General features: G+C 46.1%; 1 protein-coding gene across 1 annotated transcript; it reads left to right on the top strand.

The window, feature by feature from the left end:
• The first annotated feature begins 1771 nt into the window (after positions 1–1771).
• Positions 1772–15065, top strand: LOC116488560 (maestro heat-like repeat-containing protein family member 2B). The gene is made up of 38 exons (XM_032186216.1): positions 1772–1919; positions 2412–2510; positions 3046–3161; positions 3271–3393; positions 3483–3651; positions 3873–3971; positions 4313–4467; positions 4646–4789; positions 4909–5001; positions 5300–5369; positions 5479–5592; positions 5841–5914; positions 6102–6221; positions 6463–6555; positions 6711–6864; positions 7019–7059; positions 7217–7355; positions 7666–7718; positions 7832–7942; positions 8108–8227; positions 8390–8497; positions 8900–9058; positions 9249–9371; positions 9578–9657; positions 9789–9888; positions 10001–10096; positions 10630–10753; positions 10900–11021; positions 11282–11434; positions 11598–11749; positions 12010–12151; positions 12347–12537; positions 12682–12819; positions 12999–13110; positions 13242–13388; positions 13687–13869; positions 14229–14384; positions 14724–15065. The coding sequence occupies exons 1-38, from the start codon at positions 1772–1774 to the stop codon at positions 15063–15065; spliced, it is 4863 nt and encodes a 1620-aa protein (XP_032042107.1).
• Positions 15066–70935: the final 55870 nt, after the last annotated feature.

Below are 70935 nucleotides of genomic sequence, written 5' to 3' on the forward strand. Positions count from 1 at the left end.
ATGAGAGCAAGTGATTGTTCTTCCGTACATTTCAACGTGCCAGTAAAACCAAAAGAAAATGGATGAAAACCACAAAATCATTCTCCACATTTTGGTTTAATGGAAAATTCAGAAAAATGTCTGTTTTCTGAAGTGGAGACAAGTGAGTTCAGTTGTATTCAAGACCAAAGAAGTAGGAATTGAATTAAAATATTTTAAGGATATAGTAATTTGCTTGAAGATCTAGAATATTGTACTGTTTTCTGCCTGTTAGTGTTAAAAACTGTTTCCAGTTGCCTGTTGATTGAGCCAGACTAAGGGAAGGATTTATCTTCCTTTGTAGCTGGATTTGGGTCTAAAGCAGTAAATCAGACTCTGCCAGTAGTCTTTGGGTAGACAATGTGTCAGAGGCTGATTCAACCTGCCTGATCTAGAAGGCAATATCTGAACAGAACTTTGGAGTACCTCTCTTTCTGCATTGGACTACCTTAGGTGAGAAAGTTGATCCTTGGGAAATGTAATACACAATAAATGTTTGTTCATTGTCTTTTGTATTATAAAAACAAGGAGTTCTGTTTGAGGAGCGGGAGTTGCAAAAGCTCCCTGCTGAAGTAAGGAGCTGTATAATGCTTGGCTAGACACTATGAAAATTCTTTTGCTTAATGTAACAAAAAAGAGAACCCCCTCCCCTTCTCTCCTTCTGCATCTCAGTTGCCTCTTTTGTTCAAAGACCCTGCTGCAAAGCTCATGGAACCATCTCCTGAGAAGTTGCTAACCTAGTGTCTCCACATCCTGCCTTCCTGTCTCATGCTGGGCCAACATGACCAAACAAAAAAAGAAGTTGAACCACAACACTGAGGAAGACTACAGCCTTCATCTTCACGACCACCAGAGGGACAGAGATGACCCCCTGGCAACAGTGCGCGCAGTCGCAGAACATACCAGGATGTGCTGCGTAATCCCGGAATTACCAAGGTATAAAAAGAGACTCCCCAGCCACCCAGCGCTGTTTTGCTTGCTGTTGGCTTACTCAATAAATTCCTTTCTATGGTTAATACAATGCTCTCTGAAAAATTAAGGGGGCAACTTATAACAATCTGGGCCTGCTTGCCCTGCAGGTGCTGCGTGATGACTCTCAGGAGGATCTGCTCCATGAGCTTCCCTGGCACTGAGGTCAAACTGACAGGCCTGTAGTTTCCCGGGTCTGCCCTCTGGCCCTTCTTGTAGATGGGCGTCACGTTTGCTAGCCGCCAGTCAACTGGGACCTCCCCCGATAGCCAGGACTGTTGATAAATGATGGTAAGCAGCTTGGCCAGCTCCTCTGCCAGTTCTCTCGGTACCCTCAGGTGGATCCTATCTGGCCCCATTGACTTCCATGCATCCAAGTGCCGTAGCAGGTCGCCAACCATTTCCTTGTGGATTATGAGGGCCACATCCTGCTCCCCATCCCCTGCCACCAAGTCAGAGGGCTGGGTACCCAAGAGAACAACTGGTCTTGTCGCTAAAGACTGAGGCAAAGAAGGCATTAAGCACTTCAGCCTTTTCCTCAGTGGGGGCTTCCCAACAGCCAGGCTGCTCTCCAAGCTCAGCACGGTGGCAGCGGGGAAACCTCCTGCCAAACGTGCCAGTGCCGTTCGTCACGGGGTTGTGCCGCAGCTGCACCCCCTTGCGAAACAGCAGTGGGGAGAAAGGGTGGGCATTGCGGGCAGCAGCCGCGAGCAGCTTGTGCACATCTTTGCCTTTGCAGTTTCGGAGGTACAAGAGGAACGCCGTGGAAGCACTGGGGCGTGAAATGGAGAAGGCGGACTGTCCTGGGGTGGCTGCGGAGAGCATGCTGGCCCTGGCAGAAATACTTGGAAAGCTGATGGCGAACGGCTTGGGTGAGGCCTTCAGAAGTATAGCCTGCTTCTCCAGGAAGTTCTTTGATACCGTGATCCAAGGTGAGGAAAATGGGTTCTTCCTGGCCTCCATCAGCCCCATCTTCTCTTCCTTCCCTGCCCAGCGAGGCCTTTGGTTTAAATCCCTGGCCAGCCAGTCGAGAAACACTGTCGCATCGAAGGGAGTGGACGGGGCGCTCTGCGGCCCTACACAATCACCGTTCCCACTCAGAAATCAGCTGGAAGTGAGCTCCTGCCTCCTCCTCAGTGAGCAGCATCTGTGCTGTCTGCGCTGAGGAATTTGTGGGGAGGACCTGGGGATGCAGCAGCTGGAAGCAGAGGCCTGTGGCTGCTGCCTGTGGCCCCGCTGCCCCAAAACAGCTCCAGGGGAAGGAGGGCTCTGTGCGGCCCGGGATGTGTCAGCCACAGAGCCGGGCTGGTGGCATCATGCCATGGGAGGGTTGGGAGGGCCCTGGCCTTTGCTCCCCATCCCCCTCTATCCGTGTCTGGGGCCAGAGGTTCAGTTCCCCTAACCAGGACTCCCTTCTCTCACAGCTTGTGGCCTGACGAGGACTGGGAGAAGAGTGGTGCTCCAAGTGCCTGACTTCAAGGAGCTGTGTGAGGGGCTGGAGACCATGGAGGATGGGTCTCCATGTGAGAGACCCTCTGTGCCCTTGGGGCAGGGGCTTGTCCCAGCCCTGCTCCAGACCTTTTCCAGATGATCACCGTCTCATCGTGCACAGAACCTTCTTTCTTTGGAGACAATCAGGCAAAGGCACGGAGGGGAGCAGTGCTGCCACCTCCGGCCCTGCCCTGTGACGTGTCCCCGTTTCTGTGGCAACCCTCTGTGATGCGCGAGGCCCCTTGATGAGGTCACAATGGCTGGGTGCCTTGTAAGTGCCACCGTGAGGGCAGGTGGCCCATTGCCTCTCGGCGGCCGCAGGAGTAGGACCTAGAGAGAGATTCTGGGGTGATCCTGCTGCGATGGAGAGGCTGAGTAGATTTTTTGGTAAGGAGCAGTGGGAGGCCGGGGGCCGCATCCCCATGAGTTCCCAGCACCACCAGAGATGGGTCCTCGGCCTGTGCTCTCGGTGCTGGGAGGATGCCTGCCCCACCTGGTGCGAATCCCCACGGCCAGCCAAGCTGATGCAAACTGGTTGTTTCCTTCCATCTTCCTTTGCTTGCGTAGGGATCAGGATTAGACAAAGACGTCACAGGAATGGTGGCAGAGAGACGGGGTCTGAGACTCTTGCCACCTCTGCCACCGTCGTGACTTCCTTGTTGGAGAAGCTGCAAGACAGAGAGGTGAGCTGACAGAGCTGGTGCTGCCTGTGGGCTCTCCAGAGTGAGGGGCAGCAGCTCGCAGCTGCCCAGGAATAAGGGCAAAGCAAGAGGTGTCGTGGTCTCTCCCTAGGGTGAGCGAGTGGAGACTTATCGCCGCCTCGAGCACGTCTTGCAAGAAGATGACACCCATCTGCCGAGCGGCGTTGTCAACCGAGTGCTCGCAGAGGTGGCTGGAGACGTGAAGGCAGCCCAGGTGAGCTTGTTCTCTAGGAGGACGAACGGAGCAGCCCGCCTCTCCCCAGCTCTCTCCTGGGCAGCATTTCACCTGTGGCTCTTTTTCAGGGCGCGATGACCGAAGTGACAGCAGCTGCTGGTGACGTCCTGGTGGCTCTGGCTCGTTCCCACTTCGAGTTTGTGATGTCCGAGCACCAGGGCCACCTGAAGAGCATGAAGGGAGGAGTATGCCAGGAGTTTGTGCTCAACACCTTGAGCAAACTGGCCAGCAGCTATGGTATGACCCCTTTGGCCTTGTGCTCTGGGATATGGTCCATGATGGCCAGGAGCAGGGCCCCTGCCCCTCCCTGAAGGCTATTTTGGGCCGGCGGGCTGTGGGCTTGTGGCACCTCCTCGCCCGGAGCTGGGATTTCTCCCCAGCCCTCCTGCCCGCGGTGCTGCTCTGGCTCTGGCTGACCGTGGCTCCCTCTGTCCCTCTGCCCGTCCTCTCTCTTGCAGCCCTGCGGTGCATCCCCTTCACCCAAATGACGTTCGCTGCTCTGCACGCCGTGCTGAGCCACGTGGAGAGCAGCCGGATCCTGCGCATCATCTGCAGTGGTGAGTAGAGGGGAAGGGGCCGGGCGGGCTCTCGCTGCCTCGCTCCGATCCGATGGCGGCGTGGTCCTATGCTGGGGGGCAAATTTGGGAAGGGCAGGGTGGGGGCTGCAATGGTAAGTGCTGGAGGGGAAGAGGAACAGGAGGAGGAGGAGGTAGAGAAGGAGGCTGAGGTGCAGTGGGCAGGAGGGGCACCGTAGTTTAGTCCAGATGCCTGGAGCACAGCACTTGCTGGTCCCGAGCTGAAGCCTGGCGAGCCAGGGACTGCTCCACGCGGGCATGGGTGAGGGAGCCGGGCACGCTGCCTGTTGCAAGCTTTGACGAGCTCCTTTCTTGTGGTGCAGTGCTGGAGCAGTGGTCGAGGGCGATCAATGCTTACTTCAGTGCCTGGGAGCAGTGCCCCTTCCCTCGCATCGGGGAGGCGCAGCTCTGCGAGCAGGTGTACGGCCTGTTCTGCCACGCCGTGGGAAACTGGCTGGGCCGTGAGGAGGAGGAGGAGGTGAGAGCTGCTGGCCCTTTGGCAGGGGAACGCTTGCTGTCCTCTGGAGAGAGCCAGAGATGGCTCTCCTCTGGAGAGAAGGGAAAGGGAAAGCCCCCTGTGGGCAAGGCAGGCACGTGCTGGGGGACGCCGAGTGCTGGACAGCACTCAGAGCATCTCGCCTCTCTTCCCTCTGTAGGACAAGCAGGCCATCTTGGGAGCAGTGGCTGCTATGATGGCCGTCATCCTCCATGATGCACAGCACCAGGACAATGTGTGGAAGCAGGTCTTCTGGCTCCTGCAGCAGTACCAGGAGCTCCAGGAGACTTGCCGGGTGACAGAGGTGAGGCGTTGCGCGGGGTCTGGTGCAGCTGTGGGCAGGGCTTCCCCATGCTGCAGGCGTGCTGGGTTTCTTCCTTCCCATGTGCCTTTAACCCGCTCGTCCTCTCCCTTCTCTTGTAGAACCTCCGTTATTTCCTGACAACCTTGAAGGAACTTCACGGTGTCGCCCCCCAGGACCAGCTCAGTGCCATCACTGCTGCTGTGCACCACCAGGTAAAGGGAGCCTGTGCCTGGGCTGCTGGCCCACGTCCTGCAGGCCGGATTGCCACAGAGGGGCAGGGCAGGGCGTCCTTCCACCAGGACCTTCCTGGAGGTGCCTCGAGGCTGTGAGCACCCTGATCCTGGCTGTTTTGTGCAGGCCCGAGGGGCAGCTCAGTTCCTTCAGCCCTTTCCGCCTCCTCCACCTGGCAGGAGGCCTCTGGAGTGCCGGGACCCAAAGGGACCCAAAAGGCAGCCTCTGATGGCTGCTCTGCCTGCGATCGTTCTCTAAAATGGACCTTTTTCCCCACAGATGGTGGATGAGGCCAGGCAGCACAGCGCAGGCCACAAAGAAGAACTGAGGGAGTGCATTGTGCTTCAAGGTAAGGGAGGGAACGGGACGATGCCCGTCGTGTGCTCGCAACTTCCTTGTGAACCTCAGCCGTGGGGTTTTTCTGACTATTCACGCAAAATGTGGTGTCCTGCCCGCAGCTCAAATCTGCCCAGAGGAGACAATCATGTTCCTGCTGTCCCGGCTGAGCAGTGAGGACAAGAGCATCCGCGGGACAGCGCTGACTCTGCTGGGAGCCGTGGCACGCAGTGACGGTCAGTACCACAGGCCAGGCCTGGGGCAGTCGGGGGGCTGAAGCTATCTGCTGTCGGAGCTTTCAGGCCCTGCAAGGCAGCAGGAGCTGCAGAAACAAAGTCCTTCTGGGACGCCAGTGCTTCCCCTGCAGTCAGAGCCCAGCCCTGCTGTGCTGTCCCACTTGTGCATGAGAAGCCTGGGAGCTTCGAGGGATCCCTTCTGCCATCTGAGCCCTGCCTGAACGTGGACCTCTCTGTGTCTCTTGTAGAACCTGTAGTGAGAGAGAAGCTGCCCCTAATTGTAGAGGCTGTGCAGCCCTTGTTCATTGAGGCCAGCACCCAGGTGAGTAGGGCAGGGGAAGCCCCCTGAGCCGGCAGGTTGTGGAGCTGTACAAAGCCGAGCCCAGGCAGCGAAGCCTTCTCCTGTGCACTCGGTGCCTCTCCATGGGCTGCGGGGGCTGCCCTAGGTGAAGGTTTCTTCCCTGTGGCTGCTGGCGGGGCAGACCGTAACCACAGCGTCCCCTTGACAGGTGAGGAGCGCGCTCCTGGGTTTCATCAAGGACCTGCTCAGCGTCAGCCTCCAGAGCTGCTTGGCGTGGGAAGCGGTGGCGCACATCTTTGTGGAGTTCAGGCGGGCCTCGGACAGACTGGTAAGGACAGAGCGGGACACCCGCGGCTCGGTTTCGTGCCCAGGCTGTGCTGAGAGCTCCCTCAGTGGCACTCGCAGCATCGCCTGGGCCCCGCAGAACCTCGTGTGCTCGACAGCCCTGTGCAGCGCTCGCTGCTCCCGAGCTGGGGCTGGGACGTGGGGCCTGGCCGTCCTCCTCCTCCACAGAGCCTCCTGAGGCAGGAGCTGGGAGTAACGGGGGGTTTCCCAACGCTGTCTTGCAGGCAGTAGAAGACCTCCAAGAAGAAAGAGACCTTCAGGCCCAGTGCATAGATGTCCTGGAGTCTCTGGATGTCTCCGTTGGAGGCATGACCCAAGTAAGTGGTCCTGCTCCCCGCTGCTGCAGCCACTTTGCACCTGCAGGGTTTTTTTTGCCAGCCCTCGCCTGCCCCTTTTGGGGAAAGCCGTCCTTTCCCTCTCCGAGCCGCGATGGGCATGCTAACGTGCCAAACTGCCTCCTCTTCCTCTGCAGCTCTTGTGGCCACGGCTCCTGCGGTACGTGGTGCCGGCCCAGGACTGCAGCCTGCTGCTCGCGCTGTCCCGCTGTCTCCAAGCCGTGATCGAGAGACAGAAGCAAACGGAAGGGCAAGAGGACACCGAGATGCCTGATGCTGCCCAGGGGCAAGGTGAGAGCAGAAAGTGCCCCAGCAACGTGTGCTGGGCTCGGCCAGGGGCCCTCCTGGGGCATTCCTCCCTCCCAGCTGCATGGGGGCATCGAAGGTAGGAGGGGCTGGGGGCGAGGTGCTCAGGGGCTCACCCTGCCTTTCTTCTTCCTTGCAGACAAGACACCCACGCCACAGGCTCTCCTGGTAAAGCTGCTGGTGAGTAGCGGGGCCGTGGGGAAAGAGCTTTTCTGGCCAGGGGCAGGGGGAGGTGCTGGGGCAGGGCTGCTTTTGCTTTTTGGGGTCGAGCTCCCTGGTGGGAGAAGCTGCGTCCCCGGCAGAAGGAGTGAGCCCGTCTCTCTTTGTCCTCACCTAGGTGGTGGCGGCTTCTGCTGGATGCAGAGGGTGTGGGGCCGCTGTCCTACAGCTGCTGCAGGCCCTGCAGAGCAGGATCCACGGATCCCTGAAGGACCTGTGGCCCACGTGCATCCCCTGCATGCTGCAGTACCTGGAAGGTAAGGTGCTAGTGTGGAGCGCCGGGCTCAGGAGAGCTGGAGGGGGCAGGAAAAGAGCCTCCCTCCCAGCATGGTGGAGGGGAACCGCTGCCGTCCCCCTTCCGGGCAGCCAGCGTGGAGGCTGGGATCTGCTGGGATGGGCTTGCCCCTGGGGTCTGCAGCCTGGCAAGAGCTGTGGTGCAGGCGATCTGAGGCCCTTTCAAGCCTGGGACTTCTGGGGGTTTGGGCTCCCAGGGAAGGAGAGTGCGGAACTCTTCCCTGGTGCTGGCTCAAGTGACAGCGAGGGATTTTGCTTCCTCTTGCTTTGCAGAGCATCCAGAGGGCTCCCTGGACTCCGAAGAGTGGCAGTGCTATCTACTTAAGGTACAGCATCCCCGGGGGTGAGGCTGCGGGCAGTTGTGCCCCGGCAGCTCCTGTGCAAGGCCCGGGCAAAGGGCGAGACAACATTGGCCTCCTGTCGTCTTTTTCCCCCCCAGTTCCTGATGGAGTCAGCGGATGAGATGCAGGAGGACCAGCTATGGATCGTGTGCCTGAGCCGGGAGCTGAGCCAGCAGCTGAGCAGCTCCTCCAGCAGCGAGGAGGGGAAGGTTTGTTCCCTGCCTGCGCCCTCCTGGCAGCACAGCCCGGGGCACCCGGCTCCGGGGCTGGGGCTGAAGGAGCGCGTTCCCCTGCGGGCTGTCGGCACCGCTCCCCCTGCCCTCGCCCCAAAGGTGCTTCCCTCCGCTACCACGGCTCGGTCTCTTCTCTTGCAGAAGTTCCTGTACCAGGCTCTCGGCACGGTGCTGGCCTCTTGTCAGCAGCTCACCCACGTCCAAGGGCAGCTGCTGAAATACTTGAAAGAAACGGATGCCACCAGGCCGTGTGACAAACAGGTGAAGGTTCCTCTCCCTCTCCTGCCCCTGCTCTGCCCAGTGTCCCCTTGTCCCTGCTCCGGACCTTTTCCATATCCTGGGAGCTGCTGTTTCCCTCGGGCAATGTCCTGCCTTGCCATCGTACGTGTGCCAGAGCTCACTCCCATTTCTCTGTCATTGCAGGGAATAGTTTCCGTGGTCTCCTACGCTGCTGAGCGCCACTTCCACCTGGCCCTGGATGCAGTGTGCACGTTCAGCAAGGCGCTCATCAAATTCAGCAGACGGCGAAGGGTAATGGCAGCAGGCTTTGAGTGTTTGGCCTTCTCTTGCCCTGTTTTCACTTCCCGAACGGTGGTGGCCGAGTCGTGGCACCCACGTTGCACTTGTCCCTCCCGGTAGAGCTACCTAAGACGCCTGCCCCCTGCAGAAAGCTGAGGGCCAGGAGCCCTGTGAGCTGTGGCTGGCTCTGCCCCTAGCCTGGGGGCCATGGGCAAGCCTTCCACGGCCAGCACACCCCTGACGGGCACGGGCTGCTCGCCTCAGGGCAGGAACGGGACAAAGTCCTTCAGATGCTTTTCCATGGCCCTGCATAGCCGAGCCAGACAGCTCCCTCACAGCCCCGTTCCCCAGCCCCACAAATTCACGGCGGCCCGGGCATCGGACTGACATCTCGGGGCATCTTTGTCAACACAGGCGCTGTACAGGCAGCGGAGAAATCAGGCCACGTGGGCTGCAGTCTTGCTTACCTATGGCAAGATTGCACTGCATGCGCCCAAGGCAGAACTGCTGGCCTGCGTGGAGAAACGCATCCTGGCCAGCATCCTGGAGCTCTTCGATGCCTGCAAAACAAAGGTAGGGGCGTGGGGCACAGAGGAAGGAGCAGGGAGGGCTGGGTGTCCCCACGTGCCGAGATGGACGGCCTCCTTCTGAGCGTCCCCTGCGTGCTTTGTCCTCAATGTCCAGCCCCAAAGAAGCCCTCGCTCGTGCTCCTCTCCCAGCTCTCCAAGCAGTTCAACTGGTGTTTTTCTCTCTCTGGTCTCAGGAACTGCAGCACAAGCTCGCCCTGGTGCACAGTATCCAGGAGATCATCCGTGCCATCCAGGCTGTGGACACCAAGCAGAGATTCGTGCTCGGCAAGAAGGTGGAGGTGCTGAAGGTCCTGCTGGTGAGTGCCTGGAGCTGGGGCTGCCCGCAGGGGAGGCAGCTTTTCCCGGAGGTCTCCAGCGGCCACCCCCCAGCTCCTTGTCCCCAGCTGCTGGGCCCTGGGGCGCTGGCACTCGGTGGCTCTGTGGTGGCCGTGGGGATGAAGGGGCTGATGCGGGCCCCTCCGTGCCCCTGCCCACCCTGAGTGCGTCTCTCTGGGCCTTGCAGGACCTGATGAGGGAGGATGGCTGCAACAGCCCCGTGTCCCAAGTGCATCTCAAGGTGCTTCGGCTGCTGGAGCAGTTGAGGTGAGCTCTGTGCCCCAGGCTGGGGAGGCCGGCTCTGGGGCTCAAACCCAGCTGGCGTTTGGGCCACTCTGGAGACGGCTGGTAAAGCCCCTCACTGTTTTACTGTTTTCTCCCCCTTTTTCTGCATCCAGCAAGCTGAAGCCTTGCATGGAGTGGGAGAGGAGGCACGCCCAGGTGGCCGTGTGTTGCTGGAGAGTCCTGTCGTGCCCTCCTGCGGACACAGAGCTGCAGGTACCTGCCAGCCCTTCCCTGCACACCTCTCTGTCGGGATCGCACCTCGGCGCTCCCTGTGCTCTGGCAGCTGCCGCGGTGCTGAACCTCAGTCCTCCTTTCCCACTTTCAGCCTCTGCAAACGTCGTGTGAGGAAGCTCTGGGCCAGCTGATGTCAGCCTTCCTCCGAGCGGAAGGCACCCGCAGCACCTTCGCGAACATGGTCTTGGTGAGTTACCCGTGGGGCAGAGCTGGGCCTTTTGGGGATGCTCCGAGGGGGATCCGTTCCCTGCTGCGATGCCAGGGCAGGCAAAGGAACGGGCCCCGCGGGAGGCAGAGCCAAGAGCCAGGCTGGCACAGGGAGATGCTGGTGGGGAAACGGCTCCTGGGGGAGGGCAGGGGGGTGGCAGTGCCGGTGCTTGGCGGGGCTGGGGCCACGCGGAGCCCCAGGGCAGGGGCCAGGAGAGGAGGGAGGGAGGCAGAGAGGGGTGGCGGGGGGAGAAAGAAGGACGCCCGCCCGTCACGAGACACGTCTGCTCCACCCCAGGTCTTGCTGTACCAACTCACCTCAGGGAACACATGGCAGCAAGAGAGGGCCCTGCAGCTCTGCACCCAACTGCTGGGCATTTACGAAGAACTCTTCAAGTGCTCGGTGAGTATGAGCCCCGCGTGCCCCGTTCCCTCTCCCTGCTGGCCACGGCCCGGGGAGGCGAGCAGGCACTGGGCTGCCTGTGACCTTCCTCCTGCCTCTTGCCCCCACAGAAGGAACTCAGCTGCTCGGGCTTCGGCTCCTTGCTCGGTGCACTGGGGCCTCTGCTGAGCGACTCCCAGGCCACATTCCGGCAGAGGGCAGGGGCCTGCCTCAGCTGCCTTCTCCGGATCCAAGGTGAGGAAAGCGGGTTCTTCCTGGCCTCCAGCGGCCCCATCTTCTCTTCCTTCCCTGCCCAGCGAGGCCATTGCTCCCCATCCCCCTCTGTGCGTGTCTGGGCCCAGAGATTCAGTTCCCCTAACCAGGACTCCCTTCTCTCACAGCTTGTGGCCTGGGGAGGGCTTGGAGAGTGGTGCTCCGAGTGCCCGACATCAGGGAGCTGTGTGAGAGGCTGGACACCGTGGAGGACAGGCCTCTGCGTGAGGACCGTGCCGAAATAGCGAAGGTAACTGGCTCCAGAGAGTGGGGTGGGGGCCCGAGTGCCTTTGTCAGGAGGTGCGTTTCGTCTTGCTTCCCTGCGTGCAAGAGGAGACGGTTCTAAGCCTCTCCGCTGCAGCAAGTACGAAAAACAGCGTGTGCACAGAGGAGTGTGCCCCGAGTGCCCTCTCAATGACCAGTGAGCTGCTGAGCTCAGAGGCCCCTCGCGTCTCCTTTCTGTCCAAAAGAGCTGGAGCAGAGCCGTGACAGTCTCTCCTCTCTCTCCAGGATGTTTGCCAGTACCTCCCCCTGGGACAGGCCAGGAGCTTCATGGACTCCATCGTGAAGACCTTCTTGTGCACTAACCAGGAGCATGCACAAGCAGCTGGCGACTGGCTGATCGTGTTCCTGGAGACATGTGGAAACGAAATATACCTTGAGGTACGGGAGACACTTGTTCCCCTCGGCCTTGACTTTTCCCTGCTGGCTGTGGTGCTGCACCTCGTGTGGACTGCAGAAACGCAGCCCGAGCATGGGCGGGGCTGAGGGGACCGCACAGGCGAAGGATACGCTGAAGTGTTCCCTCTCGCCCCTTTCCTTGCAGGTGTCTAAATACGTGAAGATCCTGTGGGAGGCCAGGCACACTATGGAGCAGAGCCTTGAGGGCCTCCTCTTCAAGACAATCTGTCTCCTGGCCGGCTTACAAATCCAGCCTGTGGTGGACACCCTCCTCCAGACAGAATTGGCCTCAGATAGGTATGTGCGCTCCCCCTTGCCCCTCCGTGGCCACCAAACAGCAACCCCACGGCTTGCCTGCAGTGGGGGGATCCAGGGAAGCAGCAGGTCCCATTCTTCCCCCAGAAGCCTGAGCTCTGCGAGACCGGGTGCTCGTGTCTCTGGGGAAGCAGGCAGCGTGCGCCCTGCTGCTGGCGAGGAGAGCGTTTGGCCTCTGGGAAGGAAGGGCACCAGGGGTCCCAGAGGACAGGGCTCACAGGTGGACGTCTGTTTGCTTGCAGAGATGTGGTGAGGCTCTGGAGGAGGCTGGGCAGCAGCGACCTTGGGCCTAAGGTGCTGTATCACTTAATTCTGACGCTGGACAAGGCAGCTGAAGCCAGGCATCGGCTCACGGTTGCTGGTCAACTGCTGGATTCTCTCAAGGTATGCTCGTCGGCAGGAGCATCTCTACAGCTTCCTGCCTGCTTTCTCACTTAGCTCAGCAGGGTGAGGGAGTTGGGGGTCACCACAAGGTGTGAGACTTGCAGGCAGGAAGAGTCCCCCGGGGGACAGGGGCACCACCGGGCTGGTGGGAAAGGCGGTGTTTAACAGGTTGTTTTGGGTCACATTTTCCTGCAGCTCCTCTATGCCATCTCTGAGGTGATGTCTGCTCTGCTGACCACGAAGGAAACCCAGGACATGCTTCTCTGCCTCCTTCCCGTCCTCCTGAAGGGGGTCAGCGTTGAACTGGGGACGCTGGTGCTGTTTCCCCCCCTGAGTCTTCCGGAAGAAGCCTTCAGGGAAACGGAAGAAGAGGATCTGGTGTGCGGGTAAGGAGCAGCAGGGGCAGGGAACAGGGGGCTTCAGTTCCCCAGCCAGGCACATTTGTTTGTGATGCTGAGGGAGCCAAAGGGCTGCCCTGTTTCCCAGGCGTGGAAATTTCTGAGGGTTTTCTGTGGGTTTTCGTTCACCAGACGCTACAGCGCTGTTCTGGAACAAGTGCTGAGAAGAATCCTGGATGAGAGGTGGCGGCAGGTGCTCTGGAACCATCGAGTGTGGCCGTTCCTGGACGTGCCTAAGTGGCACTGCAATGCCGTGCAGCTCCTGACCAGGTGAGAGCCCAGGGCTGCATCTCACCTCCCCCTGGGAAGCAGCCGCAGAACCCTTCCCATGTGCCTGGGGAGCTCTCCTGGGAGGCAGGGCAGCGCCTGCTCCGCAGCAGGGGACGTTTCGGGCCGCGGCCCGGGGCCTTCCCACCTGACCACATCACCTGCTTGTGCTCTGTGTGCAGAGTGCTGCTCCGTGCCCAGCTCATCTCACGTTCGCTGATGAGGAGCTTCATGCCGTGGCTGCACTCCTCCTCGCAAAACCTGCAACTCACGGCACTGGCTTTCTTCACTGAGGTGAGGCGGCACGTGGGGAAGGGCGGGCTCGGAGGGCTTTTCCAAAGAAACTGCTGCTTAGGGTGTCTCTTCATGGAAGAGACCGGCCCAGGTCCCTTCCCGGTACTAACAGAGCTTTGGCTGTCTTGTAGGTGGTGAAGGACCCGCCAGCTGAGGGGAAGTGTCTCCTGAAGCCCCTGGTGCGGGTCTTCCTGGAGAAGCTGAAGAGTCCGAGCCATGCTGTGAAGCAGATAGCAGCGAGAGGCCTGGGCAGTGCTGCCAGTGGCTTGCCCAAGAAGGTGAGGTGCACTTCCCTCTGCTCTGGCTGCAGCCCCCCAGCAGAGAGCCAGGCAGGGCTGCAGGGCAGTTGGGGAGCCTGGGGCAGAGCAGCACAGGCAGATGGGGGCTTCCCAACAGCCAGGCTGCTCTCCAAGCTCAGCACGGTGGCAGCGGGGAAACCTCCTGCCAAACGTGCCAGTGCCGTTCGTCACGGGGTTGTGCCGCAGCTGCACCCCCTTGCGAAACAGCAGTGGGGAGAAAGGGTGGGCATTGCGGGCAGCAGCCGCGAGCAGCTTGTGCACATCTTTGCCTTTGCAGTTTCGGAGGTACAAGAGGAACGCCGTGGAAGCACTGGGGCGTGAAATGGAGAAGGCGGACTGTCCTGGGGTGGCTGCGGAGAGCATGCTGGCCCTGGCAGAAATACTTGGAAAGCTCATGGCGAAGGGCTTGGGTGAGGCCTTCAAAAGCATCGCCCGCTCCACCAGGAAGTTCTTCGATGCCGTGAGTGAACCTACTTTTCTGCCACTTGTCCGGGGGGTGTGGGGTGGGCAGGGGCCTGCCTGTGCTGCGTGGAGGTGCTCCTGCAGGCAACCAGCTGCTGCGGCCCCTCTCTCTCTGCTGCAGGTGGGATGCAGCAAGGGCCCCAGCGCTCAGGTGCCATTTCTTAGGGATGGGACGAGGAAGGGACCTTCCTCATGGAGGGAAGGGGCCGTGATGAGGTGACCTCATTCCCAAAGCACCACTGCCACCAGCACTGCTCACACGCCCTCCGTTGTCAGTCCCTGATGCTTCGTTGTTGGAGAGAGGCTGGGAGGAGATGCCTTTGTGACCCAGCTTACAGATGGCTTTCTGGGTTGCAGGAGCAAGAGGACCTTCGTTTTGCGGCCTTCCATCTCTACACGGCCCTGGCTGCTTGCGCCACAGGCAATCTCACCACGTTCTTCAGAGCAGAAGTGGAGCAGACGTTGGGCAGACTCTTCGTGCACCTCCAGGACCCCAGCTGTGCAGTATCCAACGTAAGGACCCCCTGAGCTTATTTGCAATCCCACAGAAAGGCTCCCTGAGGAGCTGCCTCCCTGGCACACACAGGAGAAGGAACGACCAAGCACAATGCTCTTTTCCAGGCTTGCAGGACAGCCCTCTACAGCTGCGCTCCTTTAGTCGAGCCAAAGGGGCTGCAGGTGGTCGTCATGAAGTCCATCAGGTGCAGTGGGGCAGAGCTGCAGCATGATGTCTACTCTTACCTGGTGAGTGAGCCCTGTCCTGGGGGGATGCTGGGGCCATGGGAGTCGGAGGGCTCGGCAACGAGGCCTCTCTGGCCCAAGCAGAATTCACACCTCCCTGCTCTCCCCCAGGAGACACGTGCTCCCGAGCTGCTGGAGAAACTGAGGCACCAGCAGGAGTCACCACAGGAGACGCCCTTCGCAGATGCCGCTCTCCACGTCCTTGGTGAGAGCCGGGACGGAGCTCTCTGCTCCGCTCCCACCGGGGCGGCCAAGCGCTGCCCCAGCCGCCTTCCCTACGGTGCCCAGGAGGGCACGGCCAGGGGCCATATCTTGACACTGCCTCTTCTTCCCCACCCTACAGAAGCCAGCCTGGAGCACAAAGAGAGCACAACGCATGCTGACGACATCCCAGAGCATGCAGAAGACCTCTCGGGGGACACAGAAGACATCCCCGAGCTTGTGGAGGTCTAAGCACCCACAGAATAAAAATCCAGAGAGCACAGCGGGTGTGGCCTGGGTCCTTCCCAGGGTGGTGTTGGTGGGAGCTGGGGCTGGGCAGCTCTGCCTGCGAGCCTCTCAGCACTGGTGGGATGGGGAGGGTCATGGCCAAAGCACCAGTACTCTGATCCCCCCCATCCATGTCCAAATGTAGTCACAAGGCTGGGAAAAACAAGGAAACCTTGAAGAAAATTGGGAGGCCTGTAGCTTGCGTAGTCTTTCAGCCGAAAGAAAGAGACAGGTAGCCTTGAGCTAGCAGAAGCAAGGAAGGAAAGGGATAAAAGGGTAAAAAGAAGGAGAAAGCCAGATCCAGACTGGTTTTCTAATTATAGTTACCTTTTGCTCGTCAAGGGGCATTAACATATGTTAATGTGGGATTTGGTGTCCCTCCCTCCACCGCTGCTCCTTTGTAATGAGCAAACTCAGTGGAGATAGGTTAGGTGAGCTAAGATAGCCAATGAAATGTAACCAAAGAGAGAGTTTTCACAAGTTTGCTGCATATAAATTATGGTGATTCGAGTCAGAGGCGTGCTTGCTTTGATGAAGATCGCCAAGCATCTGACTGCAGAGTTATATGATTACTTATTTAATTAAACGACCTTTGTGTGGATTCTGACTCTGTGTTCCTATTGGCGCGGGCACGAACCTACGGACTACACAAACACGGCCTGGGGCAGAAAGAAAAGCAAAACGGGGGCAGCTGAAGGCGGCTGGGAAGGTACCTGGGGAAACTGAGCTGGGGCAGGAAAACAGAGGTGAAATGTTGCACGCTGTAGCTCAACACCAGTCTCTGTGCACTGGTTTGGGGGTCCAATGTGGAGATGAAGCCATCAAGCCATCAGCTGTCTCTGGGGGGCTCAAAATGAGCCTTGTTTGGCTGCTTTTCAGGCTCAGCAATGCAGGCAGAGTCCTGTGGTTTTCAGCCTTTAGAGGAGGCTCGTTGGGCAGCTGTGGGCGGCTTGAAAAGGGAGACCACCTGCTGTGTTTTGTGGGCTCAGCCAGGCTCATTTGTCCACTTCGGGCGCTCGCACACGGAGAGTAAGCAGCACGTTTTGGGGCTGGGAATCGAGCCCAGTGCCAGTGTACTCGGGCTCAGAAACCCAACCCAGCGGCTGCTTTGGGGCCAAGCCCTCGGCCAGGCCAGACGGTGTGTGTTAGTATGTTTACAGGGCACAGCTGGGGCAGCCGACATTCACATTTCAGCTCTGACAGCCATCGAGTTGCCCAGGCTGTTTGGACAAGCCCCAGCTGTAATTCCCTGCAGGCAGCTAATGACACGCACAACGCAGCCGGTCAGTGTTCACACCACGTGCGAGCACAGCACCAAGATGGAGACCGAGCGTCGTGACAGAGGGGGCCGGGATCAGGAACAGGGGCTGGGCCTCGCTGTGCAGCTGCCACTTGCATGGCTCCGCCTGGCGGGTGTGAGGCAGCCCCTCAGCGTCCTTCCTGAGGAGACTGTTACATAGCTGTTAGGTGGCGGTTACAGTCGTTATGTGGGCGTTAACAGCTGTGAGATGGCCGCTTCTGCCTCAGCTTTTCCATTCTTCACCAGAAGAAAGGAGTCTGACACCCAAGGCTGAGGTTCCCTGTGGTCTGAGGGCTGCCAGCCCCGTGACACTTAGCACAGGTGGCTCAGCAGTTCCTTCTGTTGGCTTGTCAAGGCAAGTAAAGTTTAATCACGTGCTCACAGAATCATCCGGGTTGGAAGAGAGCTCCAAGAGCACCTAGTCCAACCTCTGACCTAACACTGACCAGTCCTCCACTAAACCATATCACATAGCTCTACATCTAAACATCTTTTAAAGACCTCCAGGGATGGTGACTCAGCCACCGAGCCCTGGGCTCGCCACTAGTGACTGGCCTCCAACTGGATTCACTTAATTCACCACGACTCTTTGGTCTGGGCTATTCAGCTAGATTTTAGCCCAACGAAGCGTACACCAGTCCAAGCCATGAGCAGCCAGTTTCTTGAGGAGAATGCTGTGGGAAATGGTGTCAAAAGCCTTACTCAAGTCAAGGTAGACCACAGCCACAGCCTTTCCCTCATCCACTAAGCGTGTCACTTTGTCATAGCAGGAGATCAGGTTCGTCAAGCAGGACCTGCCTTTCATAAACCCATGCTGACTGGGCCTGATCTGTGTAATACACAATAAATGTTTGTTCATTGTCTCTTGTATTATAAAAACAAGGAGTTCTGTCTGAGGAGCGGGAGTTGCGAAAGCTCCCTGCTGAAGTAAGGAGCTGTATAATGCTTGGCTAGACACTATGAAAATTCTTTTGCTTAATGTAACAAAAAAGAGAACCCCCTCCCCTTCTCTCCTGCATCTCAGTTGCCTCTTTTTGTTCAAAGACCCTGCTGCAAAGCTCATGGAACCATCTCCTGATAAGTTGCTAACCTAGTGTCTCCACATCCTGCCTTCCTGTCTCACACTAGGCCAACATGACCAAACAAAAAAAGAAGTTGAACCACAATGCTGAGGAAGACTACGGCCTTCATCTTCACGACCACCAGAGGGACAGAGACGACCCCCTAGCAACAGTGCGTGCAGTCGCAGAACATACCAGGATGTGCTGCGTAATCCCGGAATTACCAAGGTATAAAAAGGGACCTGGCGGGGGTGAGGTGCGCGCTGTTGGCGGAGCCGAGACTCCCCAGCCACCTAGCGCTGTCTTGCTTGCTGTTGGCTTACTCAATAAATTCCTTTCTATGGTTAATACAATGCTCTCTGAAAAATTAAGGGGGCAACTTATAACAGGTAGCAGTAGAAAGATAGATCTGATCATGGGTAGCTGTAAGTTAGTTCCTTGCAGGAGCAGTTTGTGGTCTCTCTTAGGAAACCATTGCGACCTGCATTTGATCCCTCACGAACCTAGGCTCCCACCACAAAATATAAATGCTAGCTACTCTCTTCAATCCATCCCTGAACATTATGACACATAAGATCTGATTTTTGCATCTGTCAAAGAGTAATAGTGAAATGCTATTTTATTCTCCATTACGCCTCTAACACTAGAATGCAGAAGGTACTCTTCGTTTATCTGTTGACACCACAGCAAAATTTTAAGCTGGTGCCTCAGAGAGTAGAAACTGAATTTCCTCTACTCCATAAAGCCTGAAAGTTATATCTTCAAAGCAAGTACTCCATTGTCCTGGTTTCAGTTAGAACAGAGTTGATTTTCTTCCTAGTGGCTGGTGGAATGCTGTGTTTTGGCTTAGGATGAGAAGAGTGCTGATAACACCCCGATGTTTTAATTGTTGCAGAGCAGAGCTTATACTAAGCCAAGGACATCTCAGCTTCTTGCTCTGTCCTGCCAACGGACAGGCTGGGGGTGCAGTAAGAGCTGGGAGGGGACAGACCCAGGACAGGTGACCCAAACTAGCCAAAGGGGTATTCCATACAATCTGACATCATGCTAAACAATATATAGGGGTGGCTAGCCGGGGGGAGGGGGCTGGACTGCTCGGGGTTAGGCTGGGCATCGGTCAGCGGGTGGTGAGCAATTGCATTGTGCATCACTTGTTTGTACGTATTATTATTAGTAGTACTATTATCATCATTATATTATTATTATTATTATTATTATTATTATTATTTTCCTGTCTTATTAAACTGTCTTTATCTGAACTCACGGGCTTCACTTTCCATTTCTCTGCCCCGTCCCAGAGAGGGAGGGGGGAGGGTGAGCGAACGGCTGCGTGGTGTTTAGGCCGGGTTAAACCACGACATCCATTTATCCCGAACTATGGGAGTGTGCAACTTCACACATCTATCAGCCAGTCTATAGGCTACACTTTGCAGTGCACTGCTGCGTTTTCTCAGCTAGGATCATTTTGATGAACACAGCGTGAGTGACTAGCAGAATTTCATTCGAGCCCAAGCAGGAGGGCGGAACAGACTGGTTATGAAAGTGTTTGTCTTCTTGAGCAACTTTGAGGCCTTGCTTCCCAAGAATTGGCCTAACATTGCCTGCTTATGGGAAGCAGAGAATATCTTCACTCTTTTACTTCCAGACAGTTGTTTTTTTTTTTTTCCCCCTTTCATCAAATTATTCCTATCTCAAACCCACATTTTTTTATTTTTTTTTTTTCTTCCATCTCTTTCCCCCCCCCCATCCTGCTGAGGAAGTGGAATGAAAGCAGCCGTGTGGTAGTCAGTTAAAACAAAATGGGTGGGGGATGGAGGGATGGATCCTTGGACTGTGCGCAACCCTAAGTGACTGAAATCTGTGAAATTAAAGTGGGACAAAGAAACTTGCTGAGCAGCGTGGGACTTTTTTAGGATTCCCATTAAAAGGCTGCTTCACTCAGCAGATCTGAACATTCCTTCTTTAGAAGCTTACCTTGCCTCAGTGCACTGTTTTGTCCTTCAAACCAAACAAATAACTAAACTCTTCACTTATTCTTAATTTGCCCTTATAAAATAAAAATAAAAATAAAAAAATAATAAAAAAGAGCAGACTGGCCAACCTGGAGAAGGGAAAAACACGGTACCGTCCCCATTTTTCTGTAGTGAACTCAACTCTATCAAGGTTCCACTGCCACGTGGGCCACATAGTTTCAGTGTTTACTGTTAAGAAGCTTTTCCTAGTATTAACCGTATATTTATATTGCTTCTAATTAGGTTAAATACTTCCTGGCTTAACCTCAAAAGAGGCAGAGACAGAAAAAAAGACGCAGAAAACTTGCTCATTGCCTTCCTTTTGTGAGTGCTTTATACACTAAAAGAGATCTCATTTTTAGATTGAGCAAGCAGTTGCTTTTCTTAAAGGTAAAATTTAGTAATATTTACAGCTTACCGTTCTTAGTAGAAAGGGCCAGTGGTTACCGTAGGACTCTGAGATTAATCTAGATGTTCTTGCAACACTCGCAGGAATGCCTAAACTAGTAATCTAACTGGGTTCTTCTATCAAACAGTAGAGTAAGTACCTCTCCTGATGTATACATTCTTATCAATGCATCTCAGCATATTAAGAGCTACATTTTCTGCAACTGCATTACCTTGTAGCCTTTACTATTTGCTCCAGTACACCAAAGATTGTTCTTGCTGTTTCCCAACCTGTTTTACAGCTGCCTGAGATTCCAAGAGATTGTACGTGTCCAAACTGAAACCAAATGGCTGCGTGCCTTCAGGCTCAGACCTTCTCTGTGGCCTCGGGTAATTGTTTTACCACTCATCACTTGGAAGGCAAAAAGCTAAACCAGAACACTCCAAAGAGAACTAGAGAAGTTCATGACAAATTAATAATGTTTACACATAGCAGCTGGAGGCAACATCTAGCATGAAGTCCCATAACTAATGATTAGTGCGGTGTCATTCGTAGCTGACCACCTCTTCATACTTGTCAGCTCCAGTCCCTGTCAGACAGAATCCAGGGCTACCAGGCAAGTTCAGCTGTCTGCTGCTTACATCTGCCGTATGTCCACACAATGCATGGAAGCAGATCTCAGGAAACATGTGCTCGCTAATATGGACATCTGTTCCCTAAATACAGTTGACTTCTCTGCGATGAAACCATGGCTTCACAGCCTCCCATGTCTGCAATTTAATTAGCTCCCCGCACCTTCAGTCCGTTCTTCCACGTTGCAGCAACTTCTCCGTGGGCTCAATTTAGAGAACAGTCAGGGTAGCTGTGTGAAATAGCCAGCAGTCAGGCTAGAGACAGGCCAGCTTCATTTATTCTGCTGAGAGCTAGTAAATTGGTTGGGAAGCTGTCAAGTGTTGAAAAATTGTCCACAACAGTTTCTCCTTATTTTGAAGAATGCATTACTCATTTGATCTAGGTTTTTAAGCCAATGAGATTTTTCAAAGTATCAACAAGAAACATATACTTTATTTAGAGAAAAAAACACATAATCCAAGTATTTGAACAAAATGGTATCAACTTTAAGTTCCAAACTGGATTCGTTAATCCTGAAGTCTCTGCCCTGTCACCCTTCAGAGATAGATGAACGACTGGAAAACAGCTCTACTCCAAATCCAGCCCAAACTTCCACTACTCCAATGAGAATTCAGCAACTGAAGCCTCCTCGGAGCAGGGACCACAGGGTTTCCAGTGCTCCCAGACTCCCAGTTTCACTACAGCTGAAAAGGCAGGATACTTTTGGAAGGAGGAGCTGTTAAAGGACAAAAATGCCACCTTCTCCCAGTTACAACTTTCTCAAGTGTTCATCCCACAGCAGGATCACTACAGAGAGCTGGAGTCCACCTCTATGCCAAGCCTTGGCCCAGATCCTGAGAATGATCAGCGTCTTCCATCCAAATACACTGTCACCCTGCTGTACCAAGGAATGCATGCACTCCCAGCCCTATAACCAAATGCCTCTGATATATGTCCTTGTGACACACCTGTGAAATGACTGAGTGCTATTAGCACTTTTTATACAGGGGTGATGAACTAAAAAGACCAAGGATTCCTCCACAAGGAAAAAATTATGTGTTCAAGCATGTATGGAAACTTAACAGTGCGACCAATACCTGTAAAAGTTTATGTGGAATGGCAGCTCACATAAAGAGCCAAGGTCTTCATATGCTGTAGCTTTCCTACAAGAAAATTAACACAGTTGTTCATTATTCAGCTACGCACCCATTACTCATGGAGTTTTCTATTCAAAGTCCAAAAAACATGTCTACAGAGTCATAAGGAATTCATGGCAAGGCCATCTTTCAATGCAGCTCAGGTGTATGCCAATTTCCTCACAAAGTATACGGGAGGTTCACATCCTGGAAGTCTATTTATAAATCAATTCCAAGAGCAAAGCTTCCTCTTGACAAGGATATTCTCTGCGTGCCGCACCGGGCAGGTGAATGTGGCTGAAGTGACAGCAGTTTCACCCCCTAAAGCCTCTTATTTCCCCTGTAATTAAAATGCATTCACAGATAAAAGGCTTGTGGTTAGATTGAAAGGAATAGAAAGATCAGGCTGCAAGTGCTGCGCGTACTCTTCAAAATGGAAAGGTAAATCAAGTTTTAAATTCAAGGTGCTATTTTTGGAGTGGATTTGGACATATTTCCACTCTTAACCAGGAAAAAAAAAAAAAGGGAAGGAGGAGGTAATGTCAAAGTTTAGCAGCACAACATTAAAATCAGAAGCTCACTTTGGCCTCCCAGCAACTGATTTAATAACAAAGGCAGACAAGAAGCACTATAACACACTTTGGCTCCTTATTATTATAATGCAGAGCATTTAAAGTCTAAATTGTCTCACAAAGGTAAGGTCTCATCAACCCCACAGCATGGAAAATTGAGATGGGAAGCAGTCGTCTGACCCGCTCCGCTCCAAGGCAGAAAAATGGCAAACAGCATATTACCCATCAGACTATACCTCAGGGGAGCGTACCGTGGACTTGGGCCTTCTACTATACAAAGAGGTGCACAAGATCAACATTCAGGCTCCAGCGTATCACAGTTTATAATTTGTTAATGACTAGTACTGGTAGCAAGGCTTAGAAGGGTGGACACAAGTCTCAAGTCCTCACAGGTCTGCTTCTGTTGCTAGTCCATTTCTGTGTTCCTGAACTGTGTCAGGTTGTGCCTAAACACACGAGACAGCCTGCTGCAGGAGGTCCTGGACAGTCCTGGATGGACAGCAAGCAGATCCATCTCCACACAGATCAGATCCTGTTCTTACTATGGAATCTAATAAGAGACAAGTCACTATTTGCAACACTTTCACATACAAGAACACAATGCCCAATACCACCGCCATGCAGAAGATAAGCTTATCCTAGGGAAGCATAATTATCATTGCAGCAAATCCTGCACAAAATTTCCTGAGGCATTACCACAGGGTAAGAAGGTTATGATCAGTAACGGTGATAATTACAGCTAACAGACAACTCCAAAATAGAAGCGTGCTTTGGACTAACCAGCACCATCAGATCACTGCTGTTGACACGACGTGACCACGTGGACAAATTAAGACATTTCAACATTGCTTCATGCTAAGGTGTATGAATTCTCTAGGTTACAGCAGGTGCAGAACATTGATCATCATTCTATTCATATTGTTTTAACAGAAGAGGTTTTATTAATTTATTAATATATGTGGCTGTCTCCCAGATAAGAACGTAGCACACATCTGTATCTAACCAGTCTCAGCCCTGATAAGCATGTTTTCTCCAAGCTCTAAGCTTTCAGAAGTCTCATAACAGAAAAACAAAACCAAACAAATCACAACCATTGTTTTCCACCTGTTCTCATAGGGAAACAAATGCTGACTTATATACAGGTTAGAAACCCAACATAACTGGGGGGTGAACACCCTACCTGTATGAATGCTATCTTCAATATCAAGAAATCCTCAAGACTACTCATTTATAACTCCAGCCATTCCTGATCATTCTTTGCTCCTAGAGTTACATGGCATACAGTGCACTTGATAACAAATTATCTCCCTTCGTCTCCTTGCCAGAAGAAGAAAGCTGTCACTAAAGCAGCATATAGTACATTTAGTCTAGAAAATACATTTATATCCTTAAGAATGAAGCCTCCTTGCCTAAGTTTTGACAGGCCCTGAAACTATTCTGCCAGGCACTTAGGTTATTTTAAAAATAATAATAGTAAAATACACACACACTGCTGTAACAGGCTAGTAAAGTTACATATTGAAAAATACAGCTATGACACTCAGCTTACACAAGGAACAGAAGACAGTACTCAAAATCTCACAAAAAAGGAAAAAACACGCACCCCACAACACCCACGACATCGCTATCCTTCGGCCACTGCAGAGAAGAGAGTTGATTTCTAGCCTGGGAAACAAGTCATGTTGTTTGAAACAAGTCATAGTGCAAAGCTCTATGCAATGTTGTCTCCTAACAGGAGTCAAAGATGCTATTTTTTTTTGGTTCATGTCTGGACACTGCACTCTTATTCCAATTTCAGAGAAATTTGAAGGACATACATTTCTCACAGGAGACAATCCAAGCCTTGGGGACCCAAACAACATTCCTATGCTGAGGAATGCAACAGGGACTGCTGCAAGAACTCAGCATAGGAAGAACTGGAAGGAGAAAGGTGGCAGAGGCAGCCTCAGTTCTTTGATGGTAACTTCATAGTTAAAAACACAAAACCAATACCAACACGCCCAGGAATGCCTTAATACCATATGTGAGTTTGTGTCACCGTTGACAGACCTGAATCCCAAGAAACAACACATCTGTACTTACTTCTGACTATCCAATATACGTACTTTAGTCTGGATTAGACACATTTTCAAGTCTTTTCTTCTCAGATAGTTGCTTACGTGTCTTCACTTCTAAGATAAATCCCTTGATCTCACCATCTCTATCAAGTAGATACAGCTACTGGGGTTATTTGCTGCCTCCATGTGCAACCAGTAGAGTTGACTCAGCCTCTTCCCTGTGAATCCAGGGAAGGCATTTTAAGCTACTGTTTTCATAAAAGCTAAAGATTTTCATATGGGCCATCTCTTATGAACGTTTGGGCTCACTGTTCAGAAATTTAGATTAAATTCATTCCCAAATATCATTTCAGCACAGAAATCTCTAAGTCTACCCTTTAGGCATCTCCTATGTCAATCAAGTCAATAAATAGACCTTCATTCATCAGCAACACTGTACGCTGCTGGGCCAAGCAGTTCTTCTCATTACTATAAAAAGCTGCAGTTCAGATTAAAAAAAAAAACCAACGATATTAGTTATTATCCATTCTGCATCTCAGCATAAATAGACCCCCCTTTAAATGTACACATTCTGCCAAATAGTTATGAGGCTGAGTTTCTTTTTAACTTAAAGAATATCAGTCACTATCCAAGACACACTAGTAGTAAGGGCAGCCAGTGGACAAACTGAGAAAGACAACCGTAAAGCTTCCCGGGCCTCCCACTCACCACAGCACAGTATTCTCTGCCCCTGCTTTTATCATTTGCTCACTGGTTGTTCCAAATATCAGTTCCTGAGCAGGTCTGTGAGTTCAGACAGTGCAACACCCCGCTATGCAGATGGACAGCATGTAGTCTAGACACAAAACTAGGGCTCAAATTAGCAGGGATAGTGTGATAAATTGTCAATGCGTGGCTTGTCAGAACATTCATTTTCAACACGGCAATTTATTTTCTCTTTAAGATATGCTGCCTGCACCCATTTGCATGTGAAATGCAAATGCAATGTACTTTATATTCACTAGGGAATTGTTTCAGAAAATAAACATCTCAAGTCCCAAGCCAAAGCCATGAGTTCTGTGAGGGAAGCCAAAAAGGGAAGGATCTCTCTTACCTGTATTTTAAAAGCTAGGGTTCACGATTTCACCCAGATAACATTTGCCATACACCGTCACCTGCACATCACCCTGACAAGTCAGCTAGGCACCTGCATGGAATCAAGGCTCCTGATCTTCGGTAACATCCACTTTAAGTTAGATTCTACCATCATTTCCACTGAGGTGGTGTCATGGCAAAACAGAAGCAAATGAGGATCCTGTTGTCATAAACACAGGATACAATAACAGTTTTTTGCACCCACGAGTTCTCAAAAGAAGCCTCAAGTCAATCATAACTGAAGAAAAGAATCAAACAAAATGCCAGGAGTAGGATAATCAAATAATTAAGCAGCATCAGCTAGCACCAGATTCACATTCCCTCAACTTTCCCTCAACTACAAAGACTTCACAGCAAGCAATCAGCCACTGCCAGAAAGCTGAGCATTTGGGAGTAACGCCGAAACACCTTACACATTTGAAGTATTGGCATTTATATGGGAATATAATGATCTGCAGCACCGGCAAATGCATCATGACAAACTATTATCTGTACTGAGACTCCAATCAAATCCCTGTTGGTAAAACCTGAAACAACTATTTTATAAAGCTTTTTGTCAAGCTTTATCAATACCCATGTGTAATTGTAAATTCAGGGTTTAAAAACCCTGAAAAAGATTTTTTTTTTTCACAAATCTAGCACTACCCAGTCAGCATAAGGGGACCACAGTAAGAGAGGGATTGGTGGTTGTTCTGCTTGGATTTTAAGAGGGCAGTAGATGGCAGCTGACTGCTTAAGCTTCTTTTAAGTTTTGTTTTTGAAAAGTCTGCTAAATCAAGAGAGATAAGCCATTAACTTTAAAAGGCCCAAACATTACCCCAGATTGTTTTTAAACCAAGTCGTTCTACATACTCAGTGGTAACCATGAAGCTTTGACTTTCCTTGAAAAACAAAAGATGCACTCACATAACTTCCAAATCACTTGTAAATCCTGAATCACTTTCCTCCCACCTATTCAAGGGGTTGTTATGGTTGTAGGCTTTTTGCCAAGGTCATCAGTTTGCACATATTGTAGATGTTAGGATATTTTACTAGAGTTTAGGGATGGAAACCATCCCTTGCCTATTGATTTGATAACTAAGATTTACTCCTGAAAAATGTACATTTTCTTTCCAAGTTGAAAACCTAAGGCCATATGGTTGTTACATAAACACTTCACAGTGTCAGGTACATACAACTATTAATTACTATGGGAGAACCCTGCTTTTGTAGCTTTCAGTGTGAACTTTATTTAGTGCAAAGCATCTTGTCTTTATGTCTTCTTGTATTTGACATGCCCTGAAACTGCTTAAGTGCCGGAGAAATGCAAACGAAGCCATGAAATACTTCAATAATTACTGTGCCTGACCTCTGGCAAAGGATTCGCCTAAATTAAAACCTATTTGAATGAGCAGACCTTGTAGGAAAACATCCAGTAGGGATTAAAAAATGTCCACAGTCAGAGACAACCACAGCCTTTGATAAATTGTGCTGCGGCTCATTACCCCATAGTAGGGTTCTCATTCTGTTTCACTACTTGAAAGTCCTCTCAGCCCTACAGACAGTGTCAGTGCTTGGTACTTTCATTCCAGTCTGCCACAGCGAGTCTGTACAGCTTGGAATATGACCGTGTGCTGACCCACGCTGGCTCTAATTCAGCAAAGCACTGAACAGCATACTGAGCCTTCAATAGACACTTGTTTCCAAGGCTTGACTGCATGGAGTCACTGCTACCTTGACCAGTAGAGACCAGAGACTGGGACACCTATGAAAAGCATGAAGATAATCTTTTAGCTGGGGCTGTAACAGATTCCATCCACTCTCAACCAGGGAGGACCTCTTCTGCCTGTGTGGTAATTTGCTCCTACCAAGAGATTACATGGTCACTTCACAAAATCTGGAGGGAACGCTGCTCTGGTCTGGTAGACAAAGGCAGGATTTTCATACATCAAACAATACATCTGAGTACAGGCACTTCATTTTCCCCAGAACTTACTCTCAGAGGAACAGTACTATACACACATGCACAGTAGCACGCCACAGTTGTTTCCGGAGAGCTCAAGAGTTATTAATTATTGTAAATGATGCTGTTGCAATCACGTGACTCCAAAAGCCTAATAGATAAAACCTCTACTCAGCTGATCCAGAGATTTATTGCATGTCAGCAAAGTAGTTTTCCCTCGCAGGGATGTTGCGAAAGAGCTTAGGTTGTCTGTGCCATGGGCACTACCTTTCCCCCATGATCCCCAGAGGAACTGAATGTTAACTTGTTGTGTCCAGCCAAAGACAAGGAAAAATATATGGACACTCCACAAAATGCATGTCCACAAGGACAGCAAGCCTCTTAAAGAGAACATACTACATCACAAATACAGCTGGCAATTCAGAAGACAAAACTTGGTCACAGACTGCTGGTCTAGTAGCACAGCCTCATTTACCACCTTTCCTTCCTGAATAAACACCTCTATCATCTTTTTCCTGCACACTACCCCTCATTTTGCCTTTTCATTATTTCCTTTGCCTTGAAATTAACCTGCTCATTCTCTAATCTTACTTTTTGTGCAAGCAATTTTTGTTCCACAACTTACTCCTTCATTCAACGTACTAGAAAGTAGCTTACATTAGGGACAAGAACAACAAAAAAGAGAAAATAAATTTCTCCAATGAAAGCAGGCTATGAGTGACTTCCACTGAGGTTCAAAAGTCTCCTCCTCCACAGAGCTGCAAGGATAGCTAAAAAATAATAAAAATAAATCAGTTTGTATTGCATTATACTGTGCATTTGAATGAATGAAACACAGGTGAATGCAACACCACCTTTAACACTAATATTTTGATCAATATGTTTAAAAATTGAGCCTCCTGAAAAGACAAGGATCCCCACAAATAGATGATTCTCCATGACATCCACAGAAATATATATAAACTTTTTTAAGCAAAAACCTTATATAAATCTACAATGGGTTAACTTTTCTCAAGTATTCTTATTAAGCAGTCTCAATCCCCTTGTAAAACCAGAGCAAAACCTGGTTTCTGTCACAGAAGCCACAGTCCAGTGAAGGATTTGCTTTCTGTTGTGTCTATGTTAGCTCTTAGACTACACTTTTCATTCCTGCAGAAATTTTAATTGGGTCCATAATTAGTCTCCACCTCCCTGCCTTCACATACCTTTTCCCAGCTCCTTTTTCAGAGTGCTAGATCCTAACAATATTAACATTCTCCTCTGGAACCTCTTGAGATCCTAGCAGTAATTTCATGCACCAATAATATTTTGCTGAAAATAAACAGACCTAAAACATTAGTAACTTGGGAATTACCAAGAAGTCACACGTGTCCCGATGCACAGCCAAACTGCCTGGTGACCTCTGTAATTACGTCACTCATTAACATATCCCTAGCCAGCCCAATTTGCCTCTCCGTGATGGAAAGCATACCGACCCAGCTAAGCAGACTGAAAAGGTGTGACCGACAAAGGCAATGAAACCTAATTGGATAGAACCCAGGTGCCATAAAGATTTAGGCACACTGGATTGTTTTCTTGTAAGGGCTGATGATCAGATGCCAAGTCTAGAGCAGGAAACTGTTATTTTGTCTGGCACAGCTCTCATATTATACTTCTTAAAGAATTCAAGTCACCTCTTACATTTCTACTAGTTGCAGGCCAACCTCTACCAGACCATTCTAGACTGAGACAAGCGAGACTTCACTGCTGTCTAAAACGAGGGAACTATTCCCCTGCAAAGCACGAAGGTCTCCATATCCATAACCCGCCTTCTCAACAGGCAACATGGGAACCTGGGACATGTGCTAAGGTGTGGATAAATGCAAGAAGAATATGTTAAAAATATCTAAAAACAAAACAAAAAGCAGGGCTTTAATCCTCCAAGTGCTGAGATGCATTCAGAAGAATGAGACAATCTTCATCCATATTATATTCAGTGATCTCTTTACCCCAGTAAAACACTTCCTGCCATCCTTTACAGCATAAATGCCTGGTGTTTATTCTGTAAATTATAAAGCTTTACACATCTGCACCAAAAAATAAATAAAGGCATCTTTCTAACCTCTAGACCATTTTTCTCAATCGCAACAGAAACTTCAAGGCTTCACACCTTGAAAGAGATTGTTTAGGGTGATGTGGAATCTTTGTTACCGGAGTTTTTTTTTTTTTATTTTTTTTTTGGAACTTTCCAAACAAACGTGCACCAAAGAAATACACAAGGGTATCTTTCCCAGGTCATGGGAATGGAGTACCTGGCCTTTGAGATTCATCCTTAAATAATTTTCCTGTGATTCCACATCATTTCTTGAGGAATTTTATAACAAAACAAGTAGGAGATGGACAATGCATGTTTTCCCCTAAATTCTTTGCTTTCCAAAAACTCAACCACAAAACATCTCTGTCACTTCCTGTTATAAGTTGCCCCCTTAATTAATTTTCAGAGAGCATTGCATTAATAATAGAAAGGAATTTATTGAGTAAGCAACAGCAAGCAAGACAGCGCTAGGTGGCTGGGGAGTCTCGGCTCCGCCAACAGCGCGCACCTCACCCCCGCCAGGTCCCTTTTTATACCTTGGTAATTCCGGGATTACGCAGCACATCCTGGTATATTCTGCGACTGCGCGCACTGTTGCCAAGGGGTCGTCTCTGTCCCTCTGGTGGTCGTGAAGATGAAGGCCATAGTCTTCCTCGGCGTTGTGGTTCAACTTCTTTTTTTGTTTGGTCATGTTGGCCCAGCGTGAGACGGGAAGGCAGGATGTGGAGACACTAGGTTAGCAACTTATCAGGAGATGGTTCCATGAGCTTTGCAGCAGGGCCTTTGAACAAAAGAGGCAACTGAGATGCAGAAGGAGAGAAGAGGAGGGGGTTCTCTTTTTTGTTACATTAAGCAAAAGAATTTTCATAGTGTCTAGCCAAGCATTATACAGCTCCTTACTTCAGCAGGGAGCTTTTGCAACTCCCGCTCCTCAAACAGAACTCCTTGTTTTTATAATACAAAAGACAATGAACAAACATTTATTGTGTATTACACTACTCATCCCATACTTGCTTATCTGTTGCTAGACTTTAATTTTGGTGTGCAATTAAGTGCATGATAGGTGTCTTCTTGCATCCATGTGAACACTGTCTTGTTTGTGCAGAGACCGAGCTCTGGATCAAGTCTGAGCAGAACCTTCCATGTGTAGGTGGTTTCAGAGGAGAGTCTTCAAAATGCTTCTGTAGAAAGGTTGTTCCCTTTCAGAAAAACACTACCAGCCCTTTCCTCCCTTCCAGTCCAAAAGCCTTAACTAAGTTGTTCCAAAGTGTCCCAAAATGAAGTGCTCAAGGTGATATGGGTTCTCTTTACTAGGCCCTTTGTGCTAGTGGAGGAGTATGTGGGAGGATGGAGAAAAAGGTGGTCAGTGATCACTAGGAACTGTGCAAGGTGTTCCACAGTTGAAGACTTTTTCTTCCCAGTGTACCATTTTGTTCTTAAATAAGTGATTTAATTATTAGAAGTGAGGACGGAGACTGATATGTGCAAACTGGGTTTATTGATCAAGGAAGGTGGGTCTGCTTGTGGGAGCAACGGTGTTGAAGGGCAAGCCTGTTTCATTTTAGAGAACTAGGAGAAGGTGCCTTTTTAATGAGGCACATTGTGCCCAGAGACAAAGTAAGCTTTCTCTAAATAGATGGAGTTAAAAACTTTGGAAAGAAATGAGCTACTTGAGTTCCTTGACAACACCCGGTGTGGGGTGGGAATAGCCAAAACTTGACTGCAGGTTTAGCTTAGACCAGAAACTGGAAGAGATTTTGCTGTATAGAAGAGGGGTGAACTTCTAGAACAGGCTCCCAGTGAGTGTGTGTGTGTTGGAAGGGGGGCACTGGGGTCGCCCAACCACATTTAAATGGAGTTAGATCACTTAATGGGTGTAATGGTGTTTATGGTGGTAGAAGTCGGGATTTTATGAGTCAGGAGAGGATGTCCATATGCTCTTCTACCTCCAGATTACCACATGGGCATTAATTAAATTAATTATTAAATCTCTTCAGGAGTCATGAACATGTTAAGTGCATTTTGCAACAACACTTACAGCCCAGGCTGTAGTTTAGGGCCTGATACAACTGAAGCTCTGCTGCAATTAATGTAAATCATGCAGTGTAAATTGCTGCAATTAACATAAATCATGCAGAATGTTACCTGGCTGAGGTGTCATTCATAGCGTGTCTCTAAGCTCCTGTTTGTTTTCAAGTGGTTTGGACAGTTTTTAAGCGAATTATTTGTCCCAGTGGCTGGACACCATGTCATAGGCTCAGTTACATGCAACAGATCTAGGTAGGTTGATAATAAGCCAAGTTTTTCCCCCAGCTGGCTCACCCAGTTGACGGCTGGGTTGGTCCAGCAGCTTGGTTTCACTGTAGAGGCTTACCTGCCATATTCACTAACAGATGCCTAGCAAGTGCACAGCTCAAGGTGGAAGCAGCAAGGAACGTGTTTTTGTTGTTTTGTTTTGTTTTGTTTTGTTTTTCAAAAAGATTGCTTTTTCCATCCTGAGATGGCTCCTGGGGGATGGACCCCGTGGTACAGAGCCGTGTGGGAGCAGTTCTTGAAGAGCTGCTGCCTGTGGGCAGCCCCCGCAGGCTCAGTTCGGGAAGGACGGCATCCCATGGGAGGGACCCCACGGGGAGCAGGGGCAGAGAGGGACCCTGAGGGAGTGGCAGAGACAAAGTGCTATAGACTGACCACAGCCCTCATTGCCCTGTTCCCGCAAGCCACTCAGGGGAAGAAGGTAGAAAAGGATGGATGTGAGGGAAGGGAAGTGTTTTTAGTTTTTCTTTTTTTTTTTTTTTTTTCTCACTGGTCTAGCTTGTTCGTAATAGGCAATTTTTTTTCTACTCCCTGTACCAAGTCTGTTTTGCCTATGACAATAATTGTTGAGTGATCTCCCTGTCCGTATCTCAACCCTTGAGCCTTTTTCTTTGTATTTTCTCCCCCTTTCCCTTTGAGGACAGGGAGTGGGAGTGGTTGTGGTGGAGCTTGGCTGCCCACCTTAGTAGAAACCTTCTCTGTAATTTTTCCAGGTACTAAAGTTCAGACTAGCAGGTCTGCCGTTTCCAGGGTCTTCTCTCACACTCTTCCTGTAGATTGGTATAACTTCAGCTAGCTTCCAGTAAATTGTTGAGAGGGCTCCAGCTATAACATCTGCCAGCTCCTTCAGTACTCTGGGTTGAACTCTGTCAGGCGCTGCGGACTTATAAATGTTCAGCTGACACAATTGGTCCCTTACAATTCTCATGACCACAGATGTAAAGTCACTGTTTCCCCATCTGTGGGCTGCCAACTCTGAGGTCTGGGCAAGGACAATCATTACTATTAAAGACTGAGACAAAGAGCATTAAATGCCTCTGCCTTTTCCTTGTCCTTACTTGTTAGCTGACCGTCTGCATCAAGTGTCTTTCCAGTGTTTTGTTTTAACCTCCTTGTGCTGTTGACATACTTGAAAAAAACTTTTTCTGACACTACAGTGGCCACTGTCAACTCCAGCTGGGTTTTGACTTTTCCTGTGTTCTCCATGCAGATGTAAACTGCAGCTCTAATCTCCTCACGAAGCCAGACCTTGCTTCCAGTGGTCATATATATGTGTATATATATTTTTTTTCTAAAGCCAGTTCCCCGGGGACACTGCTAAAATAGTTCCCTGTGAAACTTAGTTTGCTCTTTTAAAATCCAGCAACTGAGTGGCAACTCAGACCTTGTCTCCTTACACCAAAATTTTTGAACTCAACTATTTCATGATCACCATGGCCAAGACAGGATCCACCTGTGATAGCACTCCTGTCATGAGACTTGTCCCACCCTACTTCTCTAATACCAATGATACCATAGCTCTGGGAAAGGGCCAAAGCTCCCAGTTCACCCCGTTTGTTCCTCGTACTGCATGTGTTGAGATCTACAAACATTTCAGATGTGCTCCGAAACAACAGTGCTCCCTGAAGCGGGCACAGATGCTTTTGTTAGCTTTGCCACTCTCAGGCAGTGCTGTACCATTTCCTTGCCGAACCTCAGCGTTCCTAAGGGTATTCTCCTCGTTTAAAGCCCTCTCAATTTGCCGAGAGGAGCCGATCGCCATTTGCCGAGGCGATCGGCTCCGGGGCAGACGCGTTGTGCAGCGGAGCGGGGGATCGGGCCAGGCAGGGTTAATTTTTCCGGCATCGAGCCCACTTGAGGGAGCCGCCAGGACCCGGCAGCCCTCGTGAGGGAGGCTGACGAGGCGAAGGCGGAGCCAGCAGCGCCCCCTCCCCAGCCCTTCAAAAGCTGCCCCTAGGGAGCTGGGGCGAGCAGGGCATAGCGCAGGCAGTTCCAGCAGGCAGGGCAGGGCGCTCCCCCCGCCCACACGAACACCTCCTTAACAACAGCTGTTAGCTAGGTGATAATGGTCTCCACCAGGCACTGTGCTCTCTCCAGGAAGTCGGTACACACCCAGACTGACTGCCCTTTAAAAAATGCAGCAGTCACTGGATGCGGGGGGTGCCTGAGCCTGTTGCTGCCAATGGCGGGAAGCAGAGAGACTGCGTGTGTGAGGTGCGAGCAGGTGCATGACCTGGTCCGCATGGTGGCGGGGCTCAGGGAGGAGGTGGAGAGGTTGAGGAATATCAGGGAGTGAGAGCAGGAGATAAACTGGTGGAGCAACTCCCTGCACGGCCTCAAGGAGAGGTACCAAGGTGAGACACCCCAAATGGGGGTGGACCCCCTGCCCTGTCGCCGTTGGGCAGAGGGAGGGGATCTGGGAGTTGAGGAGGAATGGAAACAGGTCCCTGCTCGACATCGCAGGCGATGCCCCCCCCCTACCAGCCCCACCTTCCCAGGTGCCCTTACACAACAGGTTTGAGGCCCTGGAGATTGAGAGACCGATAGCTGAGGAAAAGGTAGAAAGTCTACCCAGGAGGATGCCTAGGGTGAGAAAGTCGACTCCACGCCTCAGGACTGCCTCCATCAAGAAAGACAGAAGGGTTATTGTTGTGGGAGACTCTATTCTTAGGGGAACAGAGGGCCCTATTTGTCGGCCTGACCCTACCCATAGGGAAGTCTGCTGCCTCCCTGGGGCCAGGGTCAGGGACGTTGCCAGGAAGCTTCCCAACCTGGTACGCCCCTCTGACTATTATCCTCTTTTGATAGTCCAGGCGGGCAGTGACAACATTGAAGAGAGAAGCCTGAAGGCTATCAAACGAGACTTTAGGGGGCTGGGTCGGTTAGTGGATGGAGCGGGAGTGCAGGTGGTGTTTTCGTCCATCCCTACGGTGGCAGGGAGGGGTACAGAGAGGACACGGAAAGCCCACCTGTTAAACACGTGGCTCCGGGGCTGGTGCCAACGCAGAAATCTTGGGTTTTTCGATCATGGGGCACTTTACTCAGCACCTGGCCTGATGGCCGCAGACGGGTCCCTATCTTTTAGGGGAAAAAGGATCCTGGGCCAGGAGCTGGCAGGGCTCATTGAGAGGGCTTTAAACTAGGTAGGAAGGGGGATGGGGCTGAAGCTAGGATTGTTGGGGCTGTGCCAGGGGGAACGATGGCAAGGCCGAAGGATAAGGCAATGGCCCAGCTGAAGTGCATCTACACCAATGCACGCAGCATGGGTAACAAACAGGAGGAGCTGGAAGCCATCGTGCAGCAGGCAGGCTACAACTTGGTTGCCATCACGGGGACGTGGTGGGACCAGTCTCATGACTGGAGTACTGCAATGCCTGGTTATAAGCTCTTCAGAAGGGACAGGCAGCATAGAAGGGGTGGTGGTGTGGCTCTCTATATTAGAGAGTCTTTCGATGTAGAACTTGAGGCTGGCAATGACAAGGTCGAGTCCCTTTGGGTTAGGATCAGCAGGGACAATGAGGCTAGTGTCCTGGTCGGGGTCTGCTATAGACCGCTGAACCAGGATGAGGAGACGGATGAGGAATTCTACAGGCAGCTGACAGAAGTCACGAAATCTTCTTCCCTGACATATCCTGGAAGTACAACACAGCCCTGAGAAAGCAGTCTAGGAGGTTTCTGGAGAGCGTGGAAGATAGCTTCCTGATGCAGCTTGTTAGTGAACCTACCAGGGGTGGTGCCCCGCTAGACCTTCTCTTCACAAACAGAGAAGGACTGGTGGAGGATGTGATTGTCGGGAGCTGTCTTGGGCAGAGTGACCACAAAATGGTGGAGTTCACTATTCTTGGCGAGGCCAGGAAGGGGACCAGTAAAACTGCTGTGTTGGACTTTCGGAGGGCTGACTTTGAGCTGCTCAGAACACTAGTTGGTGGAGTCCCTTGGGAGGTGGTTCTGAAGGGCAGAGGGGTCCAGGAAGGCTGGGCGCTCTTCAAGAGGGAAGTCTTCATGGCGCAGGAACGGTCTGTACCCACGTGCCCAAAGACGAGCTGGCGGGGAAGAAGACCAGCCTGGCTCAACAGAGAATTGTGGCTTGAGCTTAGGAGAAAAAAGAGGGTTTATAATCTTTGGAAAAGTGGGCAGGCCACTAGGGAGGACTATAAGGATGTTGCGAGGCTGTGCAGGGACAAAACTAGGAAGGCCAAAGCTCATCTGGAGCTCAATCTGGCTACTGCCGTTAAAGATAACAAAAAATGTTTTTATAAACACATCAACACAAAAAGGAGGACTAAGGAGAATCTCCATCCTTTACTGGATGCGGGGGGAAACTTAGTTACAAGAGATGAGGAAAAGGCGGAGGTGCTCAATGCCTTCTTTGCCTCAGTCTTTAGCGGCAATACCGCTTGTTCTCTGGATACCCAGTACCCTGAGCTGGTGGAAGGGGATGGGGAGCAGGACGTGGCCCTCACTATCCAAAAGAACTGGTTGGTGACCTGATACGGCACTTGGATGTGCACAAGTCGATGGGGCCGGATGGGATCCACCCAAGGGTACTGAGAGAACTGGCAGAGGAGCTGGCCAAGCCACTGTCCATCATTTGTCTTGTGAAATTCAGCTGTGATGTGTGTTTTCTGAAGTTAGTGTCGCCACGGGAGGTAGCAGAGCAGAACGGCCAGGGCTTCCAGAGGGAGGAGATAAAGGCATTGTGTTCTCCTTAACAGCCCTATGTTGGCAGGTCACTGCTGGATGGCATCATGACAAGTGCCTTGAATGTTGGCAGTTCTTATATGGCAGGCAATTTAGTGCCCCTCGTCTTGTTTGATAATTTGTAAGGAAGACCTATTTAAAACCCTGTGGCAACAGCATGGAGAGGAACTTATTAAATCACTGGTGTCAAAGGCACAGAGATGGTGTTTTGTGGCCATGAACATCATCGCGCTTCCATTTAACACAACTTGCTGCTGCACGATTTATAAACCTGACTGGTGAACTGGGAATTGGGATGGCTTCTTGGGCAGATGAACATCCCAAAGACTGAACAGCAGCTACCAACATTATCTGTCACTTCTTACGAGCGCAAAATCCATCACAAAAAAAAAAAAGAGAAAGCAATTTCTGATGCTTCTTTAATGAACTGTCTCTCAGAGAGGGAGTGAGAGGGGGGGGAAAAAAAGTCTGTTCTTGCATTACATAGTAAGAAGTTGGCTATAGAAAGCTCTGGATTTCTTTTGCGCTAGCTTCATGGTATGTAATATCACCAGGATTGCACTCTGAGACTCTCTAGCTAATACTACAGCCTCTTAAACACAAACATTGAATTTGGAAGCAGGTTTTATTGCAAATGCTTAGAAAGCAAAGAAGATAAACACAAGAAAATTGTTCCAGTATTTTGACAGCCAAGTTTGAGAGCTGTTACACATTGACTCTTAACAGTTCAGGATGTCAGAATACTGAAAGTGAAAGCTAGTGACAGGAAGAGGCAAACAAAATATGAACCTAACGCTCCAAGATAATAATTAAAAATAAGAATGCATAGGAAAGATCTGTCTTTTTTTTTTAAGGTGCTGAAACAAGAATACAGGATTTTAGCTTATGTGGCCAGGGGACATATGGGGGCTTCATTAAGGCTTTTATGGCTTCTGCTATTAACAAACCAATGATGTGTCCACTAAAACTCAACATCAGCCATTGAATATCAACACGGGAGCTATAAGAGCATAATACTAATTTCTCTACGTCTGTCTTTTTTTCCTTGCATATAATCCCCAATTGCAATATCCGGTTCTCTCTCTCACTCTGTGTGTGTGTGTGTGGTGACCTTCAGTCAGGTTAAGGTTAATGTGATCACACTACTGGCAAAGCTCATTGAAGGTTGACAAGTTGCAGTTCCTGAGAATTTCAATGATAACATCCCCAAATGAAATATTGGAGCAATAACAGTTCTCAGTCTACAGAAAGTAGTTTTTCCTTTGATGCCACTTTACTTTCTTTCTCCTGGAGGACAGCTCTGCTCCTCTTCCCTGCCCCACTCCAGTTATATTTCCTTATTTCACGGTTATGCTCATATTCCACGTATTGGTGTGTGATGCCAACTTGCTCTTGTAGTAGAGCAAGAGATTTTTAGAAGGTGGAAGACCACCCCCCAAACCAAAGCAGTTGAAACGGAGGTAAAATTCTTGCAAGAGCATGGTTCCTGTGTGCATAATATCAAGTGTGAGCAACCATCCTTGTTGTGTGGATTAACTTGCTAAACAGCACCTGTAATATGTTAGTGTTAGACTTTTGAATATCTCTGGTTATTTATTTAATTACATGTACATGCTCAGTGTTGCTCTGTGCTTATGTATTTTATTTCTTCTATGGCAGAAGACAACCGATTTTCTGTGTTCATTTCATATGCTGGGTGTGTGCTTATACGGTACCAGGTTCTTATATTCCTTCCCTTGTTGTCCATGGAATTAAACTCAGTCCAACAGAAAAACTTTTGACAGATACTCAGCAACACGATCTTGTCTTGATTGAGGTATTGGTCACTTCCCTAGCAGCTACCTCACCCTATGGCATCCTGCCACGGGGACGCTGGGGAGCAGTGGTCTTACCTCTTGTTCTGAGGTGCTTAATGGTACGCCTTCATCCTTGTGGGTACTGGTTCTTAGTCAGAAACTTGTTGTCTTACCTTCTCCACCACAGAGGCTCACATTTGGATGGGAAGGCTTTAGATTTGGGCCTGACGGCAGACATTGGTGCTTGCTCAGAGCCTGCAATATGGGAAATTGTGGGTCAGTTGAGGGAACCTGCTGAAGCCCAACTGGCATCAAGCGTTACGGTATTGCTGCTGCCCACCTATGTTGTTTTAATTTTTTGAATAGTCAGCTGTTTGCTCTTGCAAGGTAAAGAAGGGAACACTAGGGTCTGTCAGAAAATGCCTTGCCTGAATGTTAGATGGGATCATATGGATGCAAGGGTAAGAACTGTAATTTTATGGTTGGCCCCGCTGCCAACCTGAGATCTTTAAAGCAGTTGGCTTCTGGGCACTCGGCATTAAGGAGGAAATTAGAAATCCAGTTGGTGCTACTCTTTCTTGTTCAATTTTATAGAATGACTACAGCTGTGTAGAAAAACATAACTTTTTTCTCTGGATGTCGTATAACTGGCTTTTAAAGTGAGCACCGTACCTCACAAAAGCTCAGAATTCTTTGCATGACGGTCATCTTTGTAACAAGATTTTCTCTTCCATTTCTCTCTGTGTGGGAGAAAGGGTCTGCGTTCAGCACTTACCCTGAAGTGAAAATTGTGAATGTGCTCCTCAGGATGCTGCTGCTGTTGTAAGTAGTGATGAATGCAGGCACGATGGTACTTCAATGTGATGCCGAGGGTTTGAATTTAGTTATGCTGGCAAGTTATTTGCTAGGAGGTAGCGTTTGGTGGCCTTCGTAGAAGTGGGTGGTCTCAGACCATTTCCTGACAGGTGGGTGAGTCACACTCAATACAAAGTGTTGCTGGGCTTGAAAAGTGAGATTAAATAAGGTAAATTCCAATGGCTGGCATGTCTCCTTGATCACGTGAAGCCTTCAGGCAATGAGTCCCCTTTGGAAACCACAGTACCTTGAGCTCGCTGGCCAGCAGGGCGTATAACTACAGCATGGCAAATCGTCTGGGAGATTGTAATGGGGGCTTGCGGTGGTCCTGAGCTTCATAAGCTTAGCTTTAGAGAACAGAGCTTTTCCTGTGCTAGCGCACTAAGACTTTCTCATCCTGTAATAACATATTACTGTGGTTTTATGTCTTCTGAATCGAGAAGTACCAAGTTCTGGTCCTGCTTAGGGTTCTTCAGGGTGGGTGTACAGTATGGGCCTTACCTGTTTCTGCCATGCTGTTCTTGCCCTGGTAACAAGTGGTACATTATCTTTGCTTCTTCTCTGTCTGTGGGCAACTAGACAGAGATTATCATAATTTCTCGTGTGTGGAAAAGAGGAAGAAGAAACCTGGTCATTTAATACGTGAGAGGGCCCTGAGACTTCCTATAATCCTAATGGAAGGTCCCTTCTTTCAGTCCTCCTACTTGGGTAGTTGGTGAAAAATACTGATGTCTGATAACTTCAGATTTGGGGACTAACAGGCATGTGATGCTCTTCCTTCAGCTATGATGGATGGAGCAAAGAAGGCTGCTGTGCAAAAACCTCAACAGTTAGCACATGGTAGCACTGCTTATCTGAAACTGTTGGGTGGATGAAACCACACAATGAGGTTAGTGTGAAGGTAGTGGAACCCATTATACCTGCTGTAGGAAGGAAAAACTGTTTGTATGTAAAGTCCTAATCATGTTAATGATAGTCTGAGGAGAGAAACATCTCACAGACTTGGGGGAGGTCATACTTAGAAAATATTGCCCAACAGGTTGTGTCCTGTCACCTGAATCTTGCAGGAATTGTTGAGGTTTCTAAGAAAGGTATTAGCTGTAATGACTCCAGATGTTGCTTTGGATATATAACAGTAGCTGTCATTTAACCTTCATAGAAATTTTCCTTTTTTTTTTTAAGTTCAGATTTCTATAATCTTAGTTATACTGCAGCAGCTCCTAGTTTGCTTCTTCTGGTTCATCCTTGTACAGTACTAATGGAGGAACTGTGTGCTTTTTACTTCAGAAAACAAACAGGCAAACAAAAAAAGAAGTTTGTTCCTTTGAAATACATCTGTGAGATACTACCTTAGGAACATAGTTATGTCCTCAGAATTGATTAAGAGTCTGATGTTTTTAATAATAAATCAGTGAGACAGCACATTTTCTACATGGTAACTGACTGGAAGGCAACAAGATTACTTACAGTGCTTAGTTTCAAATATTAGTTTTCTCTTTAAATTACATTAGTTACATCTAATTATAGGTACAGTTTGTGTTAATCAGTTTGAAGCATAACGATGTGAGTTACCCCTCTCTATAAAAAATATATTTTGACTTGGAACATTAGAGGTATTCTGCATGCTGTGTGATTTTCATTTATGATTTGATTACATAGGTAATTGAAATGTGACAGACTCTGATAACACTTTGTTGGAACAAATTGGTGAGTTCGACTTGTTTCTCAGATATTTTCTTTTTGCCTTCACACAGGCAAAAGAAATGAGTTTCCATCTGCTTGCTGTACAGATGGTTATGAAGCATTTAATATTTTTTCACCGTCTTACTTGTTTCTTTCCATTGTTACATCCACTGGAAGCAAAAAATCAAACAAATAAACCAAATACCAACCAACCAAAAATAACCAATTAACCCACCAACAAATGTATTACTGCCCAATGACAATAAAACAAATTTTAAGCGTGCGCATACAGAGGTGTAATTTAGGTGTGGATTGTAAGGAATTTATGTACGTGTATTTAAGGAATTTAAGTACAAACTCTGCCACTGCAGTTATCATCTGCTAGTTGTAAGAACTACCTTATGTTGTAAATGAATTACTTCTTGATTATGATGAATTGCAAAACTATCCAGTCACTTCATAAAGACCTGCTCAATATTTAGTAAACATTTATAAAGGCTATATTACAACTTTTTGCTTGTGATGAAACCAAGTGACCAACCTAACCTGAAATGTCAGTTAAACCAGGTGTTTTTATTTCCATCTTGTAATATGTCTGGGGAAAAAGCCAACTGGGCCACTGCATACAAATCAGCACACACAACCTTAATTCAGAACTGTATTATTCAAAATAAACTATAAACAAAATGCATCAAATGCATACATAGATGCTATTATATGTGATTAAATTTAACATGGCCAAGTTTTTGTCTGATTTTAGAGTCCATGTCATGCAAATATACACACTTAGGTTTACTTATGAGCAGATTAACTGCAGCAGCTTGTTCATTTACAATGAACTAAAGCGTGTGTATAAATTCCCTTGGGATTGGGACTTAAATATATTGTGGTAAATTGTTTTGTCGGAATGGCTATAAACAAAAACAGCCTGACCAGAAACTGTTGCTTTGTTTCAGTGGAGAAGCTGGGGAAGATCAAGGGAGGGTTGATGAAATGAGAGCTGTTCTTCACCAGCCAGAAAGAAAAACTTGCTTCTGAAACTTCCCACAGAATATGAATTTCCGGTAAGTTGATTCAGGATCATCGATCCGTATTGTAATGGATACTACTGAAATGCTTCATTAGCCAAGTGTCTAAAATTTAATTTAGATACTGTTATGATAATTTGTGCTTACTACAAGTAGGAGTGCCCTGCCATATATAATATTATAGGAACTCTTGTAACACCATGATTTGTGAATTTTCTCCTATTTGTAGGTAGCTGAAATTTTCCCATGTAAATATGCATTCCTGTGTATTAGGTTTAAACTCACTAAAAGCAAACTGGTAACCTTAGAAATTGTCGTACATTTGTACAGAGTTGTAAGGTTAAATAGAGCTTTAAACTAAGTTTGAATGCCTTGCTGATGGCCTTTTTCTTTCCAATTCATTATCAGCATTGTTCAGAAAAAAGCAAAATAATTCTTCTGACAACTTTTCTTTTGGTGAAAAGAAAATAATTGAAGCTAGCTTTTCTTAGTGCCTAGTGTTTGTGTTTTTAAAAACATAATGAGAAGACCTTTCATGAACCCTTCATTCTTTGGAGTATGCATGTTTTGTTTTGTGCGATGAGTTTTACTGTGATGTGCTTGCAGAACTAGGTGGAAGTGTTCACTGAACATGTTGAAACAGATGATCCATGGGTTTCCTGGGGATTTCTATGTGCAAGCTCTCACCAGCCTTGACTGGGGCAGAAGTTTCCCTGCCTCCTTCCAAACGCTGTCCTTCCAGTGCCACCTCTTGGTAGGCTCACTCACTGACATAGCTGCGGAGTTTCATGAGTTGGAGAGGTGAGCGTAGCAAATGTTTCTGGATGATCTGGCTGACCCTTAAAAAAGAAACAGCCTTCATACCCATTAGCTGCCCGCTGAGCAAGCATTAACCTTGTCTGGTATCAGTGGATATGTGGAAAAACTGGACTCCACATGTATTTGTTGAAAATAAGGTAGTAGGCCTTATTCAGAGCAGAGCTCAGCTGTTGCACCCACCACTCCTGGGTTTAGTCATGTTGTGACAAAAGTTTCCACATGTTTAGATTCATCTCGGTAGATAAAAAGCTGTAGTGTAATATTATCCACCAGATTTTTCTAATATAGTGTGCCTAGTAACTTGGCTTATAGTGTTGAGTGGTCAGTCATTTTTAGTTTTACAGATGTGAACAGATCTGGTTATATAAAGAGTTGTGTTATCTGACGTGCCCTGAAGAGTAAAATCAAAAATCCTTCATGCTGTTTCAGTTTGGGTGGTTGCAATTACAATGCTCCTCACACATTAGTTTGCCTTCCTCTGGTCCTTACCTGAGTAATGGTGATAATACCAATTTTCTGTTTACTGATTAGCATCATACCACAATCCTTCGCAGTTGTGACAGACCCCTGAAGAAGGAAATGCTGCCTTGAATGGGGTTGAAGAGTGTTCAGTGAAGAATCACAGAATGGTTTGGGTTGGAAGGGACCTTGAAGGTCATCTAATTCCAACCTCCCTGCCATGGGCAGGGAAACATCCCACCAGACCAGGTTGCCCAAAGCCCCATCCAGTCTGGCCCTGAGCACCTCCAGGGATGGGGCAGCCACAGCTTCTCTGGGCAGCCTGCTCAAGTGCCTCACCACTCTCTTAGGAAAGAATTTCTTCCTTATATCTAATCTAATTCTACCCTTTTTTTAGTTTAAAGTCATTACTCCTCGTCTTATCACTGCATCCCCGACAAAGAGTTCTTCCCTAGATTTCCTGTAGGCCTCCTTTAGGATGCTGGAAGGCCACAGTAAGGTCTCCCTGGAGCCTTTTCTTCTCCAGGCTGAACAACCCCAACTCCCTCAGCCTGTGCTTAAATACCCATGTGCTGAATCATCCTGCCATCTTAAAGAAAACACAATGTGAAATACAATACTATGGCTTTTAACCCAAAGCTTTATGGTTGGTGTGGTTGTTTTTTTGTGTGTGTGAAAAAAACAATTCCTTATGAGCGGTGCAAGAAGATGCGATGATCACAAGTCATATGACAATTGATGGTTTCAAACAATGTCATCAGGTGCATCTGGTATGTATATTATAGCTTACAAAACCCATGGAAGCTTGCAGAAAAGGTCAAACAAATTCAATGTGTTAAGGAGCCTGTCCTTTCCAAATTTCCTTCTTCCAAGATATCCGTGTTCCTTCAGATTTTAGGAATATTTCCAGGTGGATAATGGCAGCACGCACAGCTTTCACCAAAAGAATCTAAGAACAAAAGGCCGAAGTGAGGCAGGTACCTAATACCGCTTCTTTGGAGGTTTGTTTCTTGGATCTGTCTTGATTCCTTTGTCCATTTTTAGGCTGTTGCTCAGCATTTTATATTAATTTTCAAGGTAGCATAACTGGTAGGTCTGCAGATGAATGTTAGTTGCTCAACAGCCCTTGCATGCATATATATTCTTTAGGCAAAGCAGAACCAATCCTGTCAGTTCCGTCCTATGGCCAGTTTGTGTTAAAATCCCTTATTTATGGAGATGATATTGGTGGTGATAGCGCTATAATCAATAGCTCCCTTACCCTTTACCTTGTTACGGATTGTGCCTGTAAGTGCTGAGGAAAGCCAAGGATGAAAAAAATAGCTTCAGAGAATACTCCATAAAGATGCTCATCTAATCTAATAATACAGACTGAACAGATGAAAAGGAACTGAAAAAGTGCTATTCAAATGCCAGACAATACCAAGGAAATCATCCTGCAAAAGTGTTTTACAAGGATGATTAGGAAAGAAAACCACCTGTAACTGTACCTACATCGATGGGAACAGGGAGGTAAAAAGCTTTCATTATGTCAATGAAGAAGAGAAAAAGCTTAATTTTTCTTTCAAGCTTACTCCTAATGAAGTTGTGGCTTTCTGACACAGCCCAAAAACCCTACTGCCAATATCAGCAAGGGCATCTTAATCATTTCAACAGCAGATACTTAACGTTTAACTGCTTCATCATTTCTGGTGGCTCCCCCTGCTGTGTTTTAAAAGCCCATCATCATGCTTTTTGAAGGGCATACACAAGCATCATAAGTTTCTCTTGGCTTTGGGCAGCTCTGCTGACTAGGTACAAAGCTCTAGATTCATAGAAAAAAATGAGTTTTCTCTAAACTTTATCTTAAGGATTTAGAGATGCATAGGGGTGAGAATTCAGAGAATCACAGACTATCCAAGTTGGAAGGGATCCACAAGGATCGAGTCCAATTCCTGGGTCCCTAAAGGACCACCCAAAAAAAAAATCTGACCATGTGTCAGAGAGTTGTCCAAATGCTTCTCTTGAACTCTGGCAGGCTAGGTGCTGTGACCACTTCCCTGGGGAGCCTGTTTCAATGCCCAACCACCCTCTTGGTTAATAAATAAATAAATAAATAAAATCCAGATATAACAGCCTAAACACCCCCTGTTGCAGCTTCCAGCCACTCCCTTGGGTGCTATCACTAATGACTACAGAGAACAGATAGACGCATGCCCCTCCACTGCCCCTTGTGAAGAAGCTGTAGGCTGTGATGAGGTCTCTCCTCAGCCTCCTCTTCTCCAGGCTGAACAGGCCCAGTTACTGAATTCCTTTCATAGGCATGTGTTGTTTTTTTTGTTTTGTTTTCTGGCCTGATTGGTGGGTTACTAAACAAGAAAGAAGAGAGCATCTTGCCACTGGCAGCAGAATTAACCCCTTTCAGAATTGGTGAAAATACTCAGAAGAGAAGATAACTTAATGCAGAATTACAAACTGCTCTTTAATGATTAATTTTCCATCTAATTTTTTTGTGGTTGCTGAAAGTATTGACAAAGTTTGTTCATTCCAAAATGCTGAAATTCATATTAGGGTTTTGACACCATCCCTAAATCATGGTGGAAATTCTCTTCTCTTGTTGAACATTGAATAGCTTATGAGTTGGGATACTTCTTTGACCACTGTTGGAGGTAGGGTTTAGGGCTCTGGTTTACATGATTCAGAGCCAGGGCTAGGATTTTTTTATTCTTCTTTCTATTGAAAATCAGTCTACAAGATAATCTAGTGTGAGTTTCTGAGCTGCCTGTCCTATAAGAAATTACTATACTTTCTGTAAATGCTGCTGACCCAGAGAGAGGTTAAAGTGATTGAGGTTCTGGGCTTGTAAATTAGGACACGCACCTGGGACACAAGAGGCTGGCCAAGTCCAAGTGCGGTGTCTTTATAAAACCATTTTTTTTCTTTAGGGTCAAAAAAGAATTACTTTCATTGTCTTCATGGTTCAATGAGATTCTTTTTGCAGGTCTCTGCACAATAGCTGTGTTCGAATACCACGCAATTTGGAGCTCTGTTGGCTCATGTGGTTGAAGCATGTTTCCTCACTCTAAAGCAGTGGAAAGCAAGCTGAGCTTTTCTGAACTGTCTTTTAAGCAGCACGCTTGGTTTATATTCTTGTGTTATGTATAGCTGTATAGCTATTCTGTATTTATTTATCATTTCAGATACTCTTGGTAGAGAGGAGTGTTTCTCTAGTACCCAGCCATGAGTGGAAGGTGTTTGTGGCAAGGTTTGAATTCTGAGGTGCAGCTTGTTCTCTATTTCATCAAACTCTTGGCCCAGCTGAAACTCATGCAAATACTTGGCTTTCCTCCTGAAGCCAGCTTTTCCTGCCCTTCATCTGTGTGCATACTGGCAGCATATACCTCTGTGAAGTAGTTAATGCTTTATTTCTGTGATTATCTGCATGGAAATAATGGAAGAAGAAACCAAAACTAGTACTTGATTCTACTGTCACATTCAAAGTGTGAAGGGAAGAGATTTGGTCTTGAAAGTCTCTGGGTACGATTTAGGGAAAATATTTGTGTGTCTGTCAGTGATGCACGTTTGGCCTTGCATGCAAGGCCTGCTCCTGCGATTCATTTTAAAACAACCTTTCCACAAGGTCAGAGTCTGTGATGCCCTTTCATGTTATTACATGGCTTTCTCTAAAATGCAACAGAATTGGTGGTGGTGGAACCTGGTAATTGATCCTACCACAGATTTTATAGAAAAAATGATTGCAATGCAAGTAATCCATTGCAACGGGTAATAAATAGTCAACAGGTAGTAATGGCAACTTGTATCTACAATCTGGCTTCTATAATTTGTCATGTATGTTCCCTTTCTTACATTTCTTCTTTAAATCAAAGAAGTTTTAATTGGATATGGAGTTCTTAAAAGCTTAATTTGTCACAGACATACTGAAGTATGTCTTCATTTTTTTCAGGAGATCTTCTGCCAAAATTCTTTCTTTGGTATGAATGGGTGAGATAAGAAATTGGCGTGGGTGGTTGGAGGCTTTCACTTCCTCCGCCTTGCAGGGATGCATCCCAGACTTGTGGCACAAGGAAAGAGTAGAAGGAAAGAGCTAAGTGCAGCATGTTTTAGAGTTAAGTTGGAAGTAGGAATAGGTTATTGGGTGTGACAATAATATTCTGATGCACTGGGAACTTGGTGATGAGAAGGGGATAAGTCTTACTTGTGCCATGGTCCCGTTGAGATGACTCTGCTACTATGCATGAAAACATAAGACAAAATATGATTAACGTAAGTGGTACCGCTGATTTCAGGCACAGTTAAAAGTGGGGAGTTTAAACAGCTTTCAAGATAAGAGGAACACTTCAGAGGGTATTTGCTCCCAGTCTACTCTCTAGTGTCGTACATCCAGGTATCGTGTTCTTGCAAAGTAGATCTGCGCTTTTCTTGCTCAGTGAGACCACAGCTCCTGTAGCCTCTGTGCTGAAATGAGAAAAGAGGGGTCTATAATGGGAGGAGGAAGAGAAAGGCCTGGAGAGGATCTTGATCAGGCTGGTTCAACCTTGTAACAGCATCACTGAATACAAGTGTACCTGGAGCTGGAGGCAAACTTACCTGAAATGTAAAATGTTACCACTGGTAGAAATTCTTTCTTGATGACCCAAACTGCAGCATGATTTTTTGTGTGGCCTGACAGAATGGCTGGTATGTTGTTACTTTTGGCATAGGCTGTGCTGGTTTGTTTCATGCACTGCATCAAAACACAACATGAGTGTCCAAAAGTAGGAATCAAAAGAGTTACAGTAGATGTAATGCTTGAGAGAAGCTTTCTGCTTTTTCATCTCCTGTAATAACTGAATTAAACTAGCTAATTTGGAACTGAGCAATTTGTCCCTTAAATTCAGCACCAAGTAAAATTAGCGAGTGGTGCTGTGGTCATGTGCTTTCCAGGTAATTTTAGGAGGTATGCCCATTGCAGAGAATAACAAGAAGATGCTTTGTTGTGCTGTGATTATTTTGGAAGATCTACCCTCTGGCAACTCCTGATTTGGAGAGCTATAATGAGTGGTTGAGGTCCCCAGTGAATATCCAACCTAGGAAGAACAACAAGGATAATATTGAGAATTTATTGCTTGGTCTTTTGCTCTGAGCATGGACCTAGTTTTTAAGTGTCAATGGGAGTTAAGCACTTAAACCCATTTTCAAAGGCTTTTAAGTGGGTATAAACCAAACTTCATCTGAGTGGCAGAGAGGGGCCTAACAACCTGAATCTTTCAAGGCATTTGGGTCCCTACCTCCCAGTGACTTTGATCTGGAAACTGGGGTTCCTTAGCAGTTCATGAAATTCGGAAATATTTACCTCTTCTGTATGATGCAGGAGGGATTGCAGGAATAAAATGCAGTCAGGTGGTCGAAGTCCTTTGGCTGAAGGAGGTGTGTAAGTGTGACAGAGGGAAATGCTTGTCCTGGCAGTTGCTGGGTCGAGGCAGAGAATGCCAGTGGGTGAATTAAATAGCAGGTAACTGAATAATGCATCTGCTTAGTTTTACGAGAAATTGTTCACCTTTTCTTTTTGCTTTTCTATGTCGCCCTGAGAATCCAGCACTATTTACAGTTCATTCCTTACTGAATTATTTCGTCTGCTTGTTATTCCAAATAAGAACTTTCTGTAAGTCTGTATCACAGGTGAAGAAATCTAAATATATCAAGCACATCTGCAAACAGAGTTGCTGCTGTGTTTCTTATGAACAAATAGACAAATGGCAGGAAAAATATTCTCAGCTCGCTGCTGTGTCAATTTGTCAATCGTATCAGGATTAACATCAGTCCGTGGGTATCTGTCTAACTTCCTTCACACAGATTTATGATTACATGGCACTGGTTACCCTGTCTGTACTAACAGAGACTTTGTTGCTGAGATTAGTTATACATATGGAATGGAAACATTAGCGCAGCAATTTGAAATGACCGACGTGTGTGGTACCTAGGTACTAGTTGCCCTAGTACCTAAATGACCGAAATGTTTCGGAAATACTTCCCCTAAAAGGGGGACTGAAAGAGTCATAAAACCTAGACTTCGTTTAATTTTTGCATAGGTGAAGTTTGGAAAAATTATCCAAGCAGAGATGGGATGTGTTTATTCGTTTATCTTTGAAGTTTGGCTCTAGAACTTCAAAGGCTGTGAAAAGTACACGGACTATGAAAGTACACTTTGAAGACAGGTATATTTCAGTACTTTATCTCAAGCTTTATGTTTTAAAAATGGATGTACTAGCTAAGATAATGTTGTGTTGTGTGCTAGATCAAAAAGTCTCCTATAAGGATCGCTGGTATTCCCGAGCTGTGTGAAATCTCTAATTGACTGGTGCTGCTCCGGTGATCTGCAGTGGCTGTAAACCCAGTGTAATTCTTTACTTGCTGCACTGCTTCTTCTGTTATGCTTCTCTTGCTCCTTGTAGCCATCTGTGTTCATGTTATCTCCTTCTATCAGTCTGGTGCTTGCATGCTTCAGCCATGCTTCTATCTCTCATCGAGCTTGATGCCACACAAGCGGACTAAAAGGGATAAAAGGTAGGGGGAGAGAGTTGGGAGGGTTTGGAAGGATGCGCGGAGAAATATGGTCACATCGCCTTTAGTCGTCTTTGTTTTAGCTTAAGCAGGGATGGAAAGATCATGCCTTCATTAGCTAGGGTGGTTTCTTCTTTGGATAAGGTCCAGCTTTTGTCATCTGCTGTGGGAAATGCGGAAAGGCACTGGAAGAGCATGAGAGGGGAATAAAAGGCCTAGTATCTGACATGTCTGCATCTTGCTCAGCTTTTCTTTGGGCTTCTGTTGAAAAATAACTGACAAGTTTTGTCGTTGTGCTAATTGTTGGTCAGTTTCAGGTTGGTCCCATGATCTCATCTTGCATGAGAGAGAAAAATCAAATCAATTAAAAAAAAAAAAAGAGGAGGAATCTAATTTATGACAGAAGCCTGGCTTCCTTAGAGCAGCAGCAGCTGTCTTACCAGGATGACAGCATGAGAAGCTCTATAGCCCTTTTGTTTTTACAGCAATCAGATTGTTTCATCACAGAATCTAAAATGTTGTTGGAGCGTATTTACTCCTTTAGCCCTTCCACTTTTCAAACAAGCATTCAGGCTCTGGGAAACAAAATTGCAGGAATTGTCTTGTTCCTCCTCATGGACGTCTGTCTTCTGCCATCTGGGTGGAAGGGTCGTCTTGAGCCCAAATATAACGGGGAAAGGTGAAGTTATGGCTCACCAGCCACAGAGAAATCAAACTTCGCTATTGACGGCAGAGACACTGTAGAACAAGTAAGAAGAGTGGCAGATCCCAGGCACTGCCTCATGATTGATGAAAGCATGGGTGCTCCTGGTGGAATTTCCCAAAGCATCCAGGGCTGACTGTGCCCCTCTTGCCATAAATCACCCTGGAAAGACCCAGTTTGCCAAACGTTTTTAAACATGCTTGATACAAAAGAAGAGCTGTGAATGTCACGCATTGATTTCTTGCCCAAAGCAGGATTGTCTTATGCAATATGGCAAAAAATCTATGTACCTGTCTTTTACAGAACTAACTACGAGGATAATTATTTTATTTAACATTTCTTTGGAAACTGTCCTAAAATCTCTTTTAAAACCGTAGCCCTCCCTATTCAGATTACATGATAAGAGACAATGTGCAGATGATATGCCATAGATTATTTTGGTAGGTGATAACGAAAAGCAAGATGTTCAGAAGACATATTACTTAATTTTTAAAAGGTAGTTAAATGTATAAATCTTTCCTCATAAATCTTCCTGAATGGACCTAGTTGGGCATTTAACACGTAGAAGCGTTTTAGTTTCACAATTCATTTTTTCCTGCTTTACATCTTTAAGTTGGAGATTGATGCCTGATTAAAACATCTCTCCAATACCAGAGAAGTTTCCAATTAAAACCAAAAAAAAAAAAAATCCTTAGCAAACAGGAATATGTCAAATTAGAAAAATCACAGCTACCTGCTCTGTGGATTTTCCACCAGATACTGACATCCGAGGTCTTTGTAGGTTACAAGAATAATTACAGTCCATTTGCATAGACTGGTGCTGAGTCCTTGTAAAATAAAAGCAGGAAAGGATTAGCATGCTTATACACAGGCACAGCATGTTATAAGCTGGATTCTTGAAATAATTCTCTGCTGCCCCCCCCTTCATTGCTGTATAATAATTTCCTAGCTTGAAAGATTTAAACACAACCTTGTTTACAAATTAACTATATTGCAATTAGTAGAAGGAAACAAGTAGAATCAAAATTGCTTTATAAAGTAAATATTAGCTCAGAATTTCTAAAGTGCTCTGGAGATGTGAGACATACATGGATCATAACTCGGATGGTATTTCTAGGTGGTCGAGGACAGTCAGGACGCTCAAAAGATGAGCTGTTGACACTAACTGGAATCAAATATCAGCTTAGTTTGCATTGTTGCTAAAAAGACAATTAAAAATCTCAGCAGAGATTGGGCCTCCGAGTGTTAGATTCTGTACACAGGCGAAGCATATTCAACAGAAGATCTGTATGGACAAGACCCTTAAAAAAAAAAAAAAAAAATGAAGAAAGTGTTCTGAGAGCCATTCTCTGACTCAAAGAACTGGAATATTCCTTGCGGGTTATTCAGTTCAAATACCTTCCTTCAAATGTCAAATTGTTCCCAGTGCAACTGGTTTTTATCTGGTCTGTTTGTCTTGGCACATCCAAACGAGTGGAGCTTCTGCTGTTCCATTTAGTAGTTTTTTTGTCTGTGTCTCACTGTGAAGAAGTAATATTCTGCTGTTGGTAAAGGGAAAGGGTTTTCCTACAAAGGAAGACTCAAAGGAGAGCTCTGACTCTTTGTGGCTATATACAAGGCTGCTCTACTGATAGGAGTGGTAGTGGTAGGCCTAACCTTCAGAAAGGAAGGTTTGGATAAGAGTTATGTGGAATTTTGTAACAGTGGGAGTAGATAAGGGCCTTGGACTGCCTGGGTATGATGCTGAGTCTCAGGTAGCAGAGATTTTATAGGAAAAGCCTGGACATATTTCTGCAAAGGAAGGGGATGGCTTAGGCAATCTTCCAAGATGATGCAGTACTCCAGGTGGGGAGTGATGTAGCTCTCAAGATGCTCAGTCTAAAGAGCTTTGTCACAGCACTTTGGCTCTGGAAGATAAACCTGTACTGGGAGATAGGAAGATGGTGATGTCCTGTAACTTTCTGTGTGCAGAAGGATGCTACTTTCCTTTTGAAGTTGAGTGGAGTATCTGGACATTGATGGATAGATACTTTAAAAAGGGGGTGGGAAGGCAGGGACAATGAAAAAAGCATGTAAAAATTGTTCAAACTTAAGATTAATCTGCCTGTCTTATGGAGGGTGCACATATTAATTACCTTTCTTGGCCCTTGAAAGAGAAGATGCCTTCTGAGAATTAAATTATTTTCATTATTATTGTTCACTATTGATTTCTTAACTGTTAGTGGGCAGAACACTAAAGGGAGCACAGAAGGAGTTGCATTTTCTTCATGTTTTTACTACTAACCTTCTGTGTGACTTTGTGATCTGTTACTTAAACGTACTGATCAGAGAGACTGCAAGAACCTTCTGGTGTGTCTTCGTTACAGGGATAGGGCATTGCACAGCTCCCTCAACTGTTAAAAATGCACCTCCTTTTTCATATGAGCTTTTGGTGTCCTTAATGCAATTCTCCAGTTTATGTACTGCATTGAAGAAAAAATGCTTTCCCTTTTCTTTTTGTTAGAGTATGTACTCTTCCTTTAATTTATTTCTGGGTACTAAAACTGCACACTAACATTGCTAGAGAGATCTTTATTGCTTTGTTTAAAAGAGGCATTAAGACTTAAAACAAATACATGAATAAATTATTTACTCAGCATCGGTGTGAATTACGTTCCTCTTGGCTGTAAAGCTATGCACTGTGAAAGTTATTTTTGATCCTGCAAATTGGAGGGGTTCTGAGATCATGGGCTAGACTTCTGGAAGTGTTCATAGCTGCTCTCTCTGAGAACAATGGGGAAGAGCTTCCCTGTTGAGAACAAAGGGAGCTGCGAGGTGATGAGCATGTTTGAAACTTCGTGTGTACACCCATAGACTGGGGATTTTATTAGGGATCCTTTCTGAAGGTTCCAGTAGGAAGATGTGGTTTCAACAGGCAATAGCACCAAGGGATTTAGATTGGTGCAGGTGTGCTGCCTCAGCACTGCCCCTACTTAGGATTTCTCCCTTAGCATTCGCATTCATTTCCCTCTGATGACACCAGGTCTTTGCCTGCTTTTTTGACTGAGTACTATCTCTTGTACTTGGTCTCTCTTTCCCTAGGATTGTTCACAGAGTCTCTGGGCCTGGCTTTTCAGAAACACAAACCTCTTCACGCTGCTTTCCCACCAGTAAGGTCTTGTTCTAAAGCAGGAAGTGCTTTTCAGAACTTTTTTTTTTGTGTGAAAAAATTGAATGGTTCTTAATTTAAAACAGATATTTGCATCGCTTTGCTGCCTGTTAATGCCACAGTATGAAAGTGTTTCAGTACAGGCTCTCATATCTCTGTGAAGCAGAAAAGTACTTTTATTATCCATTTTGCAGAAGAGATTTAGTGCAGAGATGGTATTGCGTGACATTTTACTTAAACAGAAATGTACAAAATCAATGTGGTCCCTATGAAACTACAATAGAATCGTAGAATCACTTAAGTTGGAAAAAAAAAACCACCTTCAAGATCATCAAGCCCAGCCATCAATCTGACCTATTAAGTCCCATCACTAAATCATGTCCCTTAGGGCCGTGCCCACCTATCTCTTCAGTATCTCCAGGGGGTGACAACTTCACTGCCCTGGGCTGTCCGTTCCAATGTGAGACCACTGTTTCCACGAAGAAAGTCTTCCTAATATCCAGCCTACACTTTCCTCGGCACAACTTGAGACGGGTTCCTTGTGTCCTATCATCGCCAGAAACAAGAGAATGACACCCTCCTTCCTGCAACATCCTTTCAGGTAGTTTTAGAGAACGACGGGGTTTCTCCTCAGCCTCCTATTGTCTGGATTAGACAACTCAAATTCCCTCAGCTGCTCTTCATATGTCTTGTTTTCTATTCCCTTCACCAGTTTCATTGCTTTTCTAAGAAAACCACCATCTGTTTTGTGAAGGGCCCAGAACTGAACACAGTACTTGAAATGCAGTCCTGCTTAATTTGTTAGCACCCTCAAACTTAATGAAGGTGTACTTGGTTTCCTTATCCAGACTACTGACAAAAATGTTAAACAAAGCTGGTCCCAATGCTCAGCTCTGGGGAATGCCAGGAGTAACCTGCTGCCAACTAGATCCAACTCCATTCATGACAACTCTTTGAGCCAGTTCCTCCCCCAGCGAGTTATACACCTGGTCAAACCACGAGCAGACGATTTCTCTGGGAGAGTGCTGTGGGGAAACACTGTCAAATGCTTTACAAAAACCCAGGTAGACAACATCAACAGCCTTTCCTTCATCTTTCGTGGGTCATCTTGTTGTAGAAGGAAATCAGGTTAGTCAGGCAAGGGCATGCCTTTCATAAACCCGTGCAGGCTGCATCTGATTGCTCTATCATCCTGAACAGTGAATCTAGAATTGCTGTAGAAGTACACGTGTGTCTATCGGGAACCTAGATGGGTTGGCCCTTATGATGGGTGATGGATGCAATACCGAATGATGGATGTCCTACCGTGATTGTGAGTCAAGAGACTTGTATGAATTCTGAATACATAAACGGTGCTTCACAATAGGAGAGCAGCATTTATATTACTTGTGCTTTGGTGCTGGTGTGACCATTAATGGAATGCATCTTTAATTTTCATGTCCGTAGTGTAAGCAGGAGTGAGAAATTTGAGAAGTGCAAAGAGGCTAATTGAGATCCTGAGAATTGAGCTATTTGTTATAAGCACACTTTTTGATGTATTTTATTTCTTCAAGGGAAAAGTGGAATAATTTGATCACAGTCTAGCAATATTAATTTGGAAGTCTGAAAAATTGGGTAGTCAGATACCTTTTACCATATGAAGGTGCTGCAATATACAGTGACTATAAATTTAAAGTGCAGCTTTGGTTTGAATGATCAGAGTAATTAATGTCTGAAACAAGTTTTCAGGGGTTATTGTGTTTCTATGACACAGTGAAGATTAAATAACAAAGCAGTCCTAGAGGTTGTTTCATACCAGATTTAAGGATAGAAGGTCAAAGTGGTCCTTAAATGGCTGTACCACCTGTGTTTTGGTGCAGTACTTAACCTTGAGTTTGTGGCTACTTGATTATTTTTTTTTTCCTGTTTCCATTTCTATGAAACTGGATCTGTCCTATTTACTGCTCTTAAGACTAGAAGCTGCAGTGCTCTGCTGCATCTGTTCTCTAAGAAAGGAGAACAGTAAGAAATACAGGAACTCTGGCAGGAAGTTAGGCTGCATCCCATTTCTGCAATATTACTTAATTTACTTATCTATTAGATTAAAATGACAGCTTGCTACTGGAGTAGCTCAGTCCCATTCTCTTTCCTATTCACTCATACCTGTTCTTCTGAAAATTAATTCAAACTAAAAGTAAAATATCATCTTTAATGCTTATTTCATTAAATCTACCACCAAATCCACCGGTTTCAATAAAATATATTCAGAAGGGTACTATGTCATTTTCCTGAACGTTGCAGCAGCCATTAAAATATATATGCTAAGTGAATGTAGAAAAGTGGGATTTGAAGGTTATGAGCTCCCTTGCTTTTCCTAGGTATTCTGTGTTTGCCCTTATTTTCATGTTGGTAGCCTGCCAACTTCTTTTCTGTATAAAGTAATTATATTCAGGATTAGGTTGTAGGATAGCAATAATAAGTATTTTTATTTTAAACAGTGTGGTATGTAGTCACGCTCAAAAAAATTCTTTGGCTATGGCCATGATCTCATTTCCTCCCTGTTCTTTCTCCATCACCCATGCGTTGCTGGGACGGGCGGTTGTTGCCAAGTACTGAATCATATGAGGTTCAAGGAGTATTTTCACTTCTCTCATCAGCCAGGCTCAAGTGCTCGCTGCAGCCACGGTAGGGTCCAATAATGTGCACGGTGATGAAAAAACTGCCGAGCAAACAAAAGTAAGGCAGCCTTTTGTGTTTGAGATTCAGCAGACACACAAATCTGAGAGCGCCTCTTCTGCTTTGACATTATCAACAGGTTCAATCTACAATATGCTGATTCTATCATAATACAGAAAATTGGTTAATTCCCTCTGGAAATTTACAATAAAAATAATTCTCTCCTTGAACTGCTCTTGCTTCTTCCTTTGATTGGATGATGCTATCACCTTTATACTTAAGTAAGGAACAAAGAGAGCATTTTTACAGCAAAGTATGTGCGTTTGTTTAAAAGCTGCACACTCCGTGCACATACTTCTCTCTTTCTCTCTGAGTATTGGCAAGTGAAGGTAATTAGTCAGGTATATTTCCAAGTGCAAGTTGCTAGGGCATGTGGGAAAACTTGCCCGTATGGAAGTAGCAATCAAATGGCTTGAAATTTCATCCCCTCCCTTCTCCAAGTTTTGCCCTCTCCACACCTTAGGGTTCTTCTTTTCTTTGAGTGTGCCCTCAGATGGGTTGTCCAGCTCTGCACTGGAATTTCAGTATTGACTGTCTTGGTGACTCTGCTGTCCCTGTAGAACTTAATTGGCTAATTAAGTGGATCCATTTTATTCATCCACCAGCAGGAGTGAAAGCTTAGCAACAGCAGAAAACTCTTAATTCAAAATTACAGTTATTCCTGCTGAATAAAAACTAGAAAGAAGCTAGAAATAAGGCACATCTTGTTTTGTCAGGGAAGGTAATTAAGTGCTGGTACAACTTCACTATCATGTGGACAAACTCTTTAACTTTGTAAAGTAGCTGCTAAGGATTTGACAGACATCATAACCTTGTCATGGTTATTGGGAGTCATGGATGATGACACGAAAAAGATCAGATGAAGGAAACGGTCATCATCCCTCCTGGCTTCCTGGTCTCAGGCACTGTGTGTTTCCTGATTTTTAGCATTTGAGGATAGCATGTAGCTAGTAGAAAGTCATGTAGCTTTGCTGTTAGTGCATAGTGGAACAACTCATCTTGTATACTAGGATGCAGCTTCATTTTTCTCTGTAACCCTGGAAATGTAGGGCCCACAGAGTGCAATTAGGAAGCTTTATGTGTTTTTGTGTTTTATGTGGGAAGCATCTTTGTGTTTCCCTTCTGAATTTTGTTACAGATAGAGTTCATATCCAGTGAGTAAGTTCTTAATAAATAAATAAATAAATAATAAAAAAATGGCACTTACCATATTAAACAAGTTAGCACACACCAAAGCCTTGAGATACAGTGAAAACAGATGGGCTTGAAGACAAGGGCACTCTGGGAGGAGATAGGACTACCTTGCCATGTTGTGTTGTGCAAGTGCCCAAAACAATATTTGTTAAAAGTTGCAGGCTAGCTGTGTAGTCCACAGGAGGAAATACATACCCTGATCACACCCAAGTCCTTCGGATTACTTGGCTGTGCTTGAATCATAGACTAGTAATAGGATGATGTTAGTATTTTCACAGATCGTTATTGTCTATTAATAGTTCTTGTGGTAGAAAACACAGATGTAGAGAGCAATAGTTTGGTAATATATCTCTGCAGTCTTTGAGGCCTGCCAGCAAGTATTAGAACAGCACAAGATGAGAAGCCGTCCTTTGTAAGCATGTGGGTTCCAGAGCTTGGATGGGTTTGTGAAAAACTACAAGGGAAAATTCCTTGCTCCAGCTGAAAGAATTCCTGCTTCCTTTTGAGCTTTACTCACTTGCATAGTCTTCCATAAAATACAGAAGGAAGGAATCTGCTCTCCAAAATAATCTTTTCTTCTCTCTCACAAGAAGCCCTTTTATGATCAGTTAGTTTTCTTTGTCCCAGAGTGATATTGTTGTTGCTGATTTCACGTATCTGTGATTAGACTAAATAAATAAATAGAAACTTAGGCTAACAGTAGCATCCTCAGCAGTTACTGTCTCTACGGCCAATGTCCGATAGCTGGTTTGAGTTTCCATTTCTGCTCTAAGTGGGAAGCATAGACCAGACCCCTCCTGTGGCTGGCAGAGGCATGGTTTATGTCATTTCAAAGGCTGATAAGCTGCAAAATGAATCTGCAGTGAAAGCCACTTAATATTCCCATGAGCTCAGCCCCAGGGGATGGGAAATGAGACCAAGGCTACTGATACTTAGGCCTTTTCTCTTAGACCTTCTGCTTCTGAATGCAGTGTTCAGTAGTTTTTCTTCTCCCTCAGTGAGGGGAGTGGGAGTAGAATGTATTTTGAGCTTGAGACCAGCTGATAGCAGTAAAAAGGAGGAAAGACTTTAGAAATAAAATGTCTCAGTTGCTTGTGTTGAACAGGATATTGTTGTTTAACAAATAGTCTAGACAGAACAGAACTTCTAGAAGCAGTTAAAGAATCTTACAGAAAACAAGGTTTAGTTTAGCATTAAACTCTTTTAGTAGATCTAAACAAAAAATACTCTTTTAATGTATCATAAATAAAAAAAAAAAGATTTGGTTGCAAGTTCTTTTCCTTCTCCGTATTTGGAAATCTTTAATAAGCAACCTCTCAGTTATTCATGAAGAAAGCTATTTGTAAGAGCTCCATAATACTTTTGCCCATCAAGTAGCTTACCATCATTTGGTGTAATGCATTCCAGACAAATAGTTTATTGCCAGCCAAATGAGTTTGTGATGAGCAGTTGAGTTAAAGTATCATTCTTGGCTTTGAACTGTTCCTGCAGTATATTACAGAACAGTGAGCTGCAGCGTTACCTGCTGTGAGCGCGCACACAGCAAATAACCTCACACTTAATTCTCTGTTTCTGTTCCCTTGTGATTATATAACAATGATGGGCTTTCAGTTTTGTGTTAGAATATTAACATATACTACTGTTTTCAGGATTGATGGGGGTTTCTTTTTTAGAGAGTTCATAAAAAACACTCCTACTTACTTGACAGGTTCATATATCTCAGGTATAAAGAAGGGCAGAGTCTAGCAACTTTGCTTAAAATTAGACAAGGTAGAATAGGGCACATCAACTTTGTTCTGGCATGCCCTTTAAAGTGGACGTAGGTTACGTAGCTGTTCTGGAACAAACACAGGCAAGATCACAATGATTTTGTGAAGACTGGAAACATTCCAGAAGGTCAAAGGCTTCATGGAAAGGTTTGAGTTGCTGCTTCCTGTTATGACAGATTATTGCTTTGTTGTTAGCTTGCCCATTTTGGAGGATGACAAGAGACCATTGATAGAAGACTGATTTCCTAATCCCCTAGTCTGGAGACTCTCCTAACACTATTTCCTACACCACGCTGACCAACTACAGTAGAACTAGGCAGAAGCATCCAAAATTGCTGCAAAAACATAAAGCACAGCCTGGTCCTTGAGTAAACAACCTTAATTGTGTGGTGGATGGGAAACTGCCCAGCAAGGTTTTACCTAAGGCTGTAACTCTGCATTGGTTTGTGAATGAAGGATGAAGAAACTTGCATCAGTTTTGACTTCAACGTTCAGCATCTTTGTGTGTTGCCTCTTTTGACTTGTTGGACTTTGAAGTCCTGGGCCCAAAACCTGTTGTATCTATAAGATTTTCTTGAGTCTTAGCGCTTGCTAATTTTTCCCAGTTGAATGAGTTGAACAGGCCTGCTCCTGTATTTCCTGTGTTGGTCCACAAAACAAAGGGAAGTAAAAAATGTTGAAAGGAGCAAAATGAGAAACGTCCTGTGATGCTGATGAACTCCCAAGACACAATTTTGGTAATCTGGTGCCAGTGTCACCAACAGTAACACAGTAAGATCCTCTTAGTGATTAAATATCCTTCTTAACATCAGTAATAATTACTGTGTACACTTAAGCAATAAACTAATCCCTGACTCCAATCCCATATAATTAAGCTTAATGAATTGAATTGTCTTTACTGCCAGATAGGCCCAAACATTGCCTAAAACTGTAAGGGAAAGAGATATAATAAAAAGCTTTTGCAGACATAAGGCAAGGGTAATGCAAAATTGTGTTTCTTTAAAATAAAAATACCTGTAAATGACCAAAGCATGTTTATAAATTTTCAGAATTCCAACAAATATTTTGCTGCTGTGTTTATACCCTCTTTTTAGCTTACTTTTTTTATATTATTTCTGAAACTGTTGTCAAAAGAAAGAAGCTGGATAATTCAAGTATTCAATAGTGAGCTCGATTTTCAGAGTTCTTAGTAATGGCCTAGTTCTTTTCATCCTTTGACATGAAAAGAAGCAGCATTAGGGCCAGGAGAAAGCTCCAAAGTAATGCTGCATTTTTAGCTGTTTTAAAGACAAGAAAACTAGTTTCTTCTCATTCAGTTTTGCAGAACTGTAAAACAAAGCAAAACAAAAAGTCTGTGCAGGATCTTGTGGCCAAAAAAAAAATAAATAAATCATCATTCCAGATGACCAGTGGTGTAACGAAGCATTTCATTCAATCCAGACAGATTCTTCTGTGTGTAATATAAGCATTTGCTGAAAGTGGGTGAGAGATGGAGAGGGATGTTGGATCCCGTTGTTTCTTCTTTTGCTATTATTACCTGCTGTAAGGAGCAAAAAAACACAAAGAGACTGGTGTTGTCTCTTCTGCCTCCATGTCTTTGATAGCTGATCTTGATGCAGAATGATTTGGAACCATTTGCTGCTGGGACATATGCATTCTGTTGCTCAATGCAAATGTGAAAATATACAGGGGCTGGGCAGAAACCTCAGCTGTAGTAAAGTGGTGTCAGTGGACTTTGCAGACCGATAGAGCCCCAGAGAACCACCAAATCTGAAAAGGCATGAATCTTCTATAGGCTTCAGGTACCTAGATGTGCACTTCAGTAGTTATTAGTGTCTTTAAAATGTGTGGTATTTGCTGGTATCAGCTTTTCTGAAGATTCTGTTAGATGGCACTTGAGCTGCCTTAAAAAAAAAAAAAAAATCTTATCTCAAACCCTTAGACAATCCTCATTAAATGAAAATGTTCAGTCATTTCAATCTCAATGGGAAATTTTTTACTCAGGCAGAACTTAATGTGGTGCTCATTCACATCTGTAGGAATATATTAAAAATCAGAATGACCCAATGTACTAAAGTGAAGCCCATAAATCATATTAAAAGCCATTAATCAGGTTGCCATATGTAGTTGCCAGCCTCTGCTTAATTTGACTGGTACATAGCAAAACATAATGCATCAAGTAGAAGGTATTTTCAAAAGGGATAAAAGTAGCACGTACTCCGTTACGATTTCTATTTTTTTTAAATTAATGATCAAATGGAAAAAGCTCATTTGCCGTGGTGATGACTTGAAAACTTGGCAGTAGTGTTTTTACGTTCTTTGTGAAATAAAAAATGTGAAAGGCCACGTGTGCCTCAGAAATGGTAGAGGTTTGTGTCCATACATAAATGTGTGCGTATTCACATAATTTACATAATCCCATTTAGAAGCTTTTTTTTAAACTGGGGCAATGGAAAAATGTCATGAATGACACTTCTCTGGATATCCTCTGCACTTTTAGTGCTGTGAATTATGTAAAGGCGCAATGAATCAAGTTCTTTGTAAGGAAAAGTGCCTCTGATTTTCCATCCTTTTATGCGTATGGGATTGCACGTGTGGTTTTCCTGACTCAGAGAGCAATCATCACGTAAGAAATCCAGTAGTCACAGTCTGGTTCGCAACTGGCTGTGTGATTTTAAAGGTCTTTTTATATGTCTTTCCTTTCACTATTCAGCATAATGATAGTTATTCATATCAAGATTTGGCTGCTTTATCACCATTCTCATCAGAATTTCTGTCTTTTATTTTTAAAGAATGTTTTCAAAAGGAATAATCTCATTGTGGTTTTTACTTCTTTCTGAGCTTGACATTCAGAATCATGAAAATCTAAAAATGTCAGTACTGCTACCATGCTAGAAATGGATATAATGCATGCTAATGAAGATTTCAAAGGAGAAACTATTTTTATTATTTTAGTTTAAAAATGACAGATCTGTTTTCCTGGGTTAACCTGAAAAGCAAATTTGAGATGGATCATTTCAGGGAAGAAGCAAAAGGAGATATTATTTCACAAGGCTGTTCCTTGTCATCTTAAATTTATTTTATTTTTATTTTATTTATTAGTTTGGAACATTTAAACTCTGGTAACTTTAGTGGCCCTTTTGTGGAGCTTCAGTGGACTGCTTGAAAGTTTCTGTAGCTGGTTGTACACTATCTCTTTCTGTCTTCATATTTTATGGAGCTTGGATTGAAAATGTCAGCGTTGTAAACAAATCATAAGCACCGTGTAAAATGTAAATATGAACTTCTAAGCTTAGGTGACAATTGCAATAAAAGCTCTAACTTTGTAATAAAGATAAAGCTAGTTACAGATACGCTTTAGTCTCTGCCTCAGAATTATCGATGTGATGTTTGAGGAGCTGAAATAAAACTGAGGATTTATTTTCTTTTCCTGAACCCCCTGTCATCATTGAGATTATTTAAGATAACATTTCCTTTTTCATCATTGCTGCCAATGCTTTTGATACTGCTACTTCAGAAGCCCGTTTTCCTGATTTTTGATGCTTCCATATTGCCTCCTTCAAGCCATTTGTTGTATGAACTGCAAAGGTTGCGTAGTGTCCTGGGTGTTAGTGTGGTAAGGGAAAAGAAGGGAAAGAAAAAGCACACAGGGGCCACATTGCAACTTCTCAGTTAATCTCAAAACTCTGTCAATATCCTATCAGAAGGCTGCTGCTAAAGTGGAATGGGTGACTATATGTGCAAATCATTAAATTCCTTGCTCATAGGGAAGTCACCTATGTGGTTCCACTTAAGCTCTACATGCAGACTAGAATTTCTGTTCTGACCATGCTTCCCTTGCCCGTCTGATCTCTGATAAAGAAAGGCATCTGCTTTCTTCCTATGGTCTATCTGCTAAGGAAGATCTTGCTTTGTGTTAGGTGACTTCTCATTTGTGCGAGTGGGCTCCTGACTGTGAGTTGCTAGTATCCTTGAGTTACAGACTTTACTGTGTAGAGTTAATTGCTGTATACATTTTAAGTGATAAACAGGTAGGAATTTACATTCTATGTATTGTTTTCCCTCTCACTCTCTGTAAGTTACTTGCTCCATATTGCATTTGCCTGGATGTTGCTTTTGCATTATTATGCTTTGTGTCTAGTCCAAGGTGTCCCTTTGGGATGAGTTTTCTCCTCAGTATCACCACACACCCTTTGTGGGAGCTCCGCAGAGGAGACGATACACTGTGCTTCCAGGTGTAGCTTCATCTCACAATTCAGAACTGGAAACCAACCTTGCCTTGTTGGTAGCTTTCCAGTTTTATTTTCAGGGGCTGCAACTAACATGAGTACTTTGTTTTAGGTTTTATGTGACACGTATTGAAGAATCCTGTCACTTAGTCTCTAGAGACCAGCAGAGAAAATTGAGGAAATAGTATACACCTCTGTGATGATTTGTTCGGGGCTAAGCAGTGGTTTGGTCTTGGAAATTATTTCTCTTTTTACCAACAGAATCGTGTACAGAGTGGGCTACGTTGTACTCTTGTGCTTTAAAACCGTCTCCACTTGTCAGGGGTACAGGTAGCTCCCAGCTCGTCATTTGCTTGATGTTACTGGTGCTGAAATAAGCTTTCATACGTGTGCGTTCTTGCCAAGTATATCTTTTGTCTGGCTGAAGCTACCTCAGTTCCTTCTAGTTTTTGAGTGTGTAACTCACACTAAAATCAACAGAATTTTCTTCTGGGAAATGGCACTCTGAGCTGAGAAAAGGGAATGATAAATAATGAGGAAATGGGGAAAGTAACGTAGAAGTTTTATCCTCTGTAAATGACTGTGGCATCGAAGTCCCCAGATGAGTGAAAACACAATGCGCGAATGTTTCATCACGGACTCATCAAAACTTCAAATAGAATTTTTTACATTCATATACTATCATGAAGTATTTATAATTATTGTGCCAGGAAATTTAGGCAGTGATTCTCACAAATCAAAGGTTTAGAAACAAAAGAAATATAAATAAATAAATAATTGCAGATTCTCTCAGTGCATTCTCTGAACTTAAGAGTGTCAAAGTTTTTTCTCTAGTGGGGGATGACTGACGTTTTCAACTGAGCTCCCTAGGAGGGAAATACAAAGTGTGCCAGCAGAGAAGGGAAGGCTTTATTGTACAGAGCTCCTAGAGAAATCCGCAGGAGTTCTTAGCTGTGTGGCCCCGGTAGTTAGAGAATCAGGGAATATCCTGAGTTGGGAGGGACCCACAAGTATGATCGAGTTCAACTCCTGGCTTTGCACAGGACAACCCCAAAATGAAACCACATGTCTGAGAGCGTTGTCCAAATGCTTCTTGAACTCCGGCAGGCTCAGTGCCGTGACCACAGCCCTGGGGAGCCTGTCCCAGTGCCCAACCACCCTCTGGGTGCAGAACCTTTCCCTAATCCCCAGCCTGACCCTCCCCTGTCCCAGCTCCATGCCGTTCCCTCGGGTCCTGTCGCTGTCCCCAGAGAGCAGAGCTCAGCGCCTGCCCCTCCGCTCCCCTCGTGAGGGAGCTGCAGGCCGCCATGAGGCCTCCCCTCAGCCTGCTCTGCTCAGGGCTGAACAAACCAAGGGGCCTCATCTGCTCCTCGTACATCTTCCCCTCTAGGCCTTCACCATCTTTGTTAGCCCTCCTTCGACACCCTGTTTTATGTCTTTCTCATATTGTGGCGCCTGTATTGGGTTTACGTGGCAAGGTTTGGGTAGCAGGGGGCTGCAGGGGTGGTGCTCAGTTGCCCAGCTGAGTAAAACCACCACGTACCCAAAGTGTTTTTTTTTTTTTTTTTTTTTTTTTTTTTTTTTTTTTTGTATCTTCAGGCACCTAATAAATAAGCAACCATTTGGCATCTGATTATCTCCCTGTTTGTAGCCCTTGCACATGTGGATGATTATGTTTAAACATTGTGATATTTAATGCATAGGGCTGTGCAGTGTAAGGAAATACTTAATTCTGAGTGAGGGCTTGGGCTTTCCTTACAGGATGTGGAGAGGATTAGGAGCAAGGAAAAGTGGTTCTAGGCGAGTAACTGAGCATGGACCTCATAACGTTATCAGGAGGGAAAGACTAGAGAAGTGCAAGTTGCAGGTGTGCTGGGCTTTTTGTCTGCTTGGGTTATTGCATGAGGGCCAAGCCAGGTTGGAGAAAGACCCTCTGGTGGTGGAAGTTTCTGTCTGTTCCAGTACGGGTCCATATCACAGGGTGCATCCATCAGGAGCACACTGCTCCAACCTGGGTCCCCTGCACTGGTGACAGCTCCCACCAGATCACCTGCTCCACTCCTTCCCACGCGCTGCAGGTCCACCCAGAGTCTGCTCCTGTGGGGGCTCTCCATGGGCTGCAGCCTTCTTCAGGTCAGATCCACCTGCTCCACCGTGGGCTCCTCCATGGCTGGAGCATGCCTATCTACTCTGCAGTGATACACCAGTTTCTGCAGGGGGACAGCATGTGCTACCATGGGCCTCTCCACAGGCTGCAAGGGAACTTCTGTTCTGGTGCTTGGAGCACCTCCTCCCCCTCCTTCTTCACTGATCTGAAGTGGACAGCCAGAAGGAGAAATAAATCAGAACCCTGGTCAGGTTTCTGTACCTTGATCCAGGAAGCTGTTTATCCTACTTGAGCTCAGTTTCACAGGAGTAAGTTTCCATATTCTTTTATGATCTAGTACTGTAGCATTATTTCTTAACTTATGCATGTTTCAGCTTTAGGTGACACTCTTGTCTGCATGCAGTTGTTCTATTCCCACTGCAAAGCTGAATCAATCTTAGTGCCACAGTTAAATACTAGATGATTTAGTGTGCCATCAAAAACTGTATAAACTGCCTATTAGAAATGTATTAAACTTTCAGCAGGAAATGGACTGTTCACATATTTCCTCGTAGTAAGAATATTTAAATAATATAGCAGTCGTTACCTAAAATTATCTAAACTTAGTTAATTGCAAAACAATGCAGTGATGATTTTGTGAGTGATAATTTGATTCATAGAGCACAAGAAGAAAGTATGACAAAGACATTTGAAAAGATGGGGTGGGGTTTTCATGGGCACACGGCAAGAAAATATTTTCAGTGGTGTTCCCTAATCCCTGCCAGGATCTAGACTTTGAGACCTGTGACCTTTTCTACTGTAGGCAGGTCTCAGCTCCAACATTAACAATTCCATGGTGACTTCAACAAAAGAAATTCCATGTGCTTCACAATAACAGAGCTAATTTACTTTGCCAGATTTATGCCAAGGAAAGAAACAATTTTTCCGGTGTTTTAAATTTTTTGAAGGGATCTGAAAGATCCCTGGAGTCCCCAAATGGCAATGTGTGTCCCAGCAGTGGTGCAATTCCTTTATTAATGGAGTAGGCTCATTGCTTGATTGTTATTCACACATGATAATGAAAAATACTAATTGTTAATCAGTATGTTATTCTCATTTTGTTACGAAATGTCTGATGGGATGCCAGTTGCAATGATTCAGAGTGAGATACATTTTTTAAAGAGGCTTTAAAATGTCTGACCCCATTTTGAGATAGATGCTGTCTTCCACATGGCTAAAATAGTGGGAGATCATGCACCCAGCCTCCAGAATGAGGAGATCAGTCCTGGGCATCTGGTGAGGTCCGTGTTGACTGGAAGCGAGTCAATGTCATACCAATCTACAAGAAGAGTGGGAGAGAAGACCCAGGAAACTAAAGATCTATTAGTTGAAACTTCAGTACCTGGAAAAAATATGGAGAAAGTTATCCTGGGTGCCACTGAAATCTGTTTAAAGAACAAAGCTATTATCAGGCATAGTCGACATGTGTTCATCGGGGGAAAGTCCAGCCTAAGTAACTTGATCTCGTTCTATGATAAGGACACCCACTTGGTCGATGAAAGGAAAGCTGTGAACATTTTTCTGGATTTTAGTAAGGCTTTTAACACAGCCCCTCAAAGCACCCTTCTTGGACAAGTTGTCCAACTGTGAGATAAAGAGGTGTGCATTAAACACAGCTGGTCAAAAGAGGTGATTCTCTCACATTTACCACTGGTGTGGTCTCGCCTTGAATATTGTGTGGAGTTGTGGGCTCCACAACGTAAAAAGGATGTTAAGGTGATTGTCCGTCCAAAGGAGGGACACGAAGCTGGTGAAAAGGCTGGAGAGCATGTTCTGTGAGGGGAGTCAGAAGGCACTTGGTTTAACTAGCCTGGTGACAAGGAGGCTACGAGATGACCTTACTGTTCTCTGCAGCTGGCTGAGGAGGGAAGTGAAGAGGGAGGTCTCCGTTCAGGCTCTATAAAATTGCTTTAACTTGCATATACTGTTTTCATGGCAAAGAATGACAAAGAAAGCAATGTTGTACCCGTAAGGAAATGCAGTGGAAACAGCTGCTAGTCAGGTTTTCTGCTGATGTTGGCCATCTTGTGAAAACGCAAGGATGTTTTCTGAGAAGATCTCTGTGACAGTCCTACACTGGAGACAAAAGACTCAACATGTCTCCCTCTTCTTTTTCCATCTCGGAACCGCTCAGGATTTTACACCATCAGAGGAATGAAAGTGTTTAACATTTAAACGTGTTGTTGAAATATTAAACAAAGTTTTTTTCCTGCTGACTGTTAATGCTGTATCAAAGCAGGTTTGAAACTGCTTCATAATCTCTTACATAATGCTGTCACGCTGTTCATGTCACTGATACTATTTCATCCTGATCACTGCCACCAGCAGGAGGCTCAGAAACGTGACTGTAAACATTCTCAAATACATTTTAAATAAATTTCATGGTTTATTCTTGGGGAGATGCAAATTCTTACCTTAAAATTTTTCAGATGGGAACCAAATGGAATACTCCATTAAATCATTCTCAGTTGTGCATCGCAACACAGATAGTACTCCTCTTCCCCACCAGAAGGGAGGGATCCTTAAAGCAGAATCATAGAATCAAAGAGTCATTAAGGTTGGAAGAGACCTCCAAGATCATCTGGTCCAGCCATCACCTTATGACCAGTATCACCCACTAAGCCGTGTCCCTAAGCACCAGGTGCTTGGAGCAGGGTTTAAGAAGACCCTACTCCAGCAAACACAGACCCCTCCTGTGTATTCACATATAAGCAGTTCAGGGGTTCAATCTTTTGTGGCATCTGCTGCACCACATTTTGCAATTTGTGCAAAATAATCCCCATGTGCCCTGTGAGGAGTCTGGGATTGAAATCAAGGAGGGGACACCCACTCCCCAATTTCTGGTAGCTGGTGAGGTGATTCTTGTGGGATTAGGAGATCCTGCTTCATCTGAGTTAAGTGAATATCTCAAACAACATCTTTCCACTTGAATGGCCATGCCAGTGTGTGAGTTTGCCTGTGTATAAGAAGGCTGTGTTTCTCTGGAGGAAAAATAAAGGAAAATATCTTCAAAAAGATCGTGCTCAACCTGCTATGGACTGGAATACATACCAAAATAGAAAATATCTTTTGTCAGCTAGGAAAGGTACTTGGACTTGGGCAAGAGAATTTTTCTGGATTATATCCTTAAAACCTCAGCATAGAGAAGTTACTGAAGCGTATATGGATCTCTTCTGTGATAGTCATATGCTTCACTGCTTCCCTGAAGCACAGGGTCTCCTGGAATTGGTCTTCAGGTAAATGCACTTTAGTCATGTTCGTTTCACTTGGAACCATCACGGGCAAGCCTATATTCAATGTTGTCATCTGAGAAATGCTGCGGAATACTTTTTTGTTAGAAGGTGAGGGGGCAGGGGAAGGGAGGGAGGAAGAAGAAGCAACACAATAAGGATTGCCCCCCTCCTCCATTTCCAATTTGATGGTGTATTTAAAATCCAATTTGATGGTGTATTTAACAACAAAAGAATATAAGCCCTGAGATACTTGTGCTGCTACGCAATCAGGCAATCACAATTGCTGTGCCTCAAGGCATAGACTCTTTCAGAAAATGCTGTCATGTTTCTTGAAAATCACTCATCTTTTTCCCTTGAACAAAACCTGTGCAGCTTTTTTTTTTTTTTTAGGGTAGCAGTAAGCATCTGGAAAAAAGAAATGTCTCTGCTTGGGATGCTATGGGAAATTTATAAATTAGAAATAAACATTAATTCTGTGGTCTGAAAGCAGAACTACCAGAAGGGAAGCTCAGAGGAAGTCCACATGTGCAGCAACAGCCAAGGAGGATGACTGAGATAGTGAAGACCTGTGTGTATAGCTGGATTAAGCAGAATTGTCTTCTTAGGATCAAGATAAAGATATTTCTGTCAGAAACCCAATCGGAAGGACTTGCTATTCTGTCTACTCTTTGCATCTGTATCAGCACTTAGTTGTCGTAGTGAGTTGTTTTGATGTCATAACGCAGTTGTACTGTGCATCTCCCTGAGTATGGAATAATTAGCCAGCTAACTTTTTAGTCTAATATCTTATTCACTGAATTCAATTAAAAGACCCAGTTTGGAACAAGTTCTAACCAGTCCAGCCTGCTTGAAGGCTATAGGTGTCTACACAACTTGCTGAACAAACATCCGAGTCAGCCTGCCTCTTGGCTCGTTGTTTTGGTGTTTATCTTTCTATAAAGAATTCTTTCTCTTTTGATACAGTATTTTCCTGTGCTTTTCTTACTGCACTGATGAAGGTGCACTTGGCTTTTGCAAGGTAAATCCCATTCCTACTGGAATTTGAGTCATTGGAGAAAGAAGGGTGCATTTTCCCCTGGGAATTGATTGGGTCACTGGTGTTCCTGCTGCATGCAGCAATGCTGTTTGTAAGCTTGCCATTTTGTATGTGAATGTAATTTTATAGGATCTGGGCCTTAAAATTGAAAAGGGTGATTTGGAAGATTTTGCAAGGTACACAGCTAATTTTTATTGATAATAAAAGTAGATCTCATCTGCATTAATGGTAGGAAGTTGACAATCTGCATATTTTTCCGTATTGCTTAAGGAGGACAAAAATCAGGATCTCTAAAAATAGAAGTGAATTTTAAAACATTTTAAATACTGAACAGATTATTCCAGCTGTCACCACAGCTCAGAGCCTGATATGTGATACAATTTTTCAACTTTGATCTCCGCTTTTGCAGAGGAAATTCGTCGAAGGGCTTTATCTATTTAAGGCTGGGGTAAGCTCCCCAGCTCCAGCAGAACTGTGTTTTGCTGTTAGCACGCTTGCTGATCAGCGATGCGAGTGCCAGCCTCACAATTGACTCCTTTCTGCACACGCAGAAGGAGAGCACAAAGTTTTCAGGCAGATTCCTGCTACGCCTATAAATCTGCCTGGAAAGGATTCTTCCCCTTCAGCAATCCTGGTGATTAATTAGCTCGTATGAGTCTCTGCAATAGACTCAATCACATCGAACAAGTGGTGTCACATTCCCTTCCTAAATGTGATTATTGCAAATGTCCCTGACATAGCATCGGGTTCCTTCGGTGAGGCCTTTCACTACCGCAGAGATTACAGAGCTTTTGCTGCTTTCATTTGCTATCAGGCGCCAGAACATCTTCAGCAATTTCGGCTGTAAAGCAAGGGAATGCACATACAGATTTAGGACATATTGGAAACTTTATCTGCACTATTAAGCGTCACAAAATAAATGTATGCAGGATCAAACCATACCTGCAAGATAGATATTTTAGGGGATATGTTTTATGACTGATAAACCGGTCTTGAAAAAGTGGTGCTGTGGCTTTCTTCTCGGCTTCTGCTGCTTGCTGCAAACACAAACCTCTCCTCGTGCAGCTAAACTGTTTGGCTTCAATTTTACAGGGCAGATATATTCCCCTAAGATACTCATCCTATTTGTAGTTCCTCTACTTTCTGGCACTGCTGCCCCCTGCCTTGCATCTAATTCTT

The sequence above is a fragment of the Aythya fuligula genome, chromosome 4 (genome assembly GCF_009819795.1).
Source record: "Aythya fuligula isolate bAytFul2 chromosome 4, bAytFul2.pri, whole genome shotgun sequence".
Classification (NCBI taxonomy): Eukaryota; Metazoa; Chordata; class Aves; order Anseriformes; family Anatidae; genus Aythya; species Aythya fuligula.

Excerpts from the sequence above, each read along its gene's own strand:
- LOC116488560 (XM_032186216.1), top strand. The coding sequence starts at position 1,772 with ATGGAGAAGGCGGACTGTCCTGGGGTGGCTGCGGAGAGCATGCTGGCC. Across the intron at positions 3,652-3,872 it reads CAAACTGGCCAGCAGCTATG|CCCTGCGGTGCATCCCCTTC; the intron begins GTATGACCCCTT and ends TCTCTCTTGCAG. Across the intron at positions 13,870-14,228 it reads CCAGGAAGTTCTTCGATGCC|GAGCAAGAGGACCTTCGTTT; the intron begins GTGAGTGAACCT and ends TCTGGGTTGCAG.